This window comes from Vicia villosa, unplaced genomic scaffold (assembly GCF_029867415.1).
Source record: "Vicia villosa cultivar HV-30 ecotype Madison, WI unplaced genomic scaffold, Vvil1.0 ctg.002913F_1_1, whole genome shotgun sequence".
Taxonomy (NCBI): domain Eukaryota; kingdom Viridiplantae; phylum Streptophyta; class Magnoliopsida; order Fabales; family Fabaceae; genus Vicia; species Vicia villosa.
In genome coordinates, this window is record NW_026706065.1 from 76,972 (window position 1) to 149,060 (window position 72,089).

Genomic DNA, 72,089 nt, shown 5'->3' on the forward strand with positions numbered 1-72,089 from the left:
GTCAGTACTATTTATCTGTAAATAAATAAATAGCATGTGTGAAGTAATAAACAGTATTTGGCGTTTGCGTAAGAATAAATTCAACTGCAAGCCAAAATACTGTATAAGAAAAATTCTAAAAACTAAGTATTTCACATGTCAGGATATTTATTGAAATAAAAATCCATGATTATATGAGACTCTTAATTTTTAGATTGGAGTTTTCTTGAAAAAAGATGCGGGCAAATTTTGGGGTATAACAATTGCCCCTATTCAATCTTCTTAAACCTGAAGAGATTGTCTGAAATCTGAAGGTAGAAGATGATTGAATATTTAGATGCCCTGAAAATTTGCACTTACCTTGATCAGAAGAGATGTTGGAAGTTGCATTTGAATGTCGTCTGCGAAATGTTGTTGGCAGATTGAAACATTACCTGAGATGGGCTTTCAGATGCCACCCGGCAATTGTATTTGATGGTTCGTTCATCAGAATGAATCCATTGATTATATCTTGATGAAGGATTTGAAAGTCTTTGTGTTGACTGTTTCGGAACCGTCCAAGGTTACCGCTTTAAGTCTAGGAGGATGATCGTTACGGAACTTGTCCAAAGTTTTTCCGCTTTAGATTTTGAAATTTGATCATTGTGGAACTGTCTGAGGTATCAGCTTTAGATCTTCGACGTTAGATCGTTCTGGAACCGTCTGAGGTATCAGCTTTAGATCTTCGATGTTAGATCGTTCTGGAACCGTCTAAGGTATCAGCTTTAGATCTTCGATGTTAGATCGTTCTGGAACCGTCTGAGGTATCGACTTTAGATCTTCGATGTTAGATCGTTCTGGAACCGTCTGAGGTATCAACTTTAGATTTTCGATGTTAGATCGTTCTGGAACCGTCTGAGGTATCAGCTTTAGATCTTCGATGGTAGATCGTTCTGGAACCGTCTGAGGTATCAGCTTTAGATCTGTGATGTTAGATCGTTCTGGAACCGTCAGAGGTATTGACTTTAGATCTGCGATGGTAGATCGTTCTGGAACCGTCTGAGGTATCAGCTTTAGATCTGTGATGTTAGATCGTTCTGGAACCGTCTGAGGTATCGACTTTAGATCTGCGATGGTAGATCGTTCTGGAACCGTCTGAGGTATCAGCTTTAGATCTGTGATGTTAGATCGTTCTGGAACCGTCTGAGGTATCGACTTTAGATCTGTGATGCTTGTTTTTGAGTTGATAAGTGATCAGAATGAATCTTCGGCTTGATTATATCTGAGAGAACCGTTCATGGAATTCAGGTGAACACTGCATGTGATTGAGAACATCTTTGTTGAAGATATCCGTCTGCCTGAAAAAATCAAGTTAGTGATATGCAATGTTTATGATGCATGTAATGTGAGCTAAAGGAGAAATATGCATGTTATGTTGTGTATGAATATGTGTATGAATATGCGCATGATGCATGATGTATGATGTATGATATATGAAGTATGATGTATGATGTCAAGCTTCTATTTGGGAAAATAAATTTCCGCCAGTCATCTGGATATGACTATATTGTGATTGTTGATGATCTTTTGTCTTGTTTGAGTACCCTCGGCTGGGGAACTTCTTTGAGAACCATGGTACTCTGTTGAAGGATCTTTGACTACCGTTTGGGAATGAAAGGTAGTTGGAAGTTCTGATTTTGATGCCCTTTTAAGTGGGAATGAGGAAGATGCATAATCCTCCGATGCACTATCTGACCAAGTCCGGGTGTGGAGATCACACCTTCTGAGGATAGTAATCTGGAACAACCCTGCTGGGGGATAAGACTTCTTTTGGAGAGAAAATCTTATTGAGGAATTTGCTGAGAAATGTGTTTCTCTTGGGGATTTTTCTTCTGATGGGATGATGTCCAGATAATTGGGACATTACCTGAATGCTATTCCTGTTTTTCCTGGTAAACATCAATCATATTCAAATGCACATGTTCATTCAGAATTATCATTGGGACGTTTACGTATTCAAAACAGAAAAAGTGAAAATAGTGATTTTGAGCCTAAACTGCATTGATTTTTTGAAAAAGAGCCATGATAGGCTGATTAGCACAGGGAGACAACAATCCTAGAAGTAGGAAATTGTCATAAAGCTTTGGAAAATATTTATAAAGATAAATAGCTATGTGAAAACAATCTAGTCAAGTTTCAATTCTGCTATGGCCAATCTGTCTTCGAGCATCTCATCCCTCACTTGTTGGAAGAAAGTGATTGGACTGATCGGTGTCTTTGATGTGTTGAATCTTGACGGTGAGTAGGCAGCTGAACGGAACACAGTTGTACGCTTTATTCCCTAACTTTTGCCTAGGCTGCCTTTTCAGGTTTTCAGCCTACCGGGATAATTGTATTTTTGGTCTCTAACTTTTGCCTGGATCGCCCTTTCGGGTTTTCAATCCACCGAGATGCCCATTTTTTGCCTAAGTTGCCCTTTCAGGTTTTCAACTTAGCGAGCTGTTTTTTTTTTAAGCGAAGTATTTTTTGACTATGTCAGCATTCACAGGGTGTGGGAAATCCTCGCCATCCATGGTGGTAAGCAACATGGCGCCGCCGGAGAATATTTTCTTGATTATGAATGGTCCCTCGTAGGTGGGAGTCCATTTGCCTCTGGGATCACCTTGTGGTAAGATGATGCGTTTGACAACCAAGCCACCAGTTTGGTATGCTTGACTTTTGACTTTTTTGTTGAAGGCTTTGATCATACGCTTTTGGTATAGCTGACCATGACAAATAGCTGCGAGCCTCTTCTCATCAATCAAGTTTATCTGCTCCAACCGTGTTTGAATCCAATCGTCTTCGTCTAGATTGGCTTCTTTCATAATCCTTAGGGAAGGAATCTGAATTTTAATTGGAAGAACTGCCTTCATACCATAGACTAAGGAGAATGGAGTTGCCCCTGTTGAAGTACGCGCAGATGTGCGATAACCATGAAGAGCAAAAGGTAACATCTCATGCCAGTCTTTGTAGGTTACTGTCATTTTTTGTATGATTTTCTTGATGTTCTTGTTGGCAGCTTCCACCGCGCCGTTCATCTTTGGTCGATATGGAGAGGAATTATGATGCTTGATCTTGAACTGTGTGCAAAGTTCAGTAATCATTTTGTTGTTTAAATTTGTGCCATTGTCCGTGATAATCCGTTCAGGGATGCCATACCGACAAATGAGATTGTATTTGATGAACCGGGCCACCACATTCTTAGTGACAGAAGCAAATGAAGCTGCTTCTACCCATTTTGTGAAGTAGTCAATAGCGACCAGGATAAAGCGATGTCCGTTGGAGGCAATAGGTTTGACTTCTCCAATCATATCAATACCCCACATTGCAAAAGGCCAAGGAGCCCTCAGGACACTTAATGGAACTGGAGGTACATGTACTTTGTCAGCATATATCAGGCATTTGTGACAGGTTCGGGAGTGATGATGGCAGTCTGTTTCCATGGTAGACCAGTAATAACCTGCTCTTAGGATCTTTTTAGCCATTGTATGTCCACTTGAATGAGTACCGAAGGCACCATCGTGTATGTCTCCCATGATCTGTTCTGCTTCCTTCTTGTTTACACAACGAAGTAAAGTCGAGTCATGGTTGCGTTTGTATAGGGTTCCATTACTTAGAAAGAATTTGGCTGCAAATCTCCTTAGAAATTTTCTGTCGTTAATGGATGCCCCTTCAGGGTACTCCTGAGCTTCGAGATATCTTTTTACTTCATGGAACCATGGTTTTTCTTTTGTTCCTTCGGTATCGATCTCATTGCAATAGGATGGTTCATCTTGTCTGTAAATGGTGATCATCGGCGCCTCGTTGTCCCACCTGACTTTGAACATGGACGACATGGTAGCTAAGGCATCAGCTAGTTGATTTTCCTCGCGTGGGATGTGTTCGAAAGTGATTTCTTTGAAATAAGTGAAGGATAGAAAAACACTTAGAAAGGGGGGGTTTGAATAAGTGTAGCTTTAAAAACTAGACAGATAAAAATAAATTGCACAGTTATTTTTATCCTGGTTCGTTGTTAACTAAACTACTCCAGTCCACCCCCGCAGAGATGATTTACCTCAACTGAAGATTTAATCCACTAATCGCACGGATTACAATGGTTCTCCACTTAGTCAGTAACTAAGTCTTCCAGAGTCTTCTGATCACACACTGATCACTCCAGGAACAACTGCTTAGATACCCTCTAAGACTTTTCTAGAGTATACTGATCCACACGATCACTCTAGTTACAACCTGCTTAGATAACCTCTAAGACTTCCTAGAGTATTCTGATCCACACGATCACTCTAGTTCCTTACAACTTAATGTAATCAATTCTAAGAGTATTACAAATGCTTCTTAAAAGCTATAATCACAAACTGTGATATTTCTCTTAACGTTTAAGCTTAATCTCACTAATATATTACAACAGCAATGTAGTGAGCTTTGATGAAGATGAAGATTCTGAGCTTTGATTTGAACAGCGTTTCAGCAAGTTAATATGAGTTGTTTTGGTGCAGAATCGTTAGAATTAATTAACCTTGCTTCTCATCAGAACTTCATATTTATAGGCGTTGGAGAAGATGATCGTTGAGTGCATTTAATGCTTTGCGTGTTCCGTACAGCATCGCATTTAATGTTATACGCTTTTGTCAACTACCTCGAGCCTTGTTCACGCTGTGTCTACTGACGTAGCCTTTAGTAGCTTTTAACGTTCCTTTTGTCAGTCAGCGTAGCTTGCCACTTGTACTTTCTTCTGATCTGATGTTTGTGAATACAACGTTTGAATATCATCAGAGTCAAACAGCTTGGTGCAAAGCATCTTCTGATCTTCTGACCTTGAAGTGCTTCTGAGCGTGATACCATCAGAACTTCAGTGCTTCTGTTCTCTTGTTCTTCTGATGCTTCCATAGACCCATGTTCTGATTCTGCTTCGACCATCTTCTGATGTCTTGCCAGACCATGTTCTGATGTTGCATGCTGAACCATTTGAGACAAAGCTTCTGAGCGCTGAATTATGCATACTCTTTATATATATTTCCTGAAAAGGAAATTGCATTGGATTAGAGTACCATATTATCTTAAGCAAAATTCATATTATTGTTATCATCAAAACTAAGATAATTGATCAGAACAAATCTTGTTCTAACAATCTCCCCCTTTTTGATGATGACAAAAACATATATAAATGATATGAATTTGCGATCAGAAAGAACAGACGGCAAAAGACAAATTACACAGCTATAGCATAAGCATATGAATATGTCTCCCCCTGAGATTAACAATCTCCCCCTGAGATAAATAATCTCCCCCTGAAATAAATACTCGAAGAACTTTAATAAAGGACTTCCCTGATTATTTCGGTAGAGACGATCATATAAGCTTCTGTCTTCAGAGAATTCATAGCTTCTGACTTCTGCTTCCATTGGACAGCTTCAGAACTAGAATTTCCTTAGATCCCTAGAACACTCACAGCTTCTGATTCCTGCTTCCATCTAGGACAGCTTCAGAACTTGAATTTCTTTGATCTTCTGAACATTCACAGCTTCTGATTTCTGCTTCCATTCAGGACAGCTTCAGAACTTGAGTTTTCTGGATCTTTAGAACATTCACAGCTTTGAATTTCTGCTTCCCTCGGATAGCTTCAGAGCTTTGAATTTCTACCAACATCACTTCATGCTAGATTTGTATCAGAACATTGTTGAATGTACCAGAGCATCATCAGAGCATCTCTACATCCTGAAATGTTACAGAACAAAAACTAAACGACAAAAGTCAGCATGAACGAGTCAGAACATAAAATGTATATTCGAACACATTATATGTATCAGAGCCATATAGGCTAAAATAATGTATCAGAGCAGATAGAATTTTGTCAAAGCAAATAGACAGATATGGATTAAATTCTATTTTCAGTGCTTCTGATTTCTGAAGCTTGATAGCACTCAGCTTGCTTCAGTTTCCATGAGCTTATTCTTTTTACAGAATAACACTTCTTATGGTTTTTGCTTCTTGTGTTTGCTTTGAAGATTTTCTTCACTTCTTTATACCTGCAAAACACTTAAACCATATAGAACTTGCAGTTCTTGTTAGTAAATGTGTGGGAGCTTTACCCAGCAACTGATAGATTAATCAAATCATTTATCATTTTATCATTTATCTTCTCCCCCTTTTTGTCATAACATCAAAAAGAATATTTCAAAAGATTCAGATGAATAAAACGACAAATAAAAACACTGGAATGTAAAACAAAGAAGGTTTTCATAGATAGACAAAAGACAAATTACAAGAGAGGAATGCAGGAAAACAGATGCAACAGGAAAGAAAACTACAAAGACCAAAGGACTAAGATCCTAGCCTACGCAAAATCCGTGCCAGAACATCATGAATCGCGTCAGTGCTTGTAGCTTGCCTTTCCACGAAGGAGCGAAACTCAGCATTGGCTACTTCTTGCGCGTCCAAACGAGAAGCCAGCATAGCTTGATTCTGATGAAGAGTTTCCAAGGTCTCCATCAGAGCTGAGGTTTCACCAGAAGAAGAGGCACCTGAATTTCTGCCAAAAGGGACAGCAATCTCAGCAGGGTGATCTTCTGGGAGATTTTCAGCTTGTGCATCTTCCATTTCCTCATCTGAGTCTGACTCAGAAGTAGCCTTAGCATATTCTGGTTCAGGCAGCTCAGAAGTTCCATCTTCCAACGCTTGAAGAATAGCTGCTAGGTTTGTTGGAGGAGTAGGACCAGCAACTTCAGCAGGATAAACCACTACTGGAAAAACCATGTGAGGTGCTTTTTCAGAAGGGTTCATTCTGAACCAGTTAAACAGCCACTGAAAATCTCCAGTTAGCACAGGAAACCATGGTTTCCACACCACGATGTCTCTGCAGAGATTTTCTTCTTCCAACTCATCTGCAGGTATCTTCTTCTCAAGAACACTTCTGTTCCTGATGAGATGGTGATAGCTGCTTTCACCAGCTTCCAGCCGAAGACCACGAATACCAGGAGCTTCAGACATGATCCTTCTCTGAGTGTCTGTTGCCCTATCCAGAAAATCCTGACGAAAGGTATCCCAAAGGTTGCTTGTGGCATACTCATCCAGATGGTTAAGGTGAGCAGCACCCAGAATCTCCAACCAGCCATTTACATCAGAATGTAAAAGCTCCAGATATGATTGAGTGGTAGGAATTGGAGGGTTGACAGTGAACCTGGAGTCGGGAAGAACAACACTGTAGGGATTAGGTGTTCTGGTGGAAAAAGGGTGTGAGAGAGATGAAGAGATGTCTGAAGGATGGGTTGAAGGAGAGGAGATATCAGATGGTGAAGAGAGTGGTTCCGAGAGGATGAATAAGGAGGAAGAGGTGGTGGAGGTCTTTGAGGAGGGAGGTGATTGAGGGGTACCGTCAAGGGAGGTGATCCTTACTCTTTTCGGTTTGGTTTCTGGATCAGCAGTTGCCTTTCTCTTTTGTTTCCGATCATTATCTTGATTCCCAGAGCTTGACGATGGATTCATGATGAAGTTGCAGATATTGGAAACTGCTAGGGTTTATGATATGAATGTAAAGAGAGAGAACGAAAAAGAAATTGTATGCAAAGAGAGAGAAATATAGGAGGGAAAAGAAACGTTTGAAGAATATAAAAAGAAAACTGAAAGAGAGTTAATGATGAAAAGCATTTAATGTTACGTGACGTGAGGAGAGATAATAATGACAAAAGACGTGATTTGCACAGTTACCTAAGTAGACGTCCCCTCAACTGCACGCACGCTTGTCCAGGAGTAGTGAACACGTGTTTACCATCTGGATAGCCAGTTACAGCTGTTTTGCTTTTAAAGAGATTCTGAATCAACTTAGACAATGAAACGTTAGTAATAACTGAATCACAATTCTAATTGATTTCAATCAGAACTTCTTTAAAACAATTTCATTTCAGAAGATACCCATTCATAAGAACTTCTCATCTTCTCATTCTGGGCTTATTTCTGAAGCCCCATCTTGTACCTATTGTATTGAATCCATCTGGTCTAGGAACAAGATCCCAAACATCATTCCTTGTAAACTGATTTAGTTCTTCTTGCATAGAAATTATCCAGTCTGGATCTTCTAGAGCATGATCAACAGAAGTTGGCTCGATCAAAGATACAAGACCTAATTGACAATCTGCATTGTTCTTAAGGAATGCTCTTGTTCTGATTGGATCATCCTTCTTTCCAAGAATGACATCTTCTGAATGACCAGAGATGAGTCTGGATGATCTTCTGACAGATGGTTCTTCAGAAATGCTTAGATTCTCCAGAGAAGCTGATACTTGATCTTCAGATTCTTTGCTTCTGAGAAGCTCTGCTTCTGATGCGTTGCTTCTTGGCTCAACAACTTCTGATATATCAATATCCCAATCTGCAAAATTATCAAACTGCTTTGGTTTTTCAGAACCAAGCTTATCATCAAACCTGATATTGATTGATTCTTCTACAATCAATGTTTCAGTATTGTATACTCTGTAGCCTTTTGAGCGTTCAGAATATCCAAGAAGGAAACATTTTTGTGCTTTGGAATCAAACTTACCAAGATGATCTTTAGTGTTCAGAATAAAGCATACACATCCAAAAGGATGGAAATATGAAATGTTGGGCTTTCTATTCTTCCACAATTCATAAGGAGTCTTATTTAGAATAGGTCTGATAGAGATTCTATTCTGAATATAGCATGCAGTGTTTATTGCTTCTGCCCAGAAATGCTTAGCCATATTGGTTTCATTGATCATGGTTCTGGCCATTTCTTGCAGAGTCCTATTCTTTCGTTCTACAACTCCATTTTGCTGTGGAGTTCTAGGACAAGAGAAATCATGGGCAATACCATTTTCTTTGAAGAATTCTTCAAAGGATCTGTTCTCAAATTCACCACCATGATCACTTCTGACCTTTATGATTTTACACTCTTTTTCAGATTGAATCTGAATGCAGAAATCAAAGAACACTGAATGAGACTCATCCTTGTGTTTCAAGAATTTTACCCATGTCCAGCGGCTATAATCATCTACGATGACTAATCCATATTTCTTCCCTCTGACAGATGCTGTTTTGACTGGGCCAAACAGATCAATGTGCAAGAGTTCTAATGGCCTTGAGGTAGAAACAACATTCTTGGACTTGAATGCAGGTTTGGAGAACTTGCCCTTCTGACATGCTTCACAAAGAGCATCCGATTTGAATTTCAGATTAGGGAGTCCTCTGACCAGATTCAGTTTGTTAATCTGAGAAATCTTTCTCAAACTAGCATGACCTAATCTTCTGTGCCAGACCCACTGCTCTTCAGAAACAGACATAAGACAAGTCACCTTCTGACTCATAAGATCTTACAGATCTGTCTTATAAATGTTGTTCTTCCTCTTGCCTGTAAATAGGATTGAGCCATCCTTCTGATTTACAGCCTTGCAAGACTCTTGATTAAAGATTATATCATAACCATTGTCACTCAATTGACTGATAGATAAGAGGTTATGTGTTAATCCTTCTACAAGAAGTACATTAGAAATGGAAGGAGAGTTACCAGACTTTATAGTTCCAGAGCCAATTATCTTGCCCTTCTGATCTCCTCCAAACTTGACTTCTCCTCCAGACTTAAGCACCAGGTCTTGGAACATAGACCTTCTTCCTGTCATGTGTCGTGAGCATCCAGAGTCCAGGTACCATGACATGTTGTGCTTTGTCCTTTTTGCAGTCAAGGATATCTGCAATAGGAATAATCTTATCCTTAGGTACCCACATTTTCTTGGGTCCTTTCTTGTTAGATTTTCTCAAGTTCTGATTGAACTTGGGTTTAACATTGTAAGCAATAGGAGGAACAGCATGATAATTTTTAATGTGAGTTTCATGATATTTCCTAGGTTGTGTCACATGCTTTTTGGTGTGTGTTATGTGAAAACTTTGAGCATGTGAAGTGTGCCTAATATCATGGGAGTGGCCATACTTGAACTGATCATACAATGGCTTGTATGTGAATTTCATTTCATCAACAGGTTCAAGTTTGTATGGGGTTTCACCCTCAAAACCAATGCCGACTCTTTTTTTTCCAGACACAGCATATATCATAGAAGCTAGCTGACTTCTGCCAATACTTCTAAATAAGAACTTCCTGAAACTTAAATCATATTCTTTCAGAATATGGTTTAGACTAGGAGTGGATTTTTCTGAATCAGAAGGAGATCCAACATTATTGGATAATTTTACAAGTTTTTCTTTTAATTCAGAATTCTCCAACTCAAGCTTCTTTGTTTCAAATTCAAATAGCTTTTTCAGCTTTTTGTATTTGAGACTGATCTGAGACTTGAGTTTCAGAAGTTCAGTTAGACCAGAAACTAACTCATCTCTAGTAAGTTCAGAAAATACCTCTTCAGAATCTGATTCTGATGTAGATTCTGATCCGTCATCTTCTGTCGCCATCAGCGCACAGTTAGCCTGCTCATCTTCAGAGTCTGAATCATCTTCTGACTCATCCCAGGTTGCCATAAGACCTTTCTTCTTATGAAACTTCTTTTTGGGATTTTCCTTCTGAAGATTTGGACATTCATTCTTGAAGTGTCCAGGCTCATTGCATTCATAGCACATGACCTTCTTCTTGTCAAATCTTCTGTCATCAGAAGATTCTCCACGTTCAAATTTCTTTGAACTTCTGAAGCCTCTGAACTTCCTTTGCTTGGTCTTCCAGAGTTGATTTAGCCTTCTGGAGATCAAGGACAGTTCATCTTCTTCTTCAGATTCTGATTCTTCAGGATCTTCTTCTCTAGCCTGAAAAGCGTTAGTGCATTTCTTGATATTGGATTTTAATGCAATAGACTTACCTTTCTTTTGAGGCTCATTTGCGTCCAGCTCTATTTCATGACTTCTCAAGGCACTGATAAGCTCTTCCAGAGAAACTTCATTCAGATTCTTTGCAATCTTGAATGCAGTCACCATAGGACCCCATCTTCTGGGTAAGCTTCTGATGATCTTCTTTACGTGATCAGCCTTGGTGTATCCCTTGTCAAGAACTCTCAATCCAGCAGTAAGAGTTTGAAATCTTGAAAACATCTTTTCAATGTCTTCATCATCCTCCATTTTGAAGGCTTCATACTTCTGGATTAAAGCTAGAGCTTTAGTCTCCTTGACTTGAGCATTTCCTTCATGAGTCATTTTCAAGGACTCATATATGTCATAGGCCGTTTCCCTGTTAGATATCTTCTCATACTCAGCATGAGAGATAGCATTCAGCAAAACAGTTCTGCATTTATGATGATTCCTGAAAAGCTTTTTCTGATCATCATTCATTTCTTGCCTTGTCAGCTTTACGCCTCTGGCATTCACTGGATGTTTGTAACCATCCATCAGAAGATCCCATAGATCACCATCTAGACCAAGAAAGTAACTTTCTAGTTTATCTTTCCAGTATTCAAAGTTTTCACCATCAAATACCGGCGGTCTAGTATAACCATTGTTACCGTTGTATTGCTTAGCAGAGCCAGATGTAGATGCAGGTGTAGACTTTTCACTTTCATCAACCATCTTTTACTGAAGCGTTTTTCTCTTCCTGAATCTTTTCTAAACACGGTTAAGTGCTTGCACCTTAGAACCGGCGCTCTGATGCCAATTGAAGGATAGAAAAACACTTAGAAAGGGGGGGTTTGAATAAGTGTAGCTTTAAAAACTAGATAGATAAAAATAAATTGCACAGTTATTTTTATCCTGGTTCGTTGTTAACTAAACTACTCCAGTCCACCCCCACAGAGATGATTTACCTCAACTGAGGATTTAATCCACTAATCGCACGGATTACAATGGTTCTCCACTTAGTCAGCAACTAAGTCTTCCAGAGTCTTCTGATCACACACTGATCACTCCAGGAACAACTGCTTAGATACCCTCTAAGACTTTTCTAGAGTATACTGATCCACACGATCACTCTAGTTACAACCTGCTTAGATAACCTCTAAGACTTCCTAGAGTATTCTGATCCACACGATCACTCTAGTTCCTTACAACTTAATGTAATCAATTCTAAGAGTATTACAAATGCTTCTTAAAAGCTATAATCACAAACTGTGATATTTCTCTTAACGTTTAAGCTTAATCTCACTAATATATTACAACAGCAATGTAGTGAGCTTTGATGAAGATGAAGATTCTGAGCTTTGATTTGAACAGCGTTTCAGCAAGTTAATATGAGTTGTTTTGGTGCAGAATCGTTAGAATTAATTAACCTTGCTTCTCATCAGAACTTCATATTTATAGGCGTTGGAGAAGATGACCGTTGAGTGCATTTAATGCTTTGCGTGTTCCGTACAGCCTCGCATTTAATGTTATACGCTTTTGTCAACTACCTCGAGCCTTGTTCACGCTGTGTCTACTGACGTAGCCTTTAGTAGCTTTTAACGTTCCTTTTGTCAGTCAGCGTAGCTTGCCACTTATACTTTCTTCTGATCTGATGTTTGTGAATACAACGTTTGAATATCATCAGAGTCAAACAGCTTGGTGCAAAGCATCTTCTGATCTTCTGACCTTGAAGTGCTTCTGAGCGTGATACCATCAGAACTTCAGTGCTTCTGTTCTCTTGTTCTTCTGATGCTTCCATAGACCCATGTTCTGATTCTGCTTCGACCATCTTCTGATGTCTTGCCAGACCATGTTCTGATGTTGCATGCTGAACCATTTGAGACAAAGCTTCTGAGCGCTGAATTATGCATACTCTTTATATATATTTCCTGAAAAGGAAATTGCATTGGATTAGAGTACCATATTATCTTAAGCAAAATTCATATTATTGTTATCATCAAAACTAAGATAATTGATCAGAACAAATCTTGTTCTAACAATAAGGAATCAAACTTAGCACATATTCTTTGTAAGGAATTAGATTCGAGTGCTTCGTGTCCCATTCCCCTTTGACTTGGTAGATTACCAAGGCCGAGTCATCGTAGACTTCCAGGAACTTGATTCTTAGATCAATTGCAGCTTTAAGACCCAGAATACATGCTTCGTATTCGGCTATATTGTTAGTGCAGTTGAAGCATAATCTGGCAGTGAATGGTGTATGACCTCCTGCGGGGGAGATGATCACAGCTCCGATGCCATTGCCAAGTGCATTAGAAGCTCCGTCAAAAACCATAGTCCAACGGGATCCTGGCTCGGGTCCTTCTTCTGGTCCTGGTTGTTTTTAGTCATTGACTAGCATAATGTCTTCGTCTGGGAAGTCAAAATTCAGTGCTTGATGAGCCAGATGATCAACTACCACACTTCCTTTGATTGCTTTTTGTGAAGTGTATTGAATGTCATATTCTGTTAAGATCATTTGCCATCTTGCTATTCTTCCAGAGAGAGCAGGTTTTTCGAACACGTATTTGATAGGATCCATCTTGGAGATTAGGAAAGTGGTGTGATTTAGCATGTATTGTCTTAGTCGGCGAGCCGCCCATGCTAAGGCACAACAAGTTTTTTTGAGTAGTGAGTATCTTGTTTCACAATCGGTAAACTTTTTGCTAAGATAGTAGATTGCGTGCTCCTTTCGGCCGGATTCGTCATGTTGTCCTAGTACACACCCCATTGAGTCTTCTAACACAGTTAGGTACATTATCAGAGGTCTTCCTTCCACAGGTGGCAACAAGATTGGCGGTTTTTGGAGATACTCTTTGATTTTGTTAAAGGCTAACTGGCATTTGTCATTCCATCTTTCCACTTGATCTTTCTTCAACAGTTTGAAGATCGGCACACAAGTAGTAGTCATGTGGGCAATAAATCGGGCGATGTAATTCAGACGTCCCAAGAATCCTCTGACTTGTTTCTCGGTACGAGGTATAGGCATTTCTTGAATGGCTTTGACCTTGGGGGGATCAACCTGCTGACGATGAAACCTAAGAGTTTTCCGAGTCTTACTCCAAAGGTACACTTATTTGGGTTTAGTCGCAACTTGTATTTCTTGAGTCTGTCAAACAACTTGTGTAAATGACCCAGATGTTCTTCCTCGGTGTTGGATTTTGCAATCATGTCATCGACATACACCTCTATCTCCTGATGAATCATATCATGAAACAGCGCTACCATTGCACGTTGATAGGTTGCTCCTGCGTTCTTTAAACCAAAGGGCATTACTTTGTAACAAAAGGTTCCCCAGGGTGTTGTGAAGGTTGTTTTTTCCATGTCTTCGGGTGCCATCCTGATTTGATTGTACCTTGAGAATCCGTCCATAAAGGAGAATACCTTGCATTGTGCGGTATTGTCAACCAGTACATCGATGTAAAGGGAAATCATCTTTGGGGCTTGCCCGGTTCAGATCTCTGTAGTCCACGCACATTCTGACTTTCCCGTCTTTTTTAGGTACAGGCACGATGTTAGCTATCCAAGGAGGATAACTTACAACTTTTAGGAATCCGGCATTGAACTGTTTTTCAACCTCGTCTTTGATCTTTTTTGACATATCAGGCCTACTCCTTCGTAGTTTCTGTTTGACTGGAGTGCTACCTTCTTTGATTGGCAGGCGATGAACTACAATGTCCGTGTCAAGGCCTGGCATATCTTCATAGGACCATGCGAATATCTCGACGTAGTCTCGCAGCATTTGAATCAGTCTTTGCTTGATGCTGTGTTCTAAATCAGCCCCTATTTTGACTTCTTTCTTTTCCTCGTTGCTGCCCAAGTTGATGACCTCAATTGGCTCCTCGTGAGGCTGTATGGCCTTGTCTTCTTGTTCTAGCAGCCTTGCAAGTTCTCTTGGTACCTCACAATCTTCCTCACTTTCGTCCTCAGTTTGGTAGATCGGATTTTCAAAGTCATGACGGGCAATAGCAGAATCGTTATTGACTGGATCCAAAGTGTATGTGAATCTGCATTTTATTTATGTGAGTGTGTGTGAAAAAAAACATAGCTATTTGAAAGCAAAGAAAGAAAGAAAAAGGATCACAAAATTTAAATATGCAAGCGTCCCATGATTTTATTGAATGCACATGATCATGATATGATAAGCCCTTATAAAAGGACCAGTGCGCTTCGGGCAAGGCACACGGCTTTCAAGCTCATGGTTCGATAGTTCAGGAACCATTTTTATCTTTGCATAATATACACAAAGAAAACAGGAAATGGCATTTACTCCTGGTCAAAGGAGATCACATCCTCAGCTTTCCAGTTGTTCAATCCATTTTTGTGAGCAGGGAGTATCCAGCTGTTCCATTTGCAGTTGTCTTCTTCATCTTCCACAGCATTGATTTCATTAGTGGGAAAATGAGCCGGTGATCTTTCGGGATAAGCGATATACTCTGCTGGATACGAGAGCCCAGGCTGAGATATCTCTGTTGGCTGAGCAAGATGCTCGATAAGGCCGTCCCATGCAGTCGGGATGATGTTTTGAATAGAGACTTGTGCATCCTGGTGAGGAGTGTATTCTGACAGAAAGCAACCCTCGTTATTTGGTTTTTCCCTGGCTTCTTCAAGAGTGAAATTGTCATCGTAATGTTCAACCCGTCCAGTTGGGACAATGTCCTTCATAGCAATTTGTGAGCTCGGAGGAGCGGAATATTTCACCATATAGTCATATTTGCCACTAAGTTCTCCTAGCGTATCCCATACTTCTTTGGGTGGATTTTGATATTGCTCAGCGACGGGACTTGTGAAACTTTTGTTATTTCCAAATTAATCGCCCCATCCAGTCGGGGTAATGTCTTCCATAGCAATATAAGAATTCTGAGGTGCGGTATGCTGATAATTATACCCGCCACTTGGTTCTCCCACAGCATCCCACATTCCCATGGAAATGGGTGGAATTTCATCTGGATATGGCTGAATGATATGGTTCAAGAACACTTCTTCATCTTCAATGGCGTTTACTTCTTGGCTGACGAAGTGTGACATTAATCCTCCAGAACGAGGACTTTGATCATTCTTTTGATTTCCACTATCATAGCCCAGGCCTAGCTTGTCGGACTTGTAGGGTATATCAGGAAGCTGTCCCCATACTGTGCAATCACCTTGTTCAATCACAGCTTTGGCATCTTTGAGAGAAGCCATAGTTGTAGTTGGAGTAGCAGGAATATGCTTGGTGGTAGAGACATCTGGAGAGACCACCTCAAAAGATTGGCAGGGAGTTTCGATGAATTCGTCCTCCAACTCAACATATTTGGAATTGCTTAGGTGACTAACCACATATTCCTCTTCGCCATAGACTGTGACAATCTTTCCTTTTACTGGATATTTAAACTTCTGATGCAGGGTAGAAGTTACAGCGTTTGCCCCATGTATCCAAGGGCGTCCAAGTAAACAGGAATAGGCTGGGTGAATTTCCATTACGTAAAAGATAGAATCAAAGATCTGAGAACCCACTCTGATTGGGAGATTCACTTTTCCGTATACCGTTCTTGTTGACCCGTCAAAGGCTCTTACCACAACATCACTTGGTTGTAACACAATTCCTTCGAAGTCAAGCTTTTCTAGTACTGTTTTCGGTAACACGTTCAAAGAAGAACCGTTATCTACTAGCACATGAGATAGAGTGGTGCCATTACATTCAATGGAGATATGTAGGGCTTTGTTGTGATTTTTTCCAGCAGGGGTTAGATCCACATCAGAGAAACCGAGGCCATTGTTCACGGTTAAATTGGCAACACAATTCTCAAATTGGTCGACTGAGATCTCTTGAGGCACATGCGCAGCTTTCAGGAACTTCATCAGAGCTTTGGCATGAGCTTCTGAATATTTTAGCAGAGATAGCATTGAGATTTTTGAAGCGGTGTGCCCTAGTTGCTCAACAATATTGTAATCACTCTTGTAGATGATTTTCAATATTTCCTCCATTTCTTGCTTTGATGGATCCTCAGCAGTGATCTCCACCGGGGTTTGAACTTGTTCAACTTGTGGCTCTTTGCCTCGAGCGCTGTCATCTTGATTAGGAACTGGGACTCGGACTGGACCAGCAGCAACATTTGGAGAAATTTCTGGTGAAAAGATTCTTCCACTTCTCGTGATCTTGCTGGTACCCACAATATTATCCACAGTTGGAGTAGTTAACTTTGCGGCCTCTTCAGTCGAGGTACCCTGCTTAACTCCATGAACATAAACATTAGTGTCGTAACCCCATGGGACAGCTTTGTCTGAGAAATATGGAAATGGAGTTGGTCTAGCAATGACTACTGATGCCACTTTGAGTGTAGCAGAAATTTTGAACGGAGCCTTGGCAGAGATTTTGAATGGTAAACTGGAGATCACTGAGACATCCTCTATTCTTATCCCGTTTGCAAAGACTTCGCATAACACGTCCATAGAAGGGAGCCTCTCAAACATAATGATACGGCGATCCATCCACTTTTGAATTCCCATTCTCAGATTTTCACAACCATTGGGCAGGTATGAGCAATAAAAGCAATCGGGGTCACATCCTGGAAAGTAACCAGCTTGGATTAGCTTTCCTTTGACTTCGCAAAGTGGAGTTGATAATTCGTTCACATCATAGATGTAAACAGTGTCCAGGATAGCGTTAACAGTTTTGTCATGCTCTGGCATAGGTGCAGTGATGACATTTGGAGTTTCTGGAGGATCGAACTCAATTTCCCCAGCATCTATATCATATCTTGTATTTTATTTTTCAGGGCCCAGCAGTGATCTGCGTCATGTCCTGGACAGTTTGAGTGATAGGCACATGTTGCATCAGGGCGATAACTCGGAGAGGAAGTGTTGACATTCTTTGGAGGACCTTTTAATGTGATCAGATCTGCTTTTAGCAAATGCTGCAATGCCTGAGAGATTGGCATGTTGATTCTGGTGAAATTTCTTCTTGGTGCATCTGGTTGACGCGTATATTTTGGCTGTTGATCTTTTTGAGGCGCAGATGCGGAGATCAGAACTGCCCCTACAGATTGATGCTGCTCATTTTTGCGACCTTTCTGAATTTGCATTGTATTGACCTCATTTCTCCCGCTGATGGGCCTTTTTGTAGTACCAGAGGAGGAGCCTATTTGAATTTTTCCATTTTGAATGCCACTTTCGACACGTTCTCTGGTCAATATCAGGTCAGTGAAACCTGATGATGAGCTTCCCAGCAAATGACTATAGAAAGGGCCAGTTAAAGTGCCCATGAACATGTCGACTAGCTCGCGATCAGATAAGGGTGGTTGAACCCTTCCAGCCATATCTCTCCACTTTTGCGCATATCCTTTGAAACTTTCTTTTGGTGCCATGGACATGCCCCTTAGTTGAGTACGGGTTGGTGCAAGATCAGCATTGTATTGGTACTGTTTGTAAAAAGCAGCAGCTAATTGTTCCCAAGTATGAACCTTGGTATTTTCCAGCTGGTAGTACCACTCGAGTTGTGTACCCGACAGACTTTCTTGGAAGAAGTGAATCCACAATTTGTTATCTGTTGTATGAGGTTGTATCTTCCTTACATAGGATCTCAGATGTAGCTTTGGGCAAGAAACTCCATCATATTTTGCAAAGACAGGAACTTTGAATTTTGGAGGGATAACAACATCCGAGATGAGTCCCAGATCATTGAAATCTAAGCCAGGTATTTTTTGTATCTCCATAGCTTTCATATGTTCTTCCAGCTGTTGGAACTTGTCATCATCCGGTTCGTCCCCAGAATGATCATCTTCTTCATTGGAAGAGAGAGAGGGTTTAGCAGAACCCTGGTTGCTGTGATTGTCTCCTTGTTCATCATCACCGACTGTTTCAGGGATCGGTGGCTTTTTGAACTTTTTGACTGGGATTTTGATCTTCCTTTTCAGGTGACTCAAGCCTACAGATCCTTTGGGCTTCTTTTTCTTCTTGATCATCAGGGCTTTCAGTTCTTGTTGCCCCTTTGCCAGTTCTAGAATTGCCACTTGAACTTGGGCATTCTGTGCTTCGAGATTCTTGATGCTCATTTCAGATTCCATCTCTTCTGACTGAAATAAACAGCGAGAAGATGAGAAATCCGTCATGTGAACCTGTTATGCAATGTGTATGAATGGATGCAATGTATATGCAATGTATATGAATGCAATATATATGAATGCAATGTATGTGAATGCAATGTATATGAATGCAATGTATGTGCAATGTTTTCAAGGATCTTAGAGTTTAGATTTGTTAAAACAAAGAAGAAACAAACATTAGTTAAACAATTTATTTCTTTTTTTTTTTGCTTTTTTTTTCTTTGCCTCATTTGGGCTTACAAAACAGAAATAAAGGAAATGAATGATCCCTCAGGTCTCCCATGGACGCTTTCTCTTTGCCCCCAGGAATGTGTTGATCCGCTGTTCTTCTTGCAGCTGTCCGGTGAGCTCCAATATCCTTCTCTCATAGTCTTGACAGTGTGCTTTGAAGGTGTCTCTTTCCTCTTTTAGTTGAACCCAAGATTTTTGCAACTCTTCTAGGTCAGTTGGCATATCCGGGTGTAGAATAACGTGGGGTTCGTCTCCTTCGACCTCTGGCTCAATAGTCACAGGTAGAATGGCGGGATATGGCATGATGAGTTTCTGAGCATGAGTACGGACCCATCTGAGGTAAGGTTCCATAGGGATAGAATTCCATTGCCCCAAAGTTTTGCTTTCTATTCTATAGACACTGCCCCATGCATGTATGAACCTTCGTCGGTGTCTATGAGAATCATTCTCGTAATCAAACACAATGCCACGGATAATCATGTCATGAGGACCGTTGCTCCTTGCATATCCGAATTGGCGTAGAGCCAAAGAGGGATTGTAAGTGATGCCCCCTTTGATGCCAAGGAGTGGCACATTAGGGTACTCTCCACAATGATCAATGATAGTAATGTCTCTTTGAAAGAAATTGTTCCACCGGATATCTGAATGAGACAAAGACATAATCCTGCGAGACCATTGCATTCTTTGTTCATTCCTCAACACTGATCGGGGAAGATGAAATGTAAACCACCTAGCCAGTAGTGGTATACAGCACATAAGAGTTCCTCGTTTCTTCATGGTACGAGTGTGTAGAGAATGTAGAATTTCTCCCAGCAATGTTGGTACCGGGTTACGGGTTAGGAAAAGGTTGATGATGTGTACACTTATGAACTGGTCGGGATTAGGGAATAAAACCAACCCATAGATCAAAAGGGCCACAACCTCCTCAAAAGCTGGATAACTTTTGTTTTCTATTAGTAATCGAGCCTTTTCCATTAAGAACTTAGCAAGCAAACCCTTAACTCCACTCTTTGCTTCCCAATTGGACTCGATTTCTGATTTTTGCAAATGTAAAGCAGCAGCAATGACTTCAGGTTTTGGAATCCTTTCCAAACCAGTGAAAGGTAATTGATTTCGAACCGGTAATCCAATTAGTTCAGAGAATTCTTCCAAAGTGGGTACCAACTGGTAATCAGGAATGGTAAAGCAATGATGTTCAGGGTCAAAGAACTGGAACAGGACCCGTATCATGTCTTCTTCAAATTTTGAGGTAACCAAATGGAGTAGGTGACCATGCCTTTCGGTAAATTGAACATTCCTGGGGAATTCTGATACTAAGTCTTTTAGTTCAGATGGTACCGTTGAGATGTTGATTCGGATGTAATCTCTGGTGGCGGGAGCCATTACCTGTAAATAAACAAAGGTAAACTCTTTGATCCTTGAAGTGCTTAGTGAGAAAATGATATGCTTATGATGCTTATGATGTCAAACATGTGGCACACAAAAACAAATCAAACAATAGCCTTAGGCTTAAAGGCCTGCATGGAGCTGATAGGTGATACCCTCCCCACTGAAGTTGAGTTGGTTAAAACCTGTCCTAGAATAGTATTCGGGTTCTATGATCCTTGGAGGTAACATCTCAATACGGCGCTCGAGCGGCCGATCAAAATATTCCTCGAGGATAACTAACTTCGATCAATTTCAAAGCTAGCCACTTAATAGGTCATAAGTCAAGTTCAACTAAAAAGGTTCTAAGACAAATTAGTGTTTAATGACATTTCGGAAGCCTAATATACTCCTTGATCGTTTTCAAGGGACATCAGTATAAACCAAAGTATCGCACTAACGATGACTACCAGATCAACCGTATCGGTACATGCCGTACAGTTTCCTTGGTCTATTGTCATATACTTAAGGTATCTCGAGATTCGGGTTAGAATCTTTCACACAAGCAAAATACCCAAACAAACCTTTGAAAAATAGAGCAATCAAGTCAAACAATTGAAAACATCGAAGTGATCTATTCTCTTAAGGTAACCCCTTTTGAAAACATTTTGTTTTTTGAAAGTAATTCCCCAGCAGAGTCGCCAGTTCTGTGGACCTCCGTTTTCGGCCATACCTCTCGCGGAGAGATACGTGAACTGACTCTTTTTATTGTTTCTGCTTTCGCATTTTTGAAAATTCAGAGAGTCGCCACCGACCTTTTATTTTATCCAATTAAGGAAAGGTTTATAAAAGAAACAGAAAAAAGACCTTTAAGAAATTATGGGTAAGGGGATAGGTTATACAAAGGGAAGGTGTTAGCACCCTTTGTATCCATGGTTATCCATGGGCTCTTTAGTTTGCTTAGCTCACTTTTTTTCGATCACTTTTCAATTGCTTTAAAATGCTCATATGTGGTTTCAAATACCTTTGTAAATTGAATTTGTAATGATCCTTGTGCGGATGTATACAAAGTGTTTTTTATCTTTCAAAAGATGTTTTTTTTTGAAAAAAAGAACGTTAACTTCGTAATGATCCTTGTTTGGATATATACAAAGTATTGTCTTTTTGGAAAGTTTTATTTTGAAAAACAACAGTGTATGAGAATTTTGTTTGTTTTGATTTGAGCAAGCAAATTAGGAGGTCTACCCTGAGTTGTAAGGTCTTTATCCTATTTCCTTTAAAAATCTATCCTTTCACCGGATACAAACAAAAAGGTTCGATTTTGTACTCGAAACAGTAGAATTTTGACTTTGATTTTGAAAAGAATGAGAAGGGATTACCTTAGGAGGTGCAAGTGTGATTGTGTTTGAATTCAGATATTTTATCTTTTGGAGTTAGTGATCTAACGGTTCAATTTTATCTTTGACATACACGCAGTTTATATGTGCTGGAATTTAAAATGCGGAAATGTAAAATGCGGAAAGTAAATCTACGCTATTACATCGATTTGCATGAAATGTAAACTACGCTTATTTACATAGATTTGACAACCTATACATTTATCTAGGAATTTAAATAGCAAGAAAATAAAGAAATGTTTTTGGATTTTTTATGATTTATTTTAATTATGATTAATGCATGATTAATTTAATTAAAATGAGGAAAAGGTGGAAATAAGATTTAAACCTAAAAATTAAGTTCAAAATATGTTCAAAATGTTTGCTAATTAATTTTAAAACAAAACTACTTTTTTTTGAATTTTTGAAATTGATTTGAAATTTAGTAAGTTAAATAACACATAATTATGCAAATAATTACACAAATAATTAAAACTTAAAGAGAAAATTATTCAAAATATGTACAAAATTAGCTTATAATATATAAACAATATTTAATATGAAGAACAAATTTTTTATGATTTTTTGATTGGTTAAAATAATTAAAAAGCAAATATATAAATATAAACTAATTAATTATGCAAAATATTGAAATTATGAAGAAAAATAAAATATTTTTATGTTAGAAAATAAAATATTATTTTAGAAACTTAAAAATATTTTTTTGGGTATTTTTTGGATTTTTGAAACTATTTTTAATTAATTTTGCAAGAAAAAAAATAGAAAAATAAATAAGCAGTGATCAGATGTGGTGGGTTATAGAGTCTATAGCATGGAGTGGCAAGGCTAGAGCGTTGGATGAGGAGATTAATGAAATCAGATGGTGGAAGGCCTGAAGGCGTGTGACACGTGATATACCTGCAGCACACTGGATTAGAAAAATTAAATTTAAAAAAGCGCGCGCGTGTGAACCAATGGGGTGAGGACACGTCTTCGTCTTCAACCTCCAGACACCACTTTTAACAGCGCTTTTATGCAAAAGCGCTGTAATTGATGAACCCTAAATCTGCAAAAATAGCGAACAGGGGTAAACGTGCATAGAAATTAGGCGCGATAGGTCTATTCAATTCGTCTTGTTCCACTGAATTCAACCATGCCCTTAATTTGTTCTAATTTTGGCTCTAACTAAAAACCCTAAATTTGAACTAGAAAACCCTAAAATGGTAGATTCGTGTACAAGCATCCAAAACTCAATTAAACTTCCAGAAATGATCTACACATCAAACTAAGTTCAAATATATGTCTACATCTTGCTAAGCATGCGTGGATTACGAGATACAAGTTGATTCTAGTTCGAACCAATCGTGACCTGTAGTACTTGGTTCAGTGAGTTTCAAGACTTGGAAATGATTGGAATATGTTCAGTGATGCTTGAGGAAGATGTTTGAATGCTTAGTTTGTATTGAAAATGACTTAAACTTAAAATTCGAATTTCAAGTTTCTTTGAAAAAATTAAGTGATTACAAGTGTGTTACAAGCAGAAGTTTGGCTCTAATTTCGTGCTCCCTTATTTGTGAAGTGTTATAGCCTTTATATAGGCTATGTTGTGCTTAGAATTGAAGCCAAGAAGCCTTTAGTTGCCTTTGTTGAATTCTTGATTTTTTATATATTAAAACCTTTGAATTGTTGACCAAGTCTTGCTTCTCTTCAATGCTCTTGCCTTGTACCTCAATCTTCTGCAGAAAATTGAAGATTCTTGGATGACTCATGCTTAGAAACTAAGCTATCCATTATCCTTCCATTTTCTTTTTTCATTTAATCTTAAAATAAGATAAAATTAAGCCAAAAATGGATAAAAATGGTGTGGGTTTTGTCTTGGTCGTGGGAGGCCCATAATATCATGGCAAACATGTTTGAACCATGAAAACTTGGCCCCATTTGGAAAAAATACATCTTTGAGCAATGTTGGTTTTATGCATTTTCCCAAAATTTAGCCAACTTCAACAAGGTGTAAATCCCTAAATTTTTGTCATATGAAGGAGATCTTGCACTTTTTGGAAACCTCAAAGAGTCCTCTAACCAATGTCTTTGGTCTCATGTCAAAATGATTTTTGATGCTCCTTGTGTGTCCTTTTGAAAAAAGTGTCTTTTTGTTGACTTTGAAAATGACCTGTAATGTCTTTGTTCATATTTTTCAACTGGTGAATGTAATGACCATGGGATCAATTGCATTTGAAAGATAACTGAATTTCCTTCAAAATGAGCTTTGGTTTGAATTTTTTGGATGAAGGATGAGAGAGTTATGGCCAGTCAAAGTTCAGTTGACTTTTTAGGAGAAAACCCTAATTTTGAATCTTAGGGTTTTGTTGATTTTTGATCTTTCCTTGATGAATTTAGATCATCCAATGATCAAATGATGAATCTTTTGACAAAATATGGATGTTGACAAAAAATTTCATTTTTTACTGTCTGTTGACTTTTTTGGTCAAACGGGTCGTCTGTTGACTGTTTGAGCTGCTGACGGTGCGTCTGAGAGAATTGAAGTCTGAAAATTTGTGTGATGGTACTTTGAGATATATGGATGTCCATGAAATCCATTTGAGGTCTCAAAAACTTGTTTCTCCTGTAAAAACAAGAAAACCCTAGTCAGGGATTGTTTGTGTAGGAGATAGTTAAGCGTACCTGATTTTTGTGCAGTGTTGAGTCTCTGCTAATCATGTGATATTCAGAAGACTTCTAGGACAAAAATCTTGGAATTTTGAATTGTAAAAGATTGATTTGATTGATGGTACAAAACACTGAGAATTGTACTGCCAGCAGTTTGACTGTCAACTGACTGTTCAGGTATTAATGTAGCAGTTAGAGTGAAAAATCAACAGTCAAAGTTAATTTTCTTTTTGTTGTTTTTTGTTTTATGTGAAAAATTAAAGTTTATTTACATGACTTGTTAAAAACACAGATATAATAAATAACTAATATTTACTGTACGCGAGCAAAATTACCGACAATAACCCTGAAAATCATTTAATGCACAGAAAAATGAATATTTGACTGGCAGAAAACACACAAAATATTATCTGAATAATTAAGCAACATTATGACAAATAGTACAACATTTAATACTGACAGTACAAATATTACATACTATATTGAACAGTACGACGAATAAACGGTACATTTAAGAAATAAGAAATACGGCAAATTTTAAGAATGACGATTAATAACCCATGCTACAAATAATAACATGTAGATGATTGGGAGTGCAAGCATCCCAGGTCCACAGTGTTCCGGGCTATGTAGACAGAAAAAAGACATGATTACCGTAGCAATGGTGATGACCATAAGAAAACACGTTTCCCACCACTTCGCCATTTTATCGGGGAAGAAGAAAGGATGGATATGAAGTAGAAATTTGAGAGATGAGTTAGAATTTGATGTGAGATTTTTATGGAAAAATGAGAGGTATTTATAGAATGGAAAGAAGGATAGAGACGTTGGGGAATGAAGTGATTCCGTACAAAAGGAAAATTTGAGTGGAAGTAAGATTTGAAAGAAAGTGTATGATAGTGTTGGGAGAAAGAGAGATGTATAGAATAAAGTTAGGATTTGATTTTTTGAAAAAGAGATTTGAAAAGATTTTGAAAATAATGGAATATAGTACAAAAATTAATGGGAAACAAAAGATAATAATAATCTACTTGTTACCAGTACAGTCTGAGTTTCCTGATTCTGCGCGTGCAAAAGATTTAACTCTGTACCAATTGTGTCAGTACTATTTATCTGTAAATAAATAAATAGCATGTGTGAAGTAATAAACAGTATTTGGCGTTTGCGTAAGAATAAATTCAACTGCAAGCCAAAATACTGTATAAGAAAAATTCTAAAAACTAAGTATTTCACATGTCAGGATATTTATTGAAATAAAAATCCATGATTATATGAGACTCTTAATTTTTAGATTGGAGTTTTCTTGAAAAAAGATGCGGGCAAATTTTGGGGTATAACATTGAGGATGCTAAAATTGTCATCCATATAGTAACCCACCTCAAGAACAACATTAGAGGGGCAATTATAAAATTCTTCAACGTCCTTCCATCCACTAATTATAAGTGGATGAACTTCATCTTTGTTATAGATGAGGACGTGATGCACACCTTGGTTGTTTAGGATGGTCCATGTTTTTGTTATGTTGTTGCTAAAACGACATATAAATGTGGGATCAATTTCCGGAAATTTCTGCCAAATCATATAGAAGTTATTTAAGTAGGTGTGTTAGGAAGTTATAAAAGAATGGAAAAAAAAACAATAAACAAAAGTTGTAACCTGTTCAGATAACTTTGCTATTGTGAAGGAGTATTCCAATTCACTGTGACAAAGTTTTCCTATCAAAGCCATATGGAATTGGTGGTAGTTATAGTTGGGGTAGAAAACTCAACTTAAATATCTGTGATTTATCTTCCTAACTTGAGGAATCATATTTAAAGGAAAATGCATAGGATACCATAGTTGAATAGTCCCCCCAAATATTGTACAATATTGTGCATAGGATTCCATTTTTAATAGGAGGGATACATATTGCATGGGGCCCTAATAATGAAAAATATAGTACATTGCATTGCATGGGAAAACAGGTTGGACAGGATATGCGGTGATGGTAAGAGAAAAGAATATATTCCATTAGCATGTGATATGTTGTGGGCCTATTTTGCATAGAAGTTGTTGTAAATATAATAAAAAACTTGCTGGCAGAATAAATTCCAACAGGATGTGACCATGTGCTGCCAAAGTCCGAGTCCCACGTGAAAGTAAGATTGGAAAGAAACAAAGGATGCATTATTGAAACCTTATGATAAAGAAAAAAACGGAATGTACAACCAAGCGGAAGAAAACAGTAGATGAAGTTTCAAGCCTTGCTCTGGCGAGAAGCATTCGAATTGATAGTGTAGTCTCAGGTAAAACAGTTAGATTGTTTTGATTATAATGGCTTGGTTAGTGATTATAATTGGAAATTGATTGTAGTTATAGAGGTAAAAATAATACTTTATGTTGCGGTTGAAAGTTTTGGTAGGTGTTTGTAGGTTTATCTTTCTTTTATCTAATTGAGATATTTACTGCAAATGAAGAGCAAAACAAACATAGATTCAAAATAAAAATTAAAGTTGGCAATGAAGTTGCTACATGTAGACTATAACGGTTAAGATTTTTTGAACAAAAATGTTGGGATCCTCCGTCTTTTGGATGATCTGCACAGGTAGGTAGGTTTGCTTAGAATGCATAATATGGTATTTTATAGTATACATAAACGACAGTATGTATAGTATAGAAAATGTTATTAAAAAGATATATACGTACCGTCTAAATGTTGTTAAAAACTTCCTTATATACAACATTACATGTTGAAAGCTTTGGGATGTTTTTATCATCGTGTATCAATATCTTGATGCCTTTTTTGGTTGTAACTCGTGAAACGGCAACATAAATCTGTCCATGCGTGAAAACATCCCGAGGTATATAGAGTCCAACCCAATCCAACGATTGGCCTTGTGATTTGTTAATGGTCATGGCGTAGGCTACAATAACCGGAAATTGACGTCTCGATAACTTGAATGGCCAAGGAGATTGAGACGGGGACATATCCATTCGCGGGATATATATAACCTTCCCATTATTGTTATCACCCATCAATTTGGCCTCAAGCACATGAGCAGCCATATTAGTTACTATAAGCCTTGTCCCATTACATAGACCTTGGGATTGATCAATGTTTCGCATAAGCATGATTGGTGTTCCAACCTTTAACTTTAAGTGATGGTTGGGTAGGCCGGAAGTTCTTAAAGAGCTGAGGAATTTTGGGCTAAGCACCTGAAGAATGTTGCTGTCATGGATTTTTGATCGATCAACTGAGTTAGAGCTGTAGTAATTTCTTATTTCCCCTATAAAATTATCCATTAGAAAAGATATAACAATCTTAAGTGGATGCAAGAATAGGCCTATAATAAATGCAAAATTTTACCTGGAATCATCGCAAGGATATGGTCATTGATATTGTCAACAATGTCCAAAGTTGAAGCAAGAATGGCCCTATTTTTTAGATAATCACACGATTGGTAACAATTTAAGAAATCAGGATATGTACTCTCCACGATGGCTAGAATAGGGTCATCAAAGTCTGTAATTAACAACTCGGGCGGTATGTCAATGTTAGCATAACCGTCGTTAGGTTCTGAAATTCTTCCCTCTCCTATCTTTAAAAGCCAATCTGAAAAATCCGCAATTTCCTTTTTATCTTCTTCAGTTGGTCCGGAGGATAGACGCATATTTTTTGTCAAATTCAAGACATTAACATAATGCCAAATGTAAGAAGCGTTAATTGTTGAATGGACAATGTCAGAACGGCTTCCTCCGGGTACAACGGGTAATATCTGACGAAAATCCCCACCAAAAATCACAACCTTCCCTCCGAAAATAGTTTCGGAGTGACTATAATTACTCATGACATCCTTCAAAGTCCTGTCCAGCGTTTCAAAACAATATTTGTGTGCCATTGGTGCCTCGTCCCATATAATTAGCTTTGCCTCCCTTAGAAGACCAGCGCTAGGGTCATTGAAATTAATTTTGCAAGTTGAGTTCTCAAGACATGGAACTGGCAACTTGAACTTTGAATGAGCTGTACGACCCCCTGGCAACAAAAGAGATGCTATCCCACTTGTTGCAACAGTAAGACAAATCTCATGCTTAGATCTCAATGCACTTGCAAGTGTTCTCCACATATATGTCTTACCGGTTCCGCCATAACCGTGCAGGAAGAAGACACCACCTTTTTGTTTGTTAACGGCATCCATGATTTGGTCGTAAATCTTCCTCTGTTCATCTTGTTAACACCATAATAACAAACAGTATAAAAAGAAATACATGTGTAAATGATACTTGTTGACATTTGTTTATATAACCATGTAAATTAGTAATAAGAAATATGTTAATCTTAGATTTCATTACCAGTGAGAGATTTGAATAGGTTATCAAACTCCGCCTTCATGTCCTGGATATTGTACTGTCTTTCATCGTATATAAGCTGGTTTCCCAGTTGTTGAATAACATAGTCATTCGGATAAGGAATGGGCTTGAAGTCATGTAGGGTACGATGGTTCAGTTGCAGCATTTTTTCGATCTCTATCAATGTCAGCTGCTGGATTGCGTCATCCGGTAATGTCAAATCTGTGGTCTGTGTGAAAAAGGCGCCGTTGTAGTAAGATCACAAAAATATGTTACATTATGCGTAAAATTGTTATTGTATTACGTGGTAGTTAAGAATATAAATAGCATGGGATGTTAAAGTTAGTGTATCTGGATTGTTGGCAATTAGTTTTTGCTCATGCATGAGACCATCGGACAATATAATCCATGATTCTTTCCATACATGGGAAGGACGGTTTACGGCACCTAATAGGAGCATAACAACAAACAGCTTTCTAAGATAATGACCTGTCCCCCAAGCACTTGCCTCCTTTAACGCACATATGTATTCTCGATCGTCATCTAAGAATCCCATTGCAAAGCATGCTTCTCGAAAGGTGTCATACTGTGTTTCACCGACCCTCCTGATATCTTCATAGCAAGTTGGTCCCTTATCCACCGTCAACATCATCCGCAAATAGAAAAGTTCCCCAGTTGTCGGTGGAACCCACACCAAACGTCCGATAGTGAACCCTCTTTTTCGTGGCTTCCACAATCTGTTTCTCTTAACATAAACAAACTTTGTAACAAATTCACCGTATGTTAATGACTGGGCTTCCTCATATCTTGCATTTGCTACCAGCCAAGACGTGAACATAGATTCTGTTACGCTTGCACTCTCTAAGACATGCTCCATTTGTTCACAATCTTTATAATAGACAGCCTTTTCACCAATGAGATGGAAAAACATTCGCTCAACAGCAGGTTTCCTCCCATGAACCTTGTATGAAAATATTCGCCAACACGCTTCACTCGGAGAAACATACCTACAATCGAGATATTGTTTGATCTCATCTACACATTCATGCTGTAGTCCGGTGTTTGACTTAGAAGCTACCACACTTGCACCGATTCTGTCATATCCTTTGTGAATGTATTTGAATAGATACTTGATAGAAGTGCATTGGTTACACCATTCCATATTAATATGTGCTTGATATTTCAACAATAACCGAGTGTTATAGGGGACCACATTTCTATTATCCAACTTGATATTATTTTTTGTAATTACATGGGTGTTGGATCTTCTTCTATATAATGGATAACCTTCAGCATTGACAACTGTATCTTCGATGAAATTTTTTGGATAATATTTAGAACATTGCTGATTTCTCATACATCGTGAATTAGGCCGCGAAAGACCGCACGGTCCATGTATCATATGTGATTTTACCAGTGCGTATAAAGCAGGATGAAGCGTAGGATCAGGAATCTCGGCACAAATGATGTTATCAATGTCGGACGGTGTTGGATACTTGCTTTGGGGGTGCAAGAAGATCAAAATGTGGGCATGGGGTAAGCCTCGCTTTTGAAACTCAATTGTATACATAACTGCATAAAAAAATTTAAAATTATTGGTAAATGTGAATATTAAAGAATAGTGAAGAAGTAGAATTGTAGTGGGGTTAAAAACTTACATGCCAAAACTTTCCCAAGAATAAGTTTTTTTGTTAAATCAACCATAAGCTCTTTAAACTTGATGTTGAAAACTTTGGCAACAATGTCAGGCCTATCATGAGGTTTTAAATTTTTCGGGGACAGCAACCGTGTAATCTCAGGCCAATTTGGGTTGCATGTGAAGGTGATAAACAAATCTGGGAACCCTAATCTGCTTGAAATTGTCATACCGTCGAAGTAAAGTTGATCCATGTATCGTTTGCTACCCACAAAAGAAGATGGTAGAACAACACCTTTACCTTGTCTTTTACCTGGATTTTGGTCTCCTTGCTGACATCTTTGTTGCAAATTATTGTATTTTCCGACCCTTAACTTGGATTGATTTTTTCACAACCAATTGAGACGTTCTGATTCCATCATAGCGTAACCATCAACCAAAAATTGTTGGAAAAGTTTCCTTGAGTACAATAGTGATTTAGGTTCATCTGTGCGTTCTTGGAGACGAAAACACAGCCAATCCTTGACAGATTGCCTATTCTTCCTTGTAACAGTTGTCTCATCTTGATACTTGTGAAGGATATTATTCCGGTATCCATCTTCACCGTAGAAAAAAATCAATGGGTATTGATATGAAAGATAACTTGGATTGAACTAATCTATTCTTTGTAATTTACCACTCCGGTATTGATCCACAATGTCTCTCATTTCACCTGTGTCAACATCTCCAACAATAAGGGCAGCAACTTCCGCAACGGTTGGCATATTATACACACGACCATCGTCATGTCTGTCACTGATAAGTTTCAGCCGCAATTCGACGTATGGATTGGCCTTAAACATATCACGTGCCATTCGAAACGCTTTGGCAAGAACATTAACTTCATCTAACATACTCTTTAACTTTGCTACAATAGATGTTTCAATAGATGTATTGTCCCTGAAAGACATAATAGCAAACACAGTGTTATTTGTTTAAGTAATCGTATAAACACTTAGGTATATTTAGGAGAGGAAACATCATTACTTGAAACAACGCATTCTGTTAGTAATTTCGTGGTCAGTGTCGTAAATGTACAATTGGGCATATTGTGGTAGTGCACCATTTGGTGGTATAAGACTACCTATCCGGTGACATGTTTGACCGTGTAGGCGCATTGTTGGAGGACCTCCTCCCTTGGGAATCTTGGTGTCAAATTTCATTCCCGGAGATGTAAACGAAAACATTGCATTGTATGTTTGTATATTGGCTTGAAATTTTTTGCTCTCAGGATCAGTTTTGTGATGAAGTAGCTTTTCTAACAGTAACGGTGGTTGTTTCATGTAGGGTAAAACAATTTTACCGTTCCTGCAACACAATTCGAATTTTGAAACAGAAGTATGTTTTCTCATATTCTTGCGCTCTGCATACCACATACAAGCATGGCAAATTATACATTCCCACACAGGGTCACCAATGTCAGAATAAGCTGCAGAAAAAAAAATATATGTATTGATTTCAAACGTGTAGCAATTTAGGCGGATCTCTATATCAATAGAAGTTAAATAGCAACTTACACTGGTTGTGTTGATCATGAATATCATCAGGTTCTACGGAGTCATCTGAATCAGAGTTGTGTCCAAATGAGTCGCAATTTTCAGAATCTCCATCGGTATCATCGGAGGAATAATTTGTTCTACTTACATTAGGATTAGGAGGAGATAAATATTGTGGGTTTGAGATTTTAGGAGAAGTGTGGGAATTGTTAAGAGCAGCAGGGGTTGTAATTAGTAGTTGATTTTGGGTGAATCTTTGCCGTTTGCCGATGTTTGATGATTCACCTAAATGGAACGTTGGAGATGTCTCCACATTGTTAAAACGGCTGAACAGATTCACCCCATTGCCGGCAACAATTCTTGATCTTTTTTTGTTTTGTAAACAGGTAACATGGTGTTGAGATGGTAGTGTGTGGGAATCGTTAGAGATAGTAGGCTGGAGAGGAGATCTTGTTGCAGTGTCCCTGGAAGAGGCAGCGAATGTTTCAGCAGTAGGTGTTGATGTTGGGTGGTTTTCTTTGTTATGGACATGGTTAGAGAGTTTATTTTTTGACAACAAAATCCTCCTCCTTTTTCTTGCAAGAGTTGTAGTGGAATCATTTGCATCAAAGGGGTTGCCATCCATTGAAAGTCACTTAGTTGAAATGAAGAAGTTGATTGTATGAAGTGTAGTTCGAACCAACAAATGGATGGACCTTGATTATATTTGAAAACAGAACAAATGTTACATACCAATGATTTGAACAAAGGAGGGAACTAATTGTTCCTTCATCAAAATAAAAAGAGAGGGAAACAGGATGTAAATTTGAAAAAAGCTGGGAAAATTTGAAATTTGAAATAAGGGCATATAGGGCACATATGAATAATAATATAAAACAATTTAGAATATCCTCTACATAAGAAAACAAAAGAAGTAAAAAAGATAAAAATAAGTAGGCCAAGATCATAGGCAGTAGGAGGCAGTACTTTTTCTTATTTTAGAGAATCATTGTGCAGGTTCCAAGCAAAACTCGATGGAAGTGAGACATGAAAGGGGGGCTACCTTTACAGAAAAGCCAAAAGCAAACCAATTGACTCAAGTAAGTGTCTAATCAATGATTATTTAAATAAGTATGTTGTACTACTTGATAAAAAAGTAAAAGTCTTTGTAATAGAACATTAAAATATGTTTCCTCATTAAAGACTCACTCCTTATTAAGTTAGTATGTAGTTTTTATTGACGTAATATCCAGTTTGTTGTTAGGCAGAAGAAAAGTATCAAAATGTGAGGCTATTGTAGTAGTTTATCATATTATTCATATACTATATATAAACGTGGTAAAAAGTGTGGTGATGATATAAAGAGAAATGCTGCTGTCTCATTTAAACCAACATTTGTTTCATTCATGTAATAAAAAACCAAATATTGCCGTCGAGTAACGATGTTAAAAAGGCGGGACAGTAGTATAATACCGAAAGCATACGTTATATTGATTTCACAGTAGTATGATACCGTAACGTTCGTTAGATTGATCGAACAGTAGTCGAATAATTCTATGATATTACAACAAAAAAAGGTAGTTTCCAAATAGAATCCCTACATAAAATGACCCAAAAATAATAGCAGTCATGACAATATTATCAACTATTTTTCAATCTTCACTAATTTCCTAGTGATCCTGGTTGGTTTCTTAAGTTTAGTCGAAGACAAATCTCCTTCGCTGTGTGTTGCATGACTTGTAGATTCAATGGATGGATCCGGGTTCTGTCTTTTTGCCGTAGGTGTGACCGGTTCACCGTGCAATTTGGAAGTAATTTCAGGATCCTGCAGTTAAAAAGAAGTGAGAAAGAAGTAATTTGATGGCGGTAAATAAGTGGCATTTGTATAGGTCTCAAAACTACACCGTAACAATGTCGGAATCATCAACAGGAACAGCCTCATCAACACTCTCCTTGACCTATAAACAAAAATGAATAAAAGAATATCAGAAATAAAACTCGACATGTATTCATCTAAGTTAGAAGAAAATGTTAGACACAGCGTAAGACAAATATTACATGGTTGACAGGGGCGTTAAGCTGTTGTGAACTAACTGCAGTTGCATCCACCCATTCAGCTTTTAGTTGATCCACTATAGGTTTATCTTTCGCCAACATGATGACAGAGCAATTAGACCAATCTGGTTGCCACTTGACTTTGAAGGCAAGTTCCTGATCCAGGAGCTTGTCAAGTGCCAGCGGGAAATCGAGGGGATCAAATATTCCAGCCTACATAAAAATGAATATATACACCATGAGCTATTATATCCAGTGTTGAACCAGTATGTTTTAAAAATCATTAGTGATACATTTGTTGGTACCTGAAACATTGTTTTGCGCATATGAGCAGCCGACACCTCCAATAGTTCCTCATTTTCCTTGTCCCACAAAACAAACTTGCATTTTGTACCAGCATGAAGAACACCCACCTCTATTTTATACCTAAGTATGTACCCTTAAAAATGTAAGCTCACATTTCACAGATAAAGTTGGTGTTTTCTTGAGTTGATAAAATAAAGAACTGGCGTTTATACCTGAATATGGCAGTTTCAGTGTCATGTCCCTTTACACACTTGTAGGGAGGTTTATCACCGGTGACTTTATTTGGGCATTCATGGCATGCCTGGTAGTACCAGCCATATTTTGAGGCAAAGATTTTTGTAATGGTAGCAACCGTAGCACAAAAAGTAGACTGAGTTTACAAAAGGGTGGTTAACAGAAAATCAAATATAATAAGAGTTAGACTATATTTGCCTAAAAAAAAATGAAAGATTACTACGTCTTTGAGTTTAACTATTTGCTCAAGAGGAAGAAGAACAACATAAGATAACAATTTTTGGGTAGGTGATTGGCGAGAAGTGTATGAGTTTTGCGACCTGCCCTGAGACTGCTGAGTGCGAAAGCCCGAGACAGCCATTATAGTATCCTGTGTAAGCCTGAAAATCAAAATAACATAGTCAGAGTTAATTATGAAGGATGATACCAAGTGCAGTATATTGTAATAAACCAAGTGAGTACATTTTGGCAAATTGTTTGATAGTCTCCATGTCTTCATTAATAGCCACTTTGGTGACATTGTAAGTATTGGTAACAGGAGGTACGATAACATGGATATCACTTCCCTATCAAAACCAAAACAAACAAAATCCATCAATATCAAATAAAACATAAAATATAGACTGCAGGCAACGATAAATAAACGATAAATAATAAAAAAATATACTCTTTAACACCTCCCTACAACCAAATATAAACCTATTTGAAGGAAGAAACACTGTGTGAAAAAAGAAAATATCAATACAAAATCTTCGTCATTAACACCTCCCAACAACCCAATCTTAACCTTCCAAAACAAAATATACTGTATGAAAATATAGAGAATCCCGAACAGATTCAACGAAAAAAAAAAAAGGCTTTTCTTAAAAATTTTGAAACTAACCTCAGAATCATAAACAACCATCTCAAAATGTTCCTTGTTGTTAGAGATGACACTCCATTTGTGATGTATTTTAACAGCAACTTTCCAAAGTTCCTTTTCATCGTTAACATCACCGATTTTTTCCAACGGTCGTGCCATTTTCTTGCCTCAAGTTAGGGTTTAAACTATGGCTACAGCTTCAGCTTCGGTCGCGGAGGAAGTTGTATCTTCAAATAAGTGTTGAATGGTTTGCAAGGGCTTGAAAGGTAAAGGTTGAGAGAATGGTGAGTGACGGCAGAGGAAGAGGGAGAAAAAGAGAATGGTGAGTGACGGCAGAGGAAGAGGGAGAAAAACGAAAGATTGCATATTGGATTGTGTTTGGAAAGCAACATTGGGAGTAAGGAAAATCTGTAAATGGGGACAGATTCTATTTGGAGGAGGACATTGCCTCACCCGGTTCAGTTAGATCACAAATAAAAGGACAAATAGTACATAACTTGACCAATAGAGAGAGCAACAGAAGAAACTAATAGTTACATTCAAGCCAAAGTCAGAATTTAGTCACCAAAAGTATTATTTGGACACATTTTAACCCTAAAATTAATAGGTGGAATTTTCTAACCAAAGGGCATATTAGTATTAACCCGGTATTTGTGTTTTCTTATTTTATAGATAAGTCATATTTTTATTTTATAAAAAAATAGTTCGAAAAAAAGTACTTTCGTAAAATACAAACTCTATTCTTCACTTTTTTTCTTTTCATCTGAACCTTCAAGTTAGTCGGTCATCACCTAATCATCAACAATCACACATCACATGTTCCATTTAAAATTTATTATGTACATATGATTAAGGTTCCGTTAGTTTAGTTTTTTTATTTAAAATACTTTTTTATAATATAACATAATTTTGTATAATTTTTTTTTTTTTAAAAATTTAGAAAAAATTCGTAAAATCTTTTACTAAAATTTTAATTTAAATATTTATTCTTAAAATGTTATTTTAGATATTTATTATTTTATAAAAAAAATTGGATATCAAAATTTAAAAAATCACTTCATTTTCATGCTATTTCAAATAGTTTTTCTTAAAAATTAATTTTGAGATATAATTTATTGAAAAGTTGTAATTTCAACTACATGTTTTTGATCTTCAATAAAATATGTTTATGTTATAGAATATTAAAATTAGTCTTTTAATTTATAAAAAAACAAATATAAAAAATTTGTAATATTTAAAAAAGCGATTTTATAAAATCCATTTTTTAAATAACAAAGACAAAATCAATAAGGGCTTTGGCTAATATGCATAAGGATTTTACTTATGCACCATGCATAAGCCTATATAAGCCATTGGATCATGTTTTTAATCCAGTATTGAGTATTGAGTATTGAGTATTGAGTGGTGAGTATTGAGTAATAACAATTGATGTCTAGAATTTGATTCAATGATCCAAGGGTCCATAATAATCTATGCATGGTGCATAAATTTTTATCTATGCACGGTAACTGCAGCCATCAATAAGGGTAGGTAATTAATGATTAATTGTTTTGATAATGGAAGCGGGTATGGATCCTCTCCATTTCTTAAAAGAAATGGAAAATTTCATTACTATAGTTTTAGGTGTATAAAATTAAATAATCATTAAATATATGTCACATGTCTTTGATATGCGTGTTGTTTACACATAAAAGTATAATAATGGAATAAATGGAGAGAGAAAAAAATGGAGAGGATCTAAACCCAATGGAAGTAGGGTTATATTTACTTCGCCCACTTAACTTAATCAGTGTATTATAAACTTTTGTGAAATGAATTTAATGCATATAGTAGTAATATTCAATTGGCCTTTCTGTAATGCCAAGATTATTAAGAGTCTCTATTAACATTTTATTTTTAACTGTTTCTTTGAATTGACTACTAATGAAGTGTTTCTTGATCTAACTGTGCAGCTTAACATTTTAATTGCTAATAGAGATATTGCTTAGGGGGAAAGGCTGTACAATGAATACAATGGATATAATCATGAAAGAACACTTTGTCTAATTGTGTAGCTTGTCCATGATCTAGAGACTAAAATAGTAAGGAAATAATAGATTGAACATGGAATTGTTAACTTGTGATTTGATTTTTTTTTTATCTCTAAATCTATTAGTTGATTCAAACTGTACCTTTGACATTGATAGCTAAGAAGAGCTGTGAAGTGAAGAAGAGAGTTTGTATGTTAAGAAAGTATACTTTCATACATTTGAAATTATCGGAAAATATATTTTTGAATTATTTTTTCTTTTTTAAAAAGGTGTGACTTATTTACGCATATATTTGATATAAAAAATGTGAGTTACAAAATACATTTCTGAATTTTAAAGGAATATTTTAAAATTCTTTAGAATGTTTTTTCACCATTCTAAAATGTGACGAGTAGAAGACTTCTTAGTAGAGCATGTGTATGGGTTGGGGGCCTGAAATGCAGCACATCAAAAATTAATGATTAATTTATTTTAAGGGAAATTATAAATTCATTTTCTTTTTTTTTTTTTTTTTTTTAGGATCTTCAATAAAATTATATTGACTTTCTCCGAAAAAATTGTTTTGGATGCCTTTGTTTCGGAAAAATTATTCTGATACAGATAAATATGCGGTCATATTTTTAAAATTTATTCAACAACACTCTATCTCATATTTTCTCAAACATTCACAAAAATCTTATGTTTTTAATCAATTATTGTGTTTGAGCACACAAACAATCTATTTTGTGGACTATCAATCTCATTATCGTTTTAATATTATAAGTATTTTATGTTTATATTTCTTTTCATTAATTTATAATTGATTTTTATCCTCTCACCCACTAACCTCACAACAACATTGTACATTCATCACCCACAACCACTTTCTCCCCCAAAATTCAAACATTCTTCTAACGGACGTAGCATTAAATCTAAATGGTGCGATGAGATTAATCCTCTGCACCGCCATTTAACCCTGTTAGGGTCGTGTTTTTTTCATACCTTCCTTTTCGACAACCTCACTTTCTTCATTATTTCGTCATTGTTCAAATCAATGGGGTTGACTTAGGTTTGGTGTGGTTTAGGGTTCAATTTTTTGTGGTTTGGGAGCATTTTTTCGACGTCATAGTTGTTTTCATCTTTCTCCATTTATGGCACCCTTCAATCCTCCATGGTGGTGGTTTTAGCTTTGATTTTATGAGGTTTGCGCGTTTTAGCTTGGAGTGATTTAGAGACTCTTTCGACGAATACTACCAACAATATTGAAAAGACTTTTGGTTATCCATTCATATAATTCAGCTATAATTAAATGGTTATTAACAGGTTAAATTATTTTTGGATTCGGTTATAATCCGATTATTTTTTAAAATCCAAAATTAATCTAAATATTTTTATTCAATTATAAAAATTTTAATTTTTAAAATAAAAAATATTTTTAAAATTGATTTTTTTTTTAAAAAAAAAAACCAGTTATATAAACATAACCAAATTTATAATCGATTTTAAAACCAACTTTTATTGAAATATGGTTATGGTTATAAATCAAAATCATCTAAATGATTTAAAAATGGTTACGATTAAGTTTTTAAAAATAGCCAACCATGCAAAATAACCGATGATGAGGCTCAAATCCATAACCAAATCCATTTTAAATATCCGGATATAATTAAATGGTTATTAACCGGTTTAATTATTAATGGGTTGGTTATTCATCCATATATTCAGGATATAATTAAATGTTATTAACTGGTTAAAAAATTTTGGATTCGGTTATAATCCGATTATTATCCAAAATTTAAAATTAATTCAAATATTTTATTTAATTATAAAATTTATAATTTTTAAAACTGAATTTTAAAAAAAAAAACTGATTATATAATCATAACCAAATTTACAACTACTTTTAAAACTAATTTTTATTAGAATATGGTTATGGTTATAAATTCAAACTATTTAAATAGTTTAAAAATAATTATAATTTAGTTCCAAAATATCATCTAATGTAATGTAGGAAATCCTTCTCTTGGCATGACATAGATTTACTAGTATTTGTTCAAGAGAAATAACTTAAATTTAATCATTTAAACAAAAAAAAAATACTAACAAGAATATCACCAATTAATAAATAAAAAAGATTAATATTATACAATTTTATAAAAAGCTCATTGTCAAAAACAATACTCAAGAAAGATTAATAAAATTTTTTTTTATTCTTTTTGGAAAAAAAACAATTTATAAAATCTATTAAACAAATCTAAAATCTTTTCTTTTGTGATGACTTTTGGTCCCAAAATAATTTAAACTTTACACCTAAAATTCAATTATCTTTCTTGTTTCATTTCTCTCACCCACCTCTATTGATGAAAGGCGGATATCTTCCATCATGACCAATCCATTATAAAATTGATTTAAAACAAAATATAACAAATATTTATTATATAAGTTAACATGTCTGATTTATAGAGGCGAGACTAGCAATGAAATATATATAGTCCTACAAGGAGGCAACTTCAATATTTGTTTCGATTCGTAATGTGATTTTTTTGGTATATGGTATTTTACAGATTTCAGTGTGAGAAAGATAAAATGTAGAAAGAGAAGGAGTGGGGTGTGTATATAATCTTGGGAGTAGAAAGATCCATTCAGAAAAAAGGTGTCCGGATGGACCCTTTCGAAAAAGTCCAGAATTGAAAATTTAGAGGATCGCTGAGATATTAGGAGGTTGAAAGAGAATTTCAATTATTTTATATTAGTTTTTACGTGTCTGTCTGTTCGTTATTTATTAATTCACAAAGACGTAAAAATAATAAGATTTTATTTATTAGTGGTTTTAAAAAGCAAAAAAAATTAAAAAATTATTAATAATAAAAGTGTGAGATAAAAGTTATTTTTTATTTAAAAATAAGATAACTAACTTTCACTTATCACCTTTAATTTTTTTTAAATATTTATAATTAATGAGAACTAATCAAAATTTAATGGTTCTCATTTCTCATAATAATCAAGTGTTCTCACTTGAGTCGTCCTATATATATATATATATATATATATATATATATATATATATATATATATATATATATATATATATATATATATAGAGAGAGAGAGAGAGAGAAAAAGGGTGATGCACTGACAGTGTAAAATAGTTTTACACTGTCAACCAATCACCACTCATGTATCCAATTAAATCATTTTTTTATTTAAAAAAAACTTATTGACATAGCACATTTATGATTTTCTATTGGATGATAGTGTAAAATTATTTTACACTGTCAGTGCACTACCTTTTAACTCATATATATATATATATATATATATATATATATATATATATATATATATATATATATATATATATATATATATATATATTAAATTCAAAACCTAATATTTTTAACTAGACTCGATATAAGCCCATACAAAATTTTTTGAATAGTTTAAAATGATATAATTTAATCATAATAACTTAATCTAAGACAATTTCTTTATCCATCCCCTGAGGTGAGAACTCCTACTTAAATTTTCATAATATCCCTGACTTCGGTGATGTATCTCCGAAGTCAGTTTTTTCACTATTTTCTCAGTATTTGGAGATGCATTTTCGAAAACACCAAAATATAGGTGTTTTCGGAGATGCATTTTCGAAAACACCAAAAAATAGGTGTTTTCGGAGATGCATCTACGAAAGCACTTATTTTTCAATTTAAATGTTGGATTTAAACTGTTAGGTGTTTTTTCAGAGATACGTCTCCGAAAACACCATTCATATACTTTTTCCCTTCACTATTTCATTCATTTTCCTCCAAACAACAACTCAAACCCTATCCAAAATCTCCATCATTTTCAATCCATCTTTCGTCTCCAAATCGAGTTTCAAGTGGTTGATCATACTAAAGAGGGCATAGAAAACTACAATTTGAGGTAAATAATCTTCATTCATCTCTTCATTCATCTCTTATTCCACTACATTGTTGTTGATTTGTAGATGAAGAAAACTGCGTCAGTTCGAAAGTGCACTTCTGAAATAAGCTCTGATGTAGCAATGACACAAACCTACCCCCTACTCCAAGAAGTATATAAATAATGAACCTATACATTTTCATCAACATCAAGCCACAAACAGCAATGACACAAACCTACCCCCACCTTGCTTTTGTATACTTCAACAGTGGTTACCCGATGCCATTCCAATTTAGGTTATGGCGCAACACGCCATTCGCGGATTTGATCTCGTCGCTTAACTCTCTCTTGCAATACCTAGAAAATCGGAAGGTTGTCAATCTTGAGTACCGCTCGTCTTCGCTTAACAACGAGGGAGACGTCCAGTTCACCCCATTTGAAGTCAAGATCGACGAAGATTTTGCGGTTTTGTGGACAACTTTCGATCGATTTTCTTTGAAGGGTCCGATTGAGTTGGATGCGAAACTTCAAAGATCGGGAGCTAACGTTATCAAAATGTTGACCCATCCTCAACTGCCCGTGTTTAACAGTATGTAACTTTAATTCCAATAGTTTTGAATGTATTCGTAGTCTCAAAGCATATGCATAATATAATTTCTAAGTTATTTTGACATATGTGGTAAGTATAACCAATTAACATTTGATGATGTACTCTAATTGCATTTGTCATCAATGATCCATGGGCAGGATTAGAAAGAACTACACTAGTTCAAGTCAAGTATTTTCAATTTCATAATCGATCAAATAAATTATGGATGCTAGGAATTTCAATAGCATTATTATAGAGAAATTCATATGCAAAATAAATATTAAAGTTTTACAATTTGTGCCTATAACTTTGAAATCAAGTTCCATATAGAAATCCAGAACAAAGGAGGTTAACATATTCCAACTACACCCTTCATCCATTATGTAGTTAGAAACAAAGTATTCAGTTCCCCTAGAAATAAAGGTCGAATGTTTCTCTTCCAAGGGATCATATAGGCGGTTAATATCTTCTTGGTTCCTATTCTCTTTTTTTATGATCCTGACCTCCTTTACAGTCACCATTCTGGATGTACTAAGTAAATCGCCCATTTCTTAGTTTTCTCTTCTATCACATTCTACACATGGATGCACTCATTTGTGTTGTAGTTGTGACTTTTGTTGAAACTTAAATATTTGAACTTATCCATCCTGAATGATTCCCTAACCAAGTAGGGATTCCTAATCGCATCTTCCTTGAATTGTTTGCATATTCGTTCCATACTTTCTCCATCGAGGTGTTCAGATGAGTGTAGAAGTTGAACATTGATTAAGTTATGTGATCCCCATCTTTTCTACGGTGGCCATTATCTCTTTTTGATGCTTGGTCATATCTAGAGTTCCCTACTCCTCGACCTATATCTCTTCCTCTTTCACCGAGGTATCTTCTTCATAATTGATATGAGGTTGAGCCTTATTCAATAAACCACTTAGATTACATGCTCCCTCGAGCCCCATGTTTTTCCAAACATGCAATCCGGTCTTAACCCCTTCTTGAAAATCCAACATTTTAGCCAATCATTCGTGCTTGCACTGCTACTGACACATTTATGAAACGATCAATGCACTCCCGCAAAGTTTCCTTATTTATTTTAGTGATCTCGTTGAGTATGTCCATGGTCATATGTTGCCACTTTCGGGCGGTACACTATGAAGTGAAGGTGTCATAGAGATCCTTCTTCAAATCTATACTCTCATCTCGAAGGATTTTGTACCACGTTATTGTGGCTCCGGGTAGGGTTAGTGCGAAGAGATTGCACTTCACTTCCCCTCGGGCGTGGTAGTAATCCCTCGTGTTATATACATTCTCAACATGTTCTTGGATATCTGGTTCCATCGTAACTCTTCAACTTTTGAGGCTTCTCTAAAATCCTCGGGATTATGATGTTAAGGATATGCTGACAGACAATAGGTTTTTCATTTCTTCCTAAGTTGCAGTGTTTGTGTCTTATCTTTTCCTTATTCATGGAGGTTGTTCTGGTGAAAGGTGAAGGATGAGTATGATTATGTCTCCTTCCTTTAGAATAAAATGGGGGAGTTCTATGTTCTTGGTTTCAGTCACGAGATGGTGACCTCAAACTTCTCTCTTTGGGGTAGTTATGCCATCAGGAACAGACTTTACTTTAGTATGATGTCCTGATCACCCCGAGAGGCTACCTTTGTAAAATATTTTCCATTGGTGGAGCATAGTGTAGATTCTATTAAATCTTGAGTACTCTTTCAGCCATGAACCGGGAGTTATCTTGGTGTACCACGTTGTATACGTTATTTAGCAAGTCGGTGACTTCCAGTACTCCGAGATTCAGTTGCACCAAATAAAGGTATGTGGGCATTTCCAATCTAGATATAACTGGGGATGGAAGAGATTGTTGTGATGCTTCACCCTGGTAAGGTTGTTGTATGGATCTGAATGATGGAAGATCATGGAATGTTCCTTGATAAACTCTTGTAGGAGCAGAGAATTGTTGTGTAGGTTCACATGGAGACTTCACTAGAACTAGATTGTCTTCTACTGGGGGATGAGAAGGAACAGGATAAGCTTTGGCAGTTTCAATGGCTACAACACTAGTAGTTGAATAACAGATCAAGTTACTTTAGAAGTCACAGTGCTTGAAAAATCTGATTACATACCTGCTCAAGAAGGAAGTTAAAAATTTAAGAAATAAGATAGATGATTTGGATCTTTGGTGGAAAAACGATGTCTTTATGGAAATTAGCGTGAATTAGAAGTCAAATCCCACATACATTGCTATTGTTCGGTTAGGAACTAGAAATAAAAGGTGATATAATGAAGTTATTCTTGTTGCGGTGGATTAGTACTTCCAATGCAGTGTGTTGGGGAGAATATGGGTGTCAAATGGTCTTCAGGATGGTGGATAGATTTTTGGCTTAATAACACTTTTGGTCCTCGTGTTTTGACCAACTCACGAATCTGGTCCTTCCATTTTAAAATAGAACAAAGTAGTCCCTGAACTTGTCTAAAGGATGCAATACTGGTCCTAATCCCCATTTCCACTCCAAAAAAGCTGATGTGTCCAAATTTTAAGTGATGTGGCAAATGAACCCCTCCACAAGTACCTCACATGTCTTTAAAATTAGAATATGATATTAAATAATTACAAAGATCAAAATTCAGAAATTAAAACAAATAAAGTTAAAAAACAGAAGATGAATCTTCATCTTCTCCAACCTTAACCTTAACCAGAAGATGAATCTCCATCTTCTCCAACCATCTGCAACCTTTAGAAATCCAGAATCACCATAAACCCAACCTAAACACTTCCAAACCTCCACCAACACATAGATCCGACCCTTCTTATTGCTAATACAACCTTTAAATCTTCAAAATAAACAATCATAACAAAACCCTAATCTTCAAATTTAGATGTTAGTGAGAAGCAGTGACTCTGTCACAAACTAGAACCATTCATCATTCATTTACTCTTGAACCCTTTTTCTTTTTCTATGTATAAACGAAACCCTTTCACTATTTCACAATCATAATAGTAAAAACTCTTTCTTTTCTATGGGTTGCTTTCACTCCAAAACCGCTCATCTTCACTCCCTTAAAGACCCTCCCACTGATTTACCCGACTCAAAGAAACCCGATCCAGGTAACTAACTATCCCTTTTCACTCTATAATCACTTTTTAACCTGCTTTTCTTATTTCCCTTGTTTGTACTAAAATTTTGTTCTAAAGCCAAATGGGGATGTTTGATTTGAAAAAGTTTGATTTTTTAATTTGGGTTTTGTGGGTTTTAAGGTGATGATGGAGGTGATGGTGATCAAGAAAGCCAGATTCCAGCATTCAAAGAATATGGTCTGAATGAACTCAGAAGGGCTACACATGAGTTCAACACTGATTACATTGTCTCTGAGAGTGGTGAGAAAGCTCCTAATGTGGTTTACAGAGGGAAGCTTGAGAATAATCGATTAGTTGCTGTTAAACGCTTCTCCAAACAGTCTTGGCCTGATGCTCAACAATTTCTGGTGAGAGGAATAAAATAAACCACTTTGTTTTTCCCCTCAATTTGGTTCCTGAGAAATTGCATTACTGTATAGACCTTGTCAGGATAAACAACTTAATTAAGTGTTAACTATTAATGGTAAAATTATTATTTTCAATTAAATATCATTTGTTTTTTTAACTTTATTTGTTTTAATTTCTGAATTTTGATCTTTATAATTATTTAATATCATATTCAAATTTTAATGACATGTCAGGTATTTGTGGAGGGGTTTATTTGCCACATCACTTAAAATTTGGACACATCAAATTTTTTTGGAGTGGAAATGAGGGTTAGGACCAGTATTGCTTCCTTTAGACAAGTTCATGGACTACTTTGTTCTGTTTTAAAATGGAAGGATCAGATTCGTGAGTTGGTCAAAACACGAGAACCAAAAGTGTTATTAAGCCTAGATTTTTCTCTTAAAACCATTCTCAAAAACATTTTCTTCGAAAATCAAATTTTTACAACCAAATGCACAAATAACAAACAAAAGTGAAATATAGCAAAGATTTTATAAAGGGTACAATTGAATGAATATCAAAATTAACACAACTTATCATAAATCACAATAAATTATAAAGATGAAGTTGCTTAAATATGAGGTACAACAATTATCATAATTCAATTTTCGCACAAGGATAAAATTGAATTTGATTAATTGAATGATCAATCTAACAATAAAACTTTACAAAATTATAATCTTCAGAGAGAATATCCAAATGACTAGATCACTACTAGACCTAAACTTTACATAACAAATCCTTATGAACAAATTTAAACCTTAAAACATGTTATTTCTAAGAAAGCGATAAAAACGTAAACACATGAAACTATACAGAAAATTAAAAAGAGAAAGGGAAAGATAAGATTGTATCAGAGTTTATACTTGTTCAACGCGTTCGTCCTTACTTTGCGCCTAATATAGTCTCTAATGGCGGTCCATTGAAAATTCATAGTCTTCCACTATTTTGATAATTACACAATGTATGTTTTATACATTTAAGGAACCAGATGTTGAATTAAAACGAAAATAACAACTTCAATGTGAATCTTTCCTTCTTCTGTTGTACATGATAAATGCCCAAATTATGTAAAATACATAGGCACTTATTGACTTATTTTACAAGCAACGGACAGAAAACCCCCGACTTATCTTAAAATGTATTAGATCACATGTTTGGAGTTTCTACTTGCATATCTATCAAAAACAGGTGAAAAAAACTTAAAAACCACCAAGCAACACACAAATACCTTGCCAATACCAACTTTCTACAAGCAATGATCGGTAAGCCATGTTCATCGGTACACTAGGTGAGTACATGCAAGAGAAGAATTCCTGGCTAAGTAACTTCATAGTGAAGGAAAAGTTTGTGGACTAAGAGAAGATTGGTGGGACGCCTAGTGAGCTAAGGTTGCTAGGGGTAGTTGCAGGGTAAGTTGGAATTTCTTAACATAGACGAAAGTAGGCGTGCTAGGTGAGGATGAGCGGTGCCCCTAACAAGCCCACCTTTCTCTAGTCTATAAATAACGTGTTCAACTTTAATTCTCAGAGATTTTCGGTGGATTCAAGGGAGTACAAAAAAGGATTAGTTTCACCATGGTCTCAACAAGAAAATAGGATAGAGGGATTAAAAAAGGAAACACTGCTCGCAGAGACACTTCTAGATGCCTCTATGAATTTTTCTTCTCGAGATTACTTGTACAACTACGATAAGTAAGCATAGCTAGAAATCTATTTGTAGGGGGTAGATGTAGTCATTATATATTCATGTTTCATTGGTCATGGTGTTTTATGTAATTCTACTTATGCTTTAAGATTCTTCATTCTTAATGTTTATTTTGGATTAGCTATCTAAAATATGTTTTCATGAGCGGATTAACATACGAAAGGTGCTGGCAATTACTTGATCCAAGTCTCAAACTATTGAATGTTGATTCCTAGACATAGGATTAGGTTCACATAATACTGATCATTGGTAATCAATATCTTTATATCACTGTTGGAACTTAATGTTGTTGTATTTAATAATGCGAGACATCACCTATTAAGTAATACAATTGATCTCACGTCGTTGAGTCATAAATGAGATATGATGAGAGTAATAGGAAGTAATATTAATAGCTGAATATAAGAGCATATTACTGACCAATGATATTGCATGAGTATAATGATGAACAAATCTACCCCTAGCAAGTTTTCTCACTGTTAACACCAAAATCTCCATTTATTTTCTGTTATTTAGTTTTCCGCGACCAAACACTTTTAAATCCTTACTTTGAATCATAAAAACTGTTGAATCTGTCTTTAAAATACAACGAATCTTTGTGGATACGATAATTGCACTTACTAACTATGTTGTGAAAAACGATACCAATAACAAAGTATAATAGGGAATTAGGGAAGAGAATAAGAACACAAGAATTGGTTATAACTGCTATTCTTTCACTTTCTCTTAAAACAAGATTACAAGTTTACAAGAATAACAAATAACCTCTCTCACCCTAAATTAGGATTTGCAGCTTAGCAATGATGAGAGACTAGTATGCTATTTATAATAAAACCTAACATACTAACTAATGGGCTTTTTCCACAAGGCCCATTACACAAGTCAACTTAATAAACAAGCTAACTTAACAAATTAGGGTTTAAACACTAAAACCTAATTTAACATGCTAACAACCCTAGCATCTTCGACACAAGCATGTGAACAACCTTCGACTTCATGCTTAACCCTGTCGAACCAAGAAGCTACCCTTCGGCCATACTAGAGTTCGATCCAATATCTCACAAATCTCCACCTTGGACCTAACTCTACAACGTCAAGGAACAGACTAGCTTTCTTCATGCAGCTTTATCAACTGCATACAGTAGAAAAACTTGCAACTCGGCAATGTCTTGGTGATCATATCAGCAGCATTGTCTTCAGTCGAAACCTTCAGCACTTGGACTTCTCCACGCTCGATTACTCCTCTGACGAAATGCAGCCTCACATCAATGTGCTTAGTTCGCTCATGATAGGCTGAATTCTTCGACAGGTGTATTGCACTTTGACTATCACATTTAACAGTGATACCTCGACCTTGAAGTTTCAGCTCCTTCGCAAAACCTTCAAGCCACAATGCTTCTTTCACAGCTTCAGTTAGGGCAATATACTCCGCTTCAGTGGTTGATAGAGCAACAACCTTCTGAAGTGTTGCTTTCCAACTAATTGCAGTGCCAAACATAGTGAAAACATATCCAGAAATAGATTTTCTGGAATCCATACAACCTGCATAATCAGAGTCGACATATCCTTCTATTACTGCTTTACTATCTTCACCCAAGGCTCCACCATAAATTAGGACTCTATTCAGAGACCCATTTATGTACCTTAAAATCCACTTCAATGCTTGCCAGTGAGCCTTTCCAGGATTCGCCATGTACCTGCTTACAAGACTTACTGCGTATGCTATGTCGGGTCTAGTACAGACCATAGCATACATCAAAGAACCGACTATATTAGCATATGGGATGCTATTCATATAGGCTCTTTCGACATCAGTACTGGGACACTGATCAATACTCAGCTTGAATTGAGGGTTTGTTGGAGTCACAACTGGCTTCGAATTCGACATACCAAACTTTTCAAGAATCTTCCGTAGATATGCCTCTTGAGATAGATATAACTTCGACTTCTTTCTATCTCTTCGAATGTCAATTCCAAGAATCCTGGAAGCAGCTCCCAGATCCTTCATATCGAACTCCTTATTGAGTTCAGCCTTCACCCTCATCACATCTTCAACATTGTTGCTTGCTATGAGAATATCATCCACATAAAGCAACAAAATAACAAATGAATTACCAGGTCGAAATCTGAAGTAAACGCAGTGGTCGAACTGACTTCTAATGAAACTTATGCGTGCCATGAACTTGTCGAATCTCCTATTCCACTGTCGAGGAGATTGTTTCAGCCCATACAAAGATCTCTTTAACTTGCACACATAATCTTCCTTCCCCTTTTCGACATACCCTTCAGGTTGCCTCATCAGGATCGTTTCATCTAGATCACCATACAAGAACGCAGTCTTCACATCCATCTGTTCCAGTTCAAGATCGAACTGTGCCACCATGGCAAGCAACATTCGAATGGACCTATGCTTCACAACAGGAGAAAACACATCATTGAAGTCGACACCTTCTTTCTGAGTGAAACCCCTTGCAACTAACCTTGCCTTGTATCTTTTCGACGTCACTCCTTCAATTCCTTCCTTAACTTTGAAAATCCATTTACAGCTGACTAACCTTGCCCCAGCAGGTTTCTTGATCAGTTCCCAGGTATGATTATCATGAAGAGATTTTATCTCATCATCCATGGCCTTCAGCCATTCAGTCTTATCTCGACTCCTCATAACTTCCTTATAGTCTCTAGGTTCTTCGTCTAGAACCTCACTTGCAGAGATTAAGGCATAAGCTATAAGATCTGCATATCCAAGTCTTTGAGGTGGCTTGATGACTCTTCTCGACCTATCTCTCGACAATAGGTAGTCATCGTCAGTTTCCTCAACTTCAGCATCTTCTGCTTCTTCTTCGACTTCATCTGGGATATGCAATTCAGCATCAACATGCTCCACCTCAACAGGAATCTCTACTTGTTCCAGCTCTTCGTCAGATGTTTCTGTACTTCGACCAACATCATCAGTTTTCTTAAAAGCCATTTTAGCTTCATTGAAAACTACATCTCGACTGGTGATACACCTCCTGTGACCTGGCTCTAGGCACCATAGCCTATAAGCTTTGACTCCTTCAGGGTATCCCATGAACATGCATTTCAGAGCTCTAGGTTCGACCTTGTCTTGCCTAATGTGAGCATAGGCTACGCAGCCAAATACTCTCAGTTTGTCGAGATCTGGTGGATGTCCCGACCAAACTTCTTCAGGTGTCTTCATATCTAACGCTGTCGAAGGACATCTGTTTATCAGATATGTTGCTGTCGAAACAGCCTCAGCCCAGAACACCTTTGTTAACCCCGCACTAGTCAACATGCATCTGACTCTCTCCAAAATAGTTCGATTAAACCTTTCAGCCAAACCATTTTGCTGTGGAGTACCTGCAGTAGTTCTATGCCTTGCAATACCAGAGGCAGCACAAAAACTGTCGAATGCCTCATTGCAAAATTCAAGGCCATTGTCGGTTCTCAACCTCTTGACCTTTCTGCCAGTCTGATTTTCAACCAGAGTCTTCCAACTTTTGAAATTCTCAAAAGTTTCATCCTTAGTCTTCTGGATGAATACCCATAATTTTCTGGAATAATCATCTACTATGGATAGAAAGTACCTTGCTCCTGAATGTGATGGACACCTTGCAGGCCCCCAAAGATCAGCATGAATGTAATCAAGGGATCCATGTGTTCTTTGTTTGCCTTTGTTGAACTTCACTCTGCAAGATTTTCCAAGTACACAGGGTTCACAAAACTTCAGCTTTTCGATTTTGTCTCCACCAAGCAGATTTTGTTTCCCTAATTCGACCAGACCTCTTTCACTGACATGGCCCAATCTCATGTGCCAGATTTCTGTTTTCGACAAAGGTTTCGTGGATGCAACATTTGTCGAACCACTTACAACTTCAGCCTCAAGGGTATACAAGCCTTGTTTCTTCACGCCTCTCAAGACTTCCTTCGAACCCTTCATGACTCTTAGGATACTTTTCTCTCCTTGGAAAACATATCCTTTCTTGTCGAATTCACCAAGAGAAAGCAGATTTCTCTTCAAATCAGGAACATACCTGACTTCAGTCAACAACCTTATTGACTCATCATGGAGCTTGAATCTCACAGATCCAACACCTGCAATCTTGCAAGCCTTGTTGTTTCCCAGCAATACTGATCCACCATCTTGATCACATAATTCCTCGAACAAGTCTTTGTTTGGGGTCATGTGCCAAGTGCAACCTGAATCCATAATCCACTCCTTCTTAGAGTCACTGCTTGAAACCACAAGAACATCAGATGATTCGAAATCATCTTGAACAATGGCAGCGTTGCCATTATCCTTACCTCCATGATATTTCAAGCGTTCAGGGCACACCTTTCTTGTGTGACCGTCCTTCTTACAATGGTAGCATCGAATGCCAGATGCTTCGCCACTGTAAGTCTTCGACTGGCTTTTGCCTTTCTTCTTGTCGAACTTACCATCCTTTCGTAAGAGTTTTCCTTTAACGGCCAAACCTTCGCCAACAGTCGAAGGTTTATGCTCCTTTCGTTCATTCAAGTCCTTAGAGTACAAGGCTGATTGAACTTCTTCAAACGTCAGGGACTCCCTTCCATACAAGAGAGTTTCTTTGAAGTGAGCATGTGATCGAGGCAAAGAACACAATAGTAACAGCGCTTGATCTTCATCATCGATCTTCACATCAATATTTTCAAGATCAAGAATAAGCTTGTTGAACATATCCAACTGCTCAGCCAATACTTTGTCTTCAATCATCTTGAATGAATACAAAGCTTGCTTCAGGTAGAGTCGATTTACCAGCGATTTGGTCATATACAAACTTTCAAGTTTCACCCATAACCCTGATGCCGTCGTCTCCTTTGATACCTGCCGGAGAACCTTATCACCAAGGCTCAACAAAATTGCGCTGTGTGCTTTCTCGATCATATTTGTCTTCTCCGCTGCCGTCAATTCTGCATTCATGGCTGCCTCTCCCTTCAACGCTTCCAAACAACCCTGCTGAACCAGTAGGGCTTTCATCTTCAAGCGCCACAGACCGAAATCATTCACTCCGGTGAACTTTTCAATCTCATACTTTGTTGAAGGCATCTTCTCCACGCTCACCGCACCAATTTGTTGTGAAAAATGATACCAATAACAAAGTATAATAGGGAATTAGGGAAGAGAATAAGAACACAAGAATTGGTTATAACTGCTATTCTTTCACTTTCTCTTAAAACAAGATTACAAGTTTACAAGAATAACAAATAACCTCTCTCACCCTAAATTAGGATTTGCAGCTTAGCAATGATGAGAGACTAGTATGCTATTTATAATAAAACCTAACATACTAACTAATGGGCTTTTTCCACAAGGCCCATTACACAAGTCAACTTAATAAACAAGCTAACTTAACAAATTAGGGTTTAAACACTAAAACCTAATTTAACATGCTAACAACCCTAGCATCTTCGACACAAGCATGTGAACAACCTTCGACTTCATGCTTAACCCTGTCGAACCAAGAAGCTATCCTTCGGCCATACTAGAGTTCGATCCAATATCTCACAAACTACTACTACTACAACAAAATGATATTGTTGTCGGGGACTTACGTAGTTTTTAAAGACATCTCAATAGTATTTGTCATTATATATATATAAGTCAAAATGGCTCATGATAAAATATAAAAAACTGATATTTATGATTTTCTTATTATTATTATTATTATTATTATTATTATCATTATATATATATATATATATATATATATATATATATATATATATATATATATATATATAAGTCAAAATGGCTCATGATAAAATATAAAAAACTGATATTTATGATTTTCTTATTATTATATTTGTATTATAATAACTAGCATCCAAATTGAAAGTTAATGTAGAAAAGAAGAATAGAGATTAGCAAAAAAAAAAAAAAGAATGCATATCTATCAAATAAGAAAGCAAATATACCTGGAAAATACTAATTTTCCCTTTGCTAAAAAAATTACACCTAACTGCTTTGGGGGTAAAATGTGTCTAAAAATTACTTTTTATGACTAAATTCAGAATTTGGCTACATTCAAACTAATGGTTTAGTCTGTTTATGTTACCATTGGCCTACATATTATTATATTCTCACTATTTCAAATTTCAATTTGAAAAAGTTTCGTTGCAATAGAACCAAATATTGTCTTCATTGACCTTCCCAATGCTAGATGTAAAAAAGTAGCTCTTTGGTTGCATCCTCACCCTTTTGGTCTTGTCATCAAATTCACTCTTCTGACTCTCTCTTCACATAACTTTATCTCACTCCACTACAACTTTTATTTCTCTCAACCGTTTGTACTCTCTCAACCGCGGTTGTATAATCTCTACAACGATTTCTTCTTCTTTTTTTCTCAATCTCCATGGCAAGATCTCTAGAAAGAGTATATTCGTAAGCTCAATTTTTTATGGTGAAGACGCATGAGGTAAAGTTTTCATTTTTGCTCAAATCGCTATTGTATTTGAGGTATTTCGTTGGTAAAGTTTTGATTTTTATATGTTTTGAATACACACTCTTTTGTTTGTTTTAGCTGAATGTATTCAAATTTTATGATGCTTTTGATTTTATGGGTTCGGCTTATGAATTTTAATTTTAATGGTTCAGTTTATGCATTTTGATTTTATGGGTTTCAATGAATAATCGTGCTTTTCAAATCTTGCTTTTTGATGTTTAGGGTTCAGTTGATGCATTTTGATTTTAGGGGTTTGAATGAAGAATTGTTGATGGTGTTCAAGATGTGAACTTTTTATTAGGGTTTGATAGAAGTAACGTGAGTTGTTACTATGTATTTGAATTATATGTTTCTGATTCGCTTGTTTTTTACAGCAGTTTCGTGATGGTAGATCTGTTGCAAATTTTTATACACGGCAAATTTTATTTTTTATTTTTTTTAAAAAATTTTTTTTTACAAAATTAATTTTTTAAAAAATGCCACATATGCATCACTTGAGTTAAAAATGCCAACATGTCAATGACACATCATCATTTTAAGTGACAAGATCCACTAAAGGTTCAAAACGGAATCTTCATATTTCTGGGATGGAATCTGTGTTTTTTTACAGGGTTGTTTTTGGGATTCACCCCAAATGGAAGGGGGTAAAATGGTGTTTAACCCAAATATATATTACTGATGAAAATAGGATAAAAATATGTATTATTTATTAAATTTGTATTATAATTTAGTAAAGATAGGATACATGTTTCATTATACGGGGAAAATATATATAGTTGATCCGCATATTTTTTAAACGACGTTATTTTTACATATGATACTGATATTAACCTATTGATTTAAAAATATGTCTTTTTTTTTAAAAGTATAAACTATTTTGGTAAAACAATTTTATTTTTATTATTTTTATTATAAATTTAAAAATAAAAGCATTTGTACCACACAGGTACCCGTGCGAATGCACGGATATCCCAGTAGTTGTTACTAAAAAGAAGAAGAATAGAAATTGGAAAGAAATTTGAATACCCATATGAGGCCGTTTTTAATTTGTATTGTCCTTAAGTTAGTTTGAACCGTTCATTTTCTAATTTTAATCTCTGTCAGTTATATTCAATACTTGAATCGTTCACATCAATCAGTTTTATTTTTATTGTTCTATTGTCGTGTAAAAACTTTGTTGTAGTAACAGCTTTTCTCAAAGCTTCTAGAACGCTTATTTTGTTCAATATTTTATTTTATTTTAATAGAAAAAATATTTTAATCAATTGATCAATAACTTCATATTCCCTTTAATATTTAGGGTTAATAGTCGTTTACCCCTTGTCATATAGGCGAGTTTTGATTTACCCCCTTTAAAAAAAGTTTTGGATTATCCCCTTATAATTTTTGGACACCCCCCTAAGCGTGTAAAAACCAGGGAGATAAATCAAAAAAATATATTTTACAGGGAGTAATTTTTCCTCTTAGGGGCAAAAGACTTAGAATTTTAAAATTATAGGGGGGTAATCCAAAACTTTTTTTTTAAAAGGGGGTAAATCAAAACTCGCCTATATGGCAGAGGGTAAATGGCTATTAACCCTAATATTTAATATTTTGATCAATAATTTTAGGTTACCGCTTATATTTCATATTTTGATCACTAACTTCATGTTCCTGTTAATATTCAATATTTTGATTAATAAATATCATTTTGTCGTTAATAATCAATATTTCGATCAGTAATTTCATGTTCCCGTTAATATTCAATATTTTGATCAGTAATTCATGTTCTCGGTAATATTCAATATTTTATTCAGTAACTTCATGTTCATGTTAATATTCAATATTTTGATCAGTAACTTCATGTTCCCGCTAATATTCATTATTTTGATTAGTAACTTCGTATTCCCGTTAATATTCCAAATTTGTTCGTGTTAATATTCAATATTTTGATCAGTAACTTCATGTTTCCGTTAATATTCATTATTTTGATCAATAACTTCGTGTTCCTATTAATATTGCAAATTTGTTCCCGCTAATATTCAAAAAATTTATCAGTAACTTAATGATTCTGTTAGTATTCAAAAAAATTATCAGTAACTTCGTGTTCCCGTTAATATTCAATATTTTGTCAATAACTTTGTGTTCCCGTTAATATTTTTTATTTTGATTAGTAATTTCGTGTTCCCGTTAATATTCAAAATTTGTTCTCGTTAATATTAAAAATTTAGATCAATAACTTAATGTTTCCGATAATATTCAAAATTTTGATCAGCAACTTCGTGCTCCCGTTAATATTCAATATTTTAATCAATAATTCAGCCTTCCGTTAATATTCAATATTTTGAATATTAACGGGATACCTGTGCATTCGCACGGGTACCATGTGGTACGCTCATTTGTTTTAAATGATTTATTTTACATAGAAAATTAAATAGGATAGTTAAATAAAATATTTATGAAAAAATAAATATGAAGATATGAAGGAAAATTGATATGGTCATTTGTTCCAAAAATATAATAAAAATAAAATGATATTTTTTTAAAAGATATAATAAATCGGTGTTTATAATTCTTTAAATATATAAAAATATTTAAATCAATAATATAAATATAGTAGTAATTAAATGAAATATTTTTAAAAAAGATAATAAGTCAATGTCTATAATTCTTCCAATATATAAGTTGTTATATTAATATTTAATATTTGGATCAGTAATTTCATATTTCCGTTAATATTCAATAATTTGATCAGTAACTTCAAGTTGCCGTTAATGTCAATATTTTGATAAGTAACTTAATATTTCTGTTAACATGTAATATTTTGATCAGTAACTTCTGAAGGATAGAAAAACACTTAGAAAGGGGGGGGGGGGTTTGAATAAGTGTAGCTTTAAAAACTAGACAGATAAAAATAAATTGCACAGTTATTTTTATCCTGGTTCGTTGTTAACTAAACTACTCCAGTCCACCCCCGCAGAGATGATTTACCTCAACTGAGGATTTAATCCACTAATCGCACGGATTACAATGGTTCTCCACTTAGTCAGCAACTAAGTCTTCCAGAGTCTTCTGATCACACACTGATCACTCCAGGAACAACTGCTTAGATACCCTCTAAGACTTTTCTAGAGTCTTCTGATCCACACGATCACTCTAGTTACAACCTGCTTAGATAACCTCTAAGACTTCCTAGAGTATACTGATCCACACGATCACTCTAGTTCCTTACAACTTAATGTAATCAATTCTAAGAGTATTACAATTGCTTCTTAAAAGCTATAATCACAAACTGTGATATTTCTCTTAACGTTTAAGCTTAATCTCACTAATATATTACAACAGCAATGTAGTGAGCTTTGATGAAGATGAAGATTCTGAGCTTTGAGTAGAACAGAGTTTCAGCAAGTTAATTTGAGTTGTTTTGTTCAGGATCGTTAACCTTGCTTCTCATCAGAACTTCATATTTATAGGCGTTGGAGAAGATGACCGTTGAGTGCATTTAATGCTTTGCGTGTTCCGTACAGCATCGCATTTAATGTTATACGCTTTTGTCAACTACCTCGAGCCTTGTTCACGCTGTGTCTACTGACGTTGCCTATTATAGCTTTTAACGTTCCTTTTGTCAGTCAGCGTAGCTTGCCACTTGTACTTCCTTCTGATCTGATGTTTGTGAATACAACGTTTGAATATCATCAGAGTCAAACAGCTTGGTGCATAGCATCTTCTGATCTTCTGACCTTGAAGTGCTTCTGAGCGTGATACCATCAGAACTTCAGTGCTTCTGATCTCATGTTCTTCTGATGCTTCCATAGACCCATGTTCTGATTCTGCTTCGACCATCTTCTGATGTCTTGCCAGACCATGTTCTGATGTTGCATGCTGAACCCTTGAGACAAAGCTTCTGAGTGCTGAATTATGCATACTCTTTATATATTTCCTGAAAAGGAAATTGCATTGGATTAGAGTACCATATTATCTTAAGCAAAATTCATATTATTTTTATCATCAAAACTAAGATAATTGATCAGAACAAATCTTGTTCTAACAATCTCCCCCTTTTTGATGATGACAAAAACATATATAAATGATATGAATTTGCGATCAGAAAGAGCAGACGGCAAAAGACAAATTACACAGCTATAGCATAAGCATATGAATATGTCTCCCCCTGAGATTAACAATCTCCCCCTGAGATAAATAATCTCCCCCTGAAATAAATACTCGAAGAACTTTAATAAAAGACTTCCCTGATTATTTCGGTAGAGACGATCACATAAGCTTCTGTCTTTAGAGAATTCATAGCTTCTGACTTCTGCTTCCATTGGACAGCTTCAGAACTAGAATTTCTTTAGATCCCTAGAACACTCACAGCTTCTGATTCCTGCTTCCATCTAGGACAGCTTCAGAACTTGAATTTCTTTGATCTTCAGAACATTCACAGCTTCTGATTTCTGCTTCCATTTAGGACAGCTTCAGAACTTGAATTTCTTTGATCTTCAGAACATTCACAGCTTCTGATTTCTGCTTCCATTTAGGACAGCTTCAGAACTTGAGTTTTCTGGATCTTTAGAACATTCACAGCTTCTGATTTCTGCTTCCCTCGGATAGCTTCAGAGCTTTGAATTTCTACCAACATCACTTCATGCTAGATTTGTATCAGAACATTGTTGAATGTACCAGAGCATCATCAGAGCATCTCTACATCCTGAAATGTTACAGAACAAAAAACTAAACGACAAAAGTCAGCATGAACGAGTCAGAACATAAAATGTATATTAGAACACATGATATGTATCAGAGCCATATAGGCTAAAATAATGTTATCAGAGCAAATAGAATTTTGTCAGAGCAAATAGACAAATATGGATCAAATTCTATTATCTGTGCTTCTGATTCATTCTTCTTTCTTGCTTCTGATTTCTGAAGCTTGATAGCACTCAGCTTGCTTCAGTTTCCATGAGTTTATTCTTTTTACAGAATAACACTTCTTATGGTTTTGCTTCTTGTGTTTGCTTTGAAGATGCCTGCAAAACACTTAAACCATATAGAACTTGCAGTTCTTGTTAGTAAATAGCAACTGACTAAATCAAATCATTTATCATTTATCTTTCTCCCCCTTTTTGTCATATCATCAAAAAAGCAAAAAAAATTCAGAGACAAACAAAACGAAACACACAGAGGAAGAAGATGATTTCATTGAAGTTCAAACAGCAGGTACAGAAGTACATGAGGATAAGTAAGATCAGATGCACAAAGACAGATGCAACGAAAAGAAAGAAACAACACAGACTCAATCTAAGATGGCCCTAGCCTTGACAAGATCTTGGCCAGCATCTCTTGAACCTCATTGTTGTGTCCTTCTTGCCTCACCATGAAAGCTCTATACTCATCATTGAGTGAACTTTGCTCATCCTGTCTCCTCTGAATTTCTTCCAGAGTCCTTGCAAGACGAGAAGATTCATCAGAAGAAGCTTCACCGCTTTCAACCACGGGAATAGCAACTTGATCTGTAGCTTCCATGGATAGATCATTTGCAGGGATTTCCTCAACAGGATCTGATTCAGCAACATGATCTTCAGCATCTGCTTCTTGCATAGAAGCATCTCCATATTCTGCAGCAGGAATTTCTGAGTCTCCATTCTCAAGTGCCTGAAGAATGGCAGCTAGATTCCTGGGAGCAGAAGGACCTTCAACTTCTGGTGGGTCAATAACTTCTGGAATGACCAAGCTTGGATCTTTCTCAGAAGGGTTTTCCCTCAGATAGTCAAAGAGAGTCTTGAAGTCTCCGAGCAGAACAGGATAATCAGGAATAAAGATAACGATATCCCTGCATGGATTTGCTTCCATTTCAGCAGCCAGTCTTGCTACTTCCAATTCATCCACAAAGGGCTTCTCCTCAGCAGCAACACAATTTCTGAGAGGATGGTAGTATTTACCATTATCATCCTCCAGAAGGTAACCAGGGTAACCAGGGGCAGCAGCCACTAGTCTTTTCTGTACTCCCATTGCTTCTACTTGAAAATCCTTGCGAAATCTTCTCCAGAGATTTCTTGTAGAAACATCATCCAGACCATTTAGAAATGCATCCTTCAGAAGGTCTAGACTGCTAATCACCTCATGTCTAAAAAGTTCCAGGTAGGTATAGGGTTCAGGTTCAGGCGGATTGAAGGTGAATTTGTAGTCAGGGTAGAGAAGACAGTAAGGTTTGGATTTTCTGGTAGGTAAGGGATGGGATATAGAAGGTGGAGGTGCGGTGGATGAGGAAGAAGGGATATCTGAAAGAATGATTGATGAGGATGGAATATCAGAAATGATAGATTGAGACGAGGATGGAGTATTTGTAAAGGGAATTGGTGAGAAAGATTTATCAGAAGGAGTTGGGGGAAGAATACTCAAAGGTGTGGGGTTTAGAATGGGAGAGGAGAAGGATGATGGAGAAGGATTTGGTAAGGTGAAGTTTATTTTTGGTTCAGATGGAGGTGATTGGAAAGATGGTTTAGGGACAGAAGGAGGTGGAGTAAAAACCTGTCTGGAGATTTGTACAGAAGAAGAAGATCTGGTTCTGCGAAAGGAATCTCTAATCCTTTTCTCCCTTCGTTCTTCAGAGTCCACCTTGTCAGGATCAAAGGTGACTCTCAACTTCTTGGCCTTCTTAGCCTCATCTTCTCGGGCTTTTCTTTTAATCCTAGCCTTTTGTTCCTTCTGATCCTTCTTCAAAAGGTCAGCCTTGGACGGAAGTACTCTGCCACGGATCCAAGCAGGATCAATATCTGATTGCTTCCTAACACAATCTTCCAGGTAAGACTTGACAACCTGATGCAGTTCTTCTTGAAACAGGGAGGCAAAACCTTCAACAACAACTCTTCTTGAGAGAATGTCAGGAAAGCTTGGGCACACAGAAGGTACATTTTTAATGAGTTCTAATCTGAACAAATCCACACCATTAAAAATGGGACCTTGAACTACTCCAAGCAAATGGGATGCATTGAGTTTTCTGATGGAGTCCAGCACTTTGCTTTCAGTAAGAATGTCTGAAATCATTCTTCCAAACGGAATAGTCGTTCTTGAAAGATGAGGGTACTTCGCCCTTTCCTCTTCTCTTGACTCAAGGATTGAAGTTTTCAGATTCTCAAACAGAATGTGAGAAATGTTGATCTCAGTCTTTTTGCCAATGCAGAAAAGAGTGTGCTTGTGATCTGGACTGATGTAAGAAGAGGAGAGCATCCTTTTTCTGTGGTGAAGAGAACCCAGAATAATCTCAGCCCATACTCTATAAAATGGCCTCAAGGTGCCTGTGTTATTCGAGTCAATCCCAGAAGACTGAGAGATTTGTTTTTCAACTATCGACCAATCAACAGATGCATGTCGAAAACCAGACCAACCTTCTTCATCATTCAGATTGTATAGCTTCCTGATCAGTTTTTCAGAGATAACCACTTCATGCCCTAGCACGAATGAAATGATGGCCGTTGGGGTAACCGTTGCATGTACCCAGAAATCCTTCACAAGATCAGGATAAATTGGACCAACCAATCTATTAAGGTACTTGGACCATCCTTGCTCAAGGATTCTTGCATCACACTTAAAGCCATTCGCTTTAAGATTGTTTAAGTCCACAGCAGTTTCACATAAAACCTCCAAGTCCTTCGTGGGTATCAAGCAAGTTTTCAAAGGAGCATATTCATAATTTCGTAGAAGGATTTGTGAAGAAGTAAGTCTTTCTTTTGAGGAAGATGAACAAGAGGAAGAGTTCATGATGATTATGTCGTAAGATTAGAACAAAGACTAGGGTTTGAAAAAGAAAAACAGATGCAGCGAAAAAAAAATGTACAACAAAATAGAGAGACGGAGAAAAGAATGAAGTTGAAGCGGGCTATTTAAAAGATTTGAAAATAATTTAAATTATTTTGCATTAAATGAGAAATGACATTAGGAGAGATAGCATGGTAAATGAAATGATTTAATACAGTTACCTAGGTCAGCGTCTTTTCAACTGCACGCTTCGTACTGACCGTAGAGACACGTGTTCATCATCAGATAATGGATGACAGGTGTGAAATATTCAATAGGCTTTACGCCTTCTGATTCCGATCACTGCTTCTGAATTGATCAAGTTTCTCTTCTGGAAACACTTCTTCTGATATGTGCTAATATCAAACTGAATGATCTTCTGATCCATTACTTCTGATATACACAGCTTCTGGAGATTCACTTCTTTGTTCTGCAGCTTGTGATAAGACAAAACTGTATCTGCAGACATTCTTAAGCTGCTTTGTTTCAACAGAAACAAGTTTATCATCAAACCAGATATTTATTGATTCGTCCACAATCAATGTTTCAATATTGTATACTCTGTAGCCTTTTGAGCGTTCAGAATAATCAAGAACGAAACATCAATGCCTTAGAAACAAACAAAACAGATGGTTCCAAGACTAATAAACTTTCTTTTCTGATCTCCTACGAATATAGATTCTTCCACAGATTTAAGTACCAGAACTTGGAAGACAGTCCTTCTTCCCTTCAAGTGTTGAGACCAACTTGAGTCCAGGTGACATGACATGTTGACTTTTATCTTCTTTGTCGCCAAGAGAATCTGCAAAAGAAATAGTCTTTTTCTTTGGTACCCACATCTTCTTGGGTCCTTTCTTGTTAGATTTTCTCAAGTTCTGATTGAACTTGGGTTTAACATTGTAAGCAATAGGAGGAACAGCATGATAATTTTTAATGTGAGTTTCATGATATTTCCTAGGTTGTGTCACATGCTTTTTGGCGTGTGTTATGTGAAAACTTTGAGCATGTGAAGTGTGCCTAATATCATGGGAGTGGCCATACTTGAACTGATCATACAATGGCTTGTATGTGAATTTCATTTCATCAACAGGTTCAAGTTTGTATGGGGTTTCACCCTCAAAACCAATGCCAACTCTTTTGTTTCCAGACACAGCATATATCATAGAAGCTAGCTGACTTCTGCCAATACTTCTAGATAAGAACTTCCTGAAACTTAAATCATATTCTTTCAGAATATGGTTTAGACTAGGAGTGGATTTTTCTGAATCAGAAGGAGATCCAACATTATTGGATAATTTTAAAAGTTTTTCTTTTAATTCAGAATTCTCCAACTCAAACTTCTTTGTTTCAAATTCAAATAGCTTTTTCAGCTCTTTGTATTTGAGACTAATCTGAGATTTGAATTCCAGAAGTTCAGTTATACCGGAAACTAACTCATCTCTAGTAAGTTCAGAAAGTACCTCTTCAGAATCTGATTCTGATGTAGATTCTGATTCGTCATCTTCTGTCGCCATCAGCGCACAGTTAGCCTGCTCATCTTCAGAGTCTGAATCATCTTCTGACTCATCCCAGGTTGCCATAAGACCTTTCTTCTTATGAAACTTCTTCTTGGGATTTTCCTTCTGAAGTTTTGGACATTCATTCTTGAAGTGTCCAGGCTCATTGCATTCATAGCACATGACCTTCTTCTTGTCAAATCTTCTGTCATCAGAAGATTCTCCACGTTCAAATTTCTTTGAACTTCTGACACCTCTGAACTTCCTTTGCTTGGTCTTCCAGAGTTGATTTAGCCTTCTGGAGATCAAGGACAGTTCATCTTCTTCTTCAGATTCTGATTCTTCAGGATCTTCTTCTCTAGCCTGAAAAGCGTTAGTGCATTTCTTGATATTGGATTTTAATGCAATAGACTTACCTTTCTTTTGAGGCTCATTTGCGTCCAGCTCTATTTCATGGCTTCTCAAGGCACTGATAAGCTCTTCCAGAGAAACTTCATTCAGATTCTTTGCAATCTTGAATGTAGTCACCATAGGACCCCATCTTCTGGGTAAGCTTCTGATGATCTTCTTTACGTGATCAGCCTTGGTGTATCCCTTGTCAAGAACTCTCAATCCAGCAGTAAGAGTTTGAAATCTTGAAAACATCTTTTCAATGTCTTCATCATCCTCCATCTTGAAGGCTTCATACTTCTGGATTAAAGCGAGAGCTTTAGTCTCCTTGACTTGAGCGTTTCCTTCATGAGTCATTTTCAAGGACTCATATATGTCATAGGCCGTTTCCCTGTTAGATATCTTCTCATACTCAGCATGAGAGATAGCATTCAGCAAAACAGTTCTGCATTTATGATGATTCCTGAAAAGCTTCTTCTGATCATCATTCATTTCTTGCCTTGTCAGCTTTACGCCACTGGCATTTACTGGATGTTTGTAACCATCCATAAGAAGATCCCATAGATCACCATCTAGACCAAGAAAGTAACTTTCTAGTTTATCTTTCCAGTATTCAAAGTTTTCACCATCAAATACCGGCGGTCTAGTATAACCATTGTTACCGTTGTGTTGCTCAGCAGAGCCAGATGTAGATGCAGGTGTAGACTTTGCAGTTTCATCAGCCATCTTTTACTGAAGCGTTTTTCTCTTCCTGAATCTTTTCTAAACACGGTTAAGTGCTTGCACCTTAGAACCGGCGCTCTGATGCCAATTGAAGGATAGAAAAACACTTAGAAAGGGGGGGGGGTTTGAATAAGTGTAGCTTTAAAAACTAGACAGATAAAAATAAATTGCACAGTTATTTTTATCCTGGTTCGTTAACTAAACTACTCCAGTCCACCCCCGCAGAGATGATTTACCTCAACTGAGGATTTAATCCACTAATCGCACGGATTACAATGGTTCTCCACTTAGTCAGCAACTAAGTCTTCCAGAGTCTTCTGATCACACACTGATCACTCCAGGAACAACTGCTTAGATACCCTCTAAGACTTTTCTAGAGTCTTCTGATCCACACGATCACTCTAGTTACAACCTGCTTAGATAACCTCTAAGACTTCCTAGAGTATACTGATCCACACGATCACTCTAGTTCCTTACAACTTAATGTAATCAATTCTAAGAGTATTACAATTGCTTCTTAAAAGCTATAATCACAAACTGTGATATTTCTCTTAACGTTTAAGCTTAATCTCACTAATATATTACAACAGCAATGTAGTGAGCTTTGATGAAGATGAAGATTCTGAGCTTTGAGTAGAACAGAGTTTCAGCAAGTTAATTTGAGTTGTTTTGTTCAGGATCGTTAACCTTGCTTCTCATCAGAACTTCATATTTATAGGCGTTGGAGAAGATGACCGTTGAGTGCATTTAATGCTTTGCGTGTTCCGTACAGCATCGCATTTAATGTTATACGCTTTTGTCAACTACCTCGAGCCTTGTTCACGCTGTGTCTACTGACGTTGCCTATTATAGCTTTTAACGTTCCTTTTGTCAGTCAGCGTAGCTTGCCACTTGTACTTCCTTCTGATCTGATGTTTGTGAATACAACGTTTGAATATCATCAGAGTCAAACAGCTTGGTGCATAGCATCTTCTGATCTTCTGACCTTGAAGTGCTTCTGAGCGTGATACCATCAGAACTTCAGTGCTTCTGATCTCATGTTCTTATGATGCTTCCATGGACCCATGTTCTGATTCTGCTTCGACCATCTTCTGATGTCTTGCCAGACCATGTTCTGATGTTGCATGCTGAACCCTTGAGACAAAGCTTCTGAGCGCTGAATTATGCATACTCTTTATATATTTCCTGAAAAGGAAATTGCATTGGATTAGAGTACCATATTATCTTAAGCAAAATTCATATTATTGTTATCATCAAAACTAAGATAATTGATCAGAACAAATCTTGTTCTAACAACTTCATGTTACCGTTAATATTCAATATTTTGATCAGTAACTTCTTCCGTTGATATTCAATATTTTGATGATCAGTAACTTCATGTTCCCATTAATGTTCAATATTTTGATCAGTAACTTAATATTTCCGTTAATATTTAATATTTTGATCATAAACTTTATATTCCCGTTAATATTAAATAATGCCAAACAGACAGAATAACCACCGAGTAACAACACAATAATAGGGTCCAGAGGTACTAAGTCCAAAAGTCCAAGTCTCCAAAATGCTCGGGATAGTAACTAATAGTCCATAGGGCCTTATGTGTTTTTTAGATTTTTGTTGTTTATTAATGTTTTAGCTCAAAAGTAAAGTATGGTCCAAGTGGACAAAAAGAAAATAGCGGAAACATAAACAAAACGTCCAAATGGACAAAGAGAAAATGGCAGAATATAAACGTCTAAATGGACAAAGAGAAAATGGCGGAAACATAAACATGATGAAATGATAAAATAAAGCAATAAAGCGAAAAATATAAAGAGTAATATAATAAAATGCGGAAATTAAAGTCAATTGTTAGATGTTAAAGATAACCATCTTGAAACTTGTCAAGTATGTTATTAAAGTTAGTAATGAAGATCGATGGTGAGTGAAGGATGTTCTCGGATTTAAATTCAATGGACATTTATCAGAAGCTTGATAAAATCATAGCGACTACACGATAAACCTCTATAAGTCTTAAATCAACCGCATACAATTCTCTTCCATGTTTGATCTTTTTTGCTTCGGGACACGAAATATTGCGCTATGTTAAGCAGATCGCCAAGTGATTTATGTAGAAATCACCCTACAACGAGGCCGGTTAAAACTTTATGTGCTAATGCATGCGAGAGAAGCGATATATAGATCACTCTCCGAAAGCAATACCGCACGAAAAGAAAATAGGTAGCGATCTCGTCTTTACCAAGAATTTATAAGAATTCTCAAGGTATTAAGACTTTCATCGATCAAAAGAAAAAAAAGGAGAAGAAGAATAAACATGCATAAAGTAAATTAACTCACACTATCATTAATATCATTCATCTAATATTATGGATTTGGTCATTTCAAACCTATCAGCATTATGAAGCATAAAACCTTGTTTAGGCAAAAGAACAACACCTCATGATCCCATACATCAATGTACACGAATTTTCCATCAATTCACCATCAAATAGGACCAATGTAGCATCAAAGATGTATTGAACATAAGCAACAAAGATCTACATCTTAGAGTTTAGAATTTTACCACTTCTTGAACAAAATGTTGGAGTAGCTTCAAGAACAAGCACCAAATGAGTAGATCCTTCAAAATTGGAGATGAACAAGCAAAGAAAAGAGTGAAAGGAAGAAGGTTTAGTTCAAAACTAGCAAGATTCAAGGTGAATCTTACTAATTCTATGAAGATGAACTTTGGGTGAGGGTTTTGGAAAGGATGAGAAGTGAAAATGCAAGAATTTCTTTGGCTCTCAAAGCTTGTAAAATGAAGAGGTGAAGGCCTCTATTTATAGAATTGGAGAGAGAGGTGTGGGCAATTTGGTAATTAATTTGTGTTTAATTTGGTAAAATGGGGTTAAAGTGGGTTTAATGAAAGAAATGAATTTGTGGTGAGGTGGAATATTGGTAAATGGTAAAGAATAATCAAGGAAAAAGTGTTTGGTGCCAAAATGATGTCATGATTCCCTCTTTTTTTCAAATTTCGTCTAGGGAAATCGATTTCCCATATGGGTCAATCGATTTCCATAGTGAAATTTTCAAAAATTTGTTTTCTTGCACTGTTTTGACTTTTTCCCGATCTTTTACCTGTAAAATATAAACAAAAAAGACAAAATACATATTTTTGGATTTTGGTTAGTATAAAACAAATTAAAATCTAGAAGTGCTTGATGATTCCCCTAAGAGATAATCACAATATCAAGAATAGAGCTTCATAATGCTGCTCTTGATTGATGATTAAAATGCAATCAATGTATGATCTTAGGGTCAAAAATTGGGGTATGACAGTGTGAAATTTTAAATTTGTTTGTGCCTTGGTTATTAGATATAAGGAGACTCACCATTTCTCAATGTTTGTCAGCACGTGCAAGATTTATGATGAAGATAATAGAGTTAGATCTACTCACTATAAGAGTATGAGCTCTTAGAGAGATAAGTGAAGGTGCATAAAACACAAGTAATGGGAGGTTTGAGTTGGGTTGCACCAAATATAATCGTTTTGAAACACAAACACAAAGCTAACAAGTGAATAGAAATAATGAACACAAATATTTTTATCCTGGTTCACAGTTAACAAAGTTACTCCAGTCCACTCGCCAAGGTGATTTTGCCTTAACAACAAGGACTTAATCTACTATAACCAAACAAATTACAGTCAACCACAATAAGTCTGATCAACCTTGTTGACAAGTCTAACAAGTCATCTGATCCTTACTGTCAAGCCACAAACAACCGCACTAAGTTCGACCAACCTTGTTAACAACCACAACAAGTTCAGTTGATCCTTAATGTCAAACTGTAGACAACCACACTAAGTTAGATCAACCTTGTTGACAACCCCAACAAGTTCATTCGATCCTTATTGCCAAACCACAATGACCTCCAGCAAAAGTCTTCTTGAGAATTTTGAGCACACCTTATTTTTCAAGGAACCTATCAACAACCGTTGATTACAAAGATGTGTATTCAGATATGCATCTAATATGCATATTACACACTGTTTAAGTACAGAAACATAAAGTGTTGAAAGCAATATATGAAGAAAAGCTTCTTGCTAAAAATACAAAACTATAAAAAGAATATCTTAACAGAGTTTGTGCAACTCTTTGGTGTAATTTTGTATAACTGATTAGTTGATTTGAAATTCTTCCAAGTCTTCCTTATATAGCTAAAGAAATATATCGGTTGGAGGGTTGAATAGGAAACACAAATCATGTTAGAACAAGATTTGGTTCTACAATATGTCTATGAGTTTTGATGATAACAATGTGTATGAACAATTTTGTTATACTAACATTTGTTATTGTTGAGTACTTAATAAACATGTTTGATTCTGATGAGAAGGTGTGGCTAATACATTAGAAGCCATCAGGTTATATTTCTGCGCTATAAGGTTTTATTGAACAGTAGCAACAACTTCAGAAGCAGAAGCATCGGAAGTAATCACTCTCATAGAATTTCTGAAGACCAAGTGCTGAAAGACTCTGAAGACGTGGTTCTGAAGAATCTAAAGACTTGAAATTTTGAAGACTCAAGTTTCTGAAGACAAAAGAATTTGAAGACCAAGTGCAGAAGACTCTGAAGACGCGGTTCTGAAGACTCTAAAGACTTGAAGTTCTGAAGAATTCAAAGATCATTCTTTTTCTTCCAACTCATGTTGTGAGCCTCTGAAGTTCAAGAAGAAAAAGTTAACGTTATATTGTAGTACAGAGTATAAGGTACAGGCGAATGTTTCGCCCCATTCCAAGAAAAAGGATGAACGATGCGTACTATCTTGTCTCCCACTACATGCAAGCCGCCAACATTCTGCAAGATTCAGAATGTTCCCTCCAACGGTTATATTATTTCATTGGCTATAAAAGGGCTTGAAGACTCAAAAAAGAAGCTGAACCCCAACAATCACACTCACTCTATATAGACTGTTAATAGCTTCATTTTTCTTTTAGTCTTAGATTTGAAAAAGAAATTTTACATCCTGCTTGTGTAGAAGCATCTACTATCTACCCAATACTATAATGTTGCCCAAACTTCCTATTATACCCTTCCATCCAAAAAAATTTACACTACAAAAAGGCTATCTAAGTAATTAACAAAAGAAATATTCAACTATGCCAATTGTATTCTTCTCATTGGTCTATTCCAAAAAGTTATGTACTAACATTTGGATTATAGTGCAAATGTTGTTTCCCTCCCAAAATATTGATACTCCACTCCTTTGTAAAGGTCACTTCAGATTTTGAATTTTCTGATTACTCCATGCCAGTTGTTCTCTTTTCATTGGTCATTTCAATTTTCTTTTGTACTTTCTGAGTACTTTTCATTCACTTTCGGTTCCCTCCAATACAAAGCATAAACGTTTGCAAGCAACACACCTCATCTCAGTTTTTGTGCTTCAAGGCTCCATTGTTTTCACAAGAAGACATAGCGACTGCAAAGCTCAATTGCCAAAGACTGTTCTAACGTCTTCGTTTTTCAGGTTTGAATCTTCCACCATGCTCTTCGCCTGTTCTTTCTAACACCAAGTTTGGAAAATGCTTATTAGGGTTGTTGATTTGTGGGTTGTTATTGAGAAAAATGGCCAACAACACATTGAAATGGTTATTCAGGATGGAAAGGTATCATTTTTTCTAACTTTCAAACATTTTAATGGATATATGAACACTTTAATAGAAGGTGGTTGAACATTTTTTTTGGTTGTTTATGAACATTTGTTTGTTAATGCATTTCACAGGGTGATAAAATTCATGAGACCACTCGGAACCGAGACTTCAAAGATTGGATTGAAGTTGTCAAGGAGCATGAGACATTTTATCTTTATAATGGAGAGCCGGTTGAGAATGATGGGCCTTTCAAAGTCTGTTTTAACCCACTCAAGCTCATCTTCAATGGAGGGTATTTCAAAAAATGAAGAAGATGCACGATTCATCCATTTACAATGTTTTAATTTTTATATCAATCCCATCCTTTCCGTTAATGGGTACTTCTCATTCCGCTTTTATTCTGCTTACCAATTCATTGAGTTTATATTGGCTGATATTCAAGTTTGAGAATTTTGCAGGGTTGTATTTTTACCGAGTCAGTTCAATTTCCTCTGGTAAGAACAGTGAGGAAAAACCAACGCAGTTTCCATTTGGTTGAAAACCTTTGGGGGTCATCTAAAGAACAAGTCTTTGTATGCCTTGGGATTATGTTCAGAGTTTTAGTTAACGCGGGTGATACTTTACTTTTTGGTTTAGATTCATGTGACTATACCAATAAACCTCGTGGGAAAGCTATCCTTCATCATAAGGTATGCATTGTAATTCTATTACAAATTTGTAAACTTTTTTGCAATGCTTTTATTTTCGATGATTTTTAGCATTTGTTGTTATGATACTGTTCTAGATTTCTTACTTGAAATAGTTTGCAAAAAATGCTGCCCTGGAAAGGTATAGGGAACTGAAACCTATTAGACCCAAAAGATATCCTCCCATAAGTACTTCATTAGTTCTCATAGATTTGACAAAGCAAATAGATGGATGAAAATAAACTTATAGTGAATTGTTTAGAAAGTTTACTGCATACTGCCACTGATCTGATTCCTGTTTATATTTTTTTGGTCAGGTCAATAATCTACCAGTAAATTTGCTTCGTGTTGCATACTCGAGCCAGATCCATGGTCAAAGCTCTTATTCCTCTTATGACTTGCCCAAGACTGCTGTGATGACTCTCAACCAAGTTTCAATTGTAAAAAGTTTGGACTTCCCTCTATTTATATTTCTGTTGATGGTTAGTTGGAACAAACTTCCATTATTGCCTTTTCCTAGATGCTTTAGAATTTTTAACTTGGTTGATACTGATATGGTGCTGATATAATGGTGATATTGGTGATATGGTACTGATATGTTGGGTGTCTTGAAAAAGTTGATCATCTCATATCAGGAATTGGTTTATGTTCTGCCTGAGGCACTGTCACAATTTGTTTTCATGATTTCTTCTGTAAATTTTTTATTACAAGGGAAGATTTTGGCTAATGAATGAGGTATGTACATTTAAAAAATATAGGATCAGAAGGAAGATGTTGGTTATGCTAATAAATATTAATTATACCCAAACCTAATGGGTAATGCAGAGTCATGTCATTTGACAAATGTTGTGTTGGCTATGGTGAAGGTTGCATTTGATACTCTTGATTTTGAGCTTCATAGTGGAACTCATCCTAGACTTGGAGTGGTGGATCATATATATTTTCATCCTTTGGTTGATATGTCGTTGGATCAAGCGGCTAGGACTGCGAGGTGTTTAGCTACTGACATGGGTTCTAAGCTACAAGGTTAGTAGTAGCACTTGCGACAAGTTTGATACATCGTTGTTTTGGCGAATATTAGAATAACTCGCATCAACTGCACAAGGCAAGTCGGCCACCAACCAGGAAACTTTCTGATCGGAAGGCATATGCTTGTCAAAAGCACTCAGCTATTAGTGCATCAGCAGATTTTCCTTGGTACTTATTTAAGTACCAATAAAAAGACATTGAAGTCAATTTTGGCATTTGAAATAGATACACATTATTATTCACTTTCGGTTTAATTGGTTTAGTTGGGCCAGAAGATGTACATGAAGAGATATTGGCTGCTGTTAAGGGTCTTATCGACTCTGGTATTAATCTTTCTAAATACTATCTAAATGTGATACTTTTTTTTTTGACAGAATCTAAATGTGACACCTAAATACTTATTATCTGATGGAGTAGTTCTGAATAATCTTATTGCTGCAGGTCGTGCTTTTTCTAGCCAATTTTGGAGGCAAGCTAGCAGGCTATTTCATTTATTCATTAATTTTATGTGATGTATTTTGTGTTTGCTAGGTGGATTTGGAATTTAAAATCAAATAAGTTTTAATATTTCTCATACAATAACCAAGCATGTGTTGCTCCATCTCTTATGTCACCATAGATTCATTATCAGTACATATCAATGAATCAGTCTACTAAGTATTATTATATTTATGTTGCAAATTGCATAATGTTCATGTG

General features: G+C 36.3%; 2 protein-coding genes and 1 long non-coding RNA gene across 3 annotated transcripts; 1 reads left to right on the forward strand and 2 right to left on the reverse strand.

Moving 5' to 3' along the window:
- Positions 1–27,220: 27,220 nt before the first annotated feature.
- LOC131640047 (uncharacterized) lies at positions 27,221–30,748 on the reverse strand. The gene is made up of 5 exons (XM_058910460.1): positions 30,517–30,748; positions 29,163–30,430; positions 28,862–29,087; positions 27,879–28,736; positions 27,221–27,798 (listed from the first exon to the last, which is right to left on the reverse strand). Exons 1-5 carry the CDS (start codon positions 30,746–30,748, stop codon positions 27,221–27,223), a joined length of 3,162 nt encoding a protein of 1,053 aa, XP_058766443.1.
- A 399-nt stretch (positions 30,749–31,147) lies between these two features.
- LOC131640048 (uncharacterized) lies at positions 31,148–32,654 on the reverse strand. Its single transcript, XM_058910461.1, has 4 exons — positions 32,051–32,654; positions 31,905–31,962; positions 31,521–31,841; positions 31,148–31,433 (listed from the first exon to the last, which is right to left on the reverse strand). Exons 1-4 carry the CDS (start codon positions 32,652–32,654, stop codon positions 31,148–31,150), a joined length of 1,269 nt encoding a protein of 422 aa, XP_058766444.1.
- A 37,164-nt stretch (positions 32,655–69,818) lies between these two features.
- On the forward strand, positions 69,819–71,366 carry LOC131640053 (uncharacterized). The gene is made up of 3 exons (XR_009295132.1): positions 69,819–70,052; positions 70,134–70,364; positions 70,679–71,366. It is a non-coding gene; the product is annotated as an uncharacterized LOC131640053 (long non-coding RNA).
- Positions 71,367–72,089: the final 723 nt, after the last annotated feature.

Coding starts and splice junctions, on each gene's coding strand:
- LOC131640047 (XM_058910460.1), bottom strand. CDS start 30,748: ATGGATCAACTTTACTTCGACGGTATGACAATTTCAAGCAGATTAGGG. Junction 28,737..28,861: donor CCTATTCAAATCTCTCACTG/GTAATGAAATCT, acceptor GGTGTTAACAAG/ATGAACAGAGGAAGATTTAC. Junction 27,799..27,878: donor TATCCTTGCGATGATTCCAG/GTAAAATTTTGC, acceptor ATAATTTTATAG/GGGAAATAAGAAATTACTAC.
- LOC131640048 (XM_058910461.1), bottom strand. CDS start 32,654: ATGGATGGCAACCCCTTTGATGCAAATGATTCCACTACAACTCTTGCA. Junction 31,963..32,050: donor TCATGATCAACACAACCAGT/GTAAGTTGCTAT, acceptor TTTTTTCTGCAG/CTTATTCTGACATTGGTGAC. Junction 31,434..31,520: donor AACAGAATGCGTTGTTTCAA/GTAATGATGTTT, acceptor TATGTCTTTCAG/GGACAATACATCTATTGAAA.